The following is a 72089-nucleotide window of genomic DNA, read 5'->3' as shown; positions in this document are numbered from 1 at the left end:
ATCATGCTTCCTTCCTCTGCCCTCTCCCCCCAACCTCGCACAACAGAAATGTGATCAAGGTCTCCCTCATCTGATGAGTCTTCCATGCACATCGCCAGTTCGTCCTCCACTTCTTCCTCGGCTCCTGCACCTTCATCAACAGCTTGGCTGCTACCATGCGCCCTGGTTAATCCCCTCTCCCCCACCCTCCCATGCCTGCCGCCTTGGTGCTGCCGACCATCTGGACCTTGGAGATGTTAGCCCTTCCGCATACGACTCCTCCTCTACTTCCTCCACCTCCTCTTATCCCATCACCTGACTCCGAATTCTGTTTAACGTGTGCTCCAGCATGTAAATCACCGGAATAGTCATGCTGATAATGGCATCGTCAGCACTAAACATCTTCGTCGCCATTTCAAAACTGTGCAGAAGGGTGCATAGGTCCCTGATCTGAGACCACTCCTGCAGCGTGATTTGCACCACCTCTGGATCTCGTTGGCCCAGGCTATACCTCAGAATGTATTGCACCAGGGCTTGTTGGTGCTGCCACAGTCGCTGCAACATGTGCAGAGTTGAATCACACCGTGTCGGCACATCGCATTTCAGCCGGTGAACTGGCAGGCCCAACGACTTCTGTAGAGATGTAAGTCATTGAGCTGCGGGATGCGAATGGCGGAAGTGAGCACACGTGACTGTGCCCTTTGCAGAAGGCCATCTAGTCCAGGATAGTGGGCTAAAAATTGCTGGACAACCAGGTTCAACACATGAGCCATACAAGGCACGTGTGTGACATTGTCCCGGCGAAGGGCCGCACCCAGGTTTGAAGCATTGTCGCACACGGCCTTCCCTGGTTGCAGGTCCAGTGGAGACAACCATTCATGAAACTAGGTCTCCAGAGCTGACCACAAATCCTCAGATGTGTGACTCACATTTCCCAGACATTTCTAAGTAAACACCGCCTGATGCCATTGAGCCCTGCTGCCAGCATAGTAAGGAGGTGTGCAGGATTCCTTCTGCGCAGTTAGAAAGCGGATGGCTTTACCAGACAGGCTTTGAGTGCAGGTGGAGGACCGAGAGGAGCTTGAGGAGGCAAAAGCAGTGGAGGAACTTCTAGATAAAGAGGATTGATGCACAACTCGTGGGGATGGCAAGCCTTGGATAGCAGCCCCTTGTCCTGCTGTCACCGTAGTTACCCAGTGCTCAGTCAGCAACATGTAACGCCCCTGTCCATGCCTACTCGTCCAAGTGTCTGTGGTGAAATGCACCCTGTCACACACAGAGTTTCTCAAAGAAGCGGTGATGTTGTGTGCGACATGCTGGTGTAGCACAGGCACACCTTTCTTTGAGAATTAGTGCCGACTGGGCATCTGGTACTGGGGCACTGCGACGGACATAAGGTCTCGAAAATCCTCTGTGTCCACCAGGCGGAAAGGTAGCATTTCTGTAGCCAACAGCTTGCAGATGGTGAAATTCAACCTCTTAGCTTTGTCATGGCTAGGAGGAAATGGTCTTTTACTTGTCCACATCTGAGGGACCGAGGGCTGGCTGTTGTGCTTAGACGGGGTTGAGTAGGGTGTCCCTGGCAAACTGCCGGTCTGTGAGGAAGATGCAGCCGGAAAAGTTAGGTTGCCTTGATCCAAAGGTGGTGCTCTCGATTAGTGTTGAGCCACCCCCGTAGTGTTCGAGTTCGGTTCGGTTCGTCGAACACCCGTGTGTTCGCCGAACTGTTCGTCGAACTGTTCGTCGAACACCTTCGAACACCGTTAAAACCAATGGCAGGCAAACAAAAACACATAGAAACACATAGAAAACACCTTCAAAGGTGTCCAAAAGCTGACAAACTGCTCAGAAGACAAAACTAACACATGGAAAAGTGACAAGTACATATAGTCATGCGAAAAGAAAAGAGGTGGAGGAGTAAAAGGAGGGGGAGACACAGATATAGGCATGTCATGCCCTTCTAAAATCCAAAAAGTGAGAAGCCGACACGTTCAGTCCGCTCCTGCCCGTGCCACCTCCGTGTCGCCGGGTTTGTGCCAGAGCCGCGGTGAACCCTGACGGCCAGCCCCCCTCTCCCAATACTGGTGCCTGTCCGCTGGTGGGTCGAGCGAGCCCCCCTGTGGTGGAGGCAGCTCTAAGCTTTTTAATTTAAATTGTCTCTCTAATTTGAATAAATACACTTTAAATCCATTTACAAGGATCTATTGGAGGGCAAGTCTCATGCCAGCAGCCGCGTAATTCCAGCTCCAGTAGCGTCCACTAAAGCTGCTGCAGTTAAAAAGCTTTTATAAGGATCGAGCTCGGCTGTCCACCGCAAGGCATCCTACTGCCAGTCCGAGCCCCTATGCCTTGGGGTGCCTCCTGATGCTCTTCACTGAGTATCCCGTGGTCCCGAAGCATTTCCTTTGAAAAAATGAAGTGTCCAAACTACAGGTGGTGTAGCTTGCTTAACAGCCGGGATAATCCGCTGACTAGCAGACCCTGCTACTAGGCACAAAGTATTTCCTGGGCTAGATGCAGTTAAAAATTTGTAATTAGATACTCTCGTTGGATGCTGAGAAAGCATTCCATAGAGTCTCCTGGCATGCCATATATGATTCTCTTAAAAAGCTTCGGGTAGGGGTCTAGGGGACCCTTTTATAGCCAAAATCACGGCCCTGTATCGCAATACGTCACCTAGGCTGAAGATAAATGGAACTGTAGCACCCTGAGGGCTCGGTTGCTACAGAGGTATTGCACCTCACCCAGAGGTGTGATATCTCACTCTCAGGTAAGGATGTAGTGTGGATCAGGACCCGACTCCTGCATGCATTACACCACATTGCCGTGGGGCAGGGCGACCAATATGCCCCTGAGATGGGCACGACAGTCCCTGTCCCTGGCTGGAGTGGGGGGAGGGAACACTGAGGAAGGGGAACCCTGTAGTGCAGGAGCAGGGAGGAAGCAGTTCCTGGGTGCATTGAGAAGGGAGTATAAAAGGTGGGCACCATCTTAGTTCAGTGCAGAGAAGTCTGAGCAGAAGTGGCAGGGAGCAGGGGCTCTGCATGAGCTCTGCTCCGGAGGCGGGCCTAGTAACAGAGGCCCAGGCCTGGAAGAGGGAGAAGGAAGGAAGAGGAGCGGAGAAGTCTCCAGGAACGAGGAACAAAGGGATCTCAGGGGTGCGGACGGGCGAGTCGCCACCGCACGCCCGAATCCACCTGTGTGGAGGGGTCAGGCCAAAGGGGGAGACCGGTCCCCGAAACTAGTGGAGGCAGGAAACGACCCTCAGCTAGAAACAGGAGGCTGTGACATTTTATGTGGCGCAGCCCCTCGCTACACCCGCTAGGAAGGCACCACATAGGGTCAGGGAAACTGGCGCCAAGTTTACCAAGAGGAGGCCCGAGGCAGCCGGACAGAAGGGTTGGTAAGAAAGGCCAGACAAAGGACACACAAAGGGGGTCCTGTGAAGCACTCCAAAGTTATCTGGGAGTTGTCTGAGCCCCTCACCTGGTGAGCACAGTACGACGTGGGCAGCCGTTACCTGCAGACGTGGTCTGGATAATAAGAACTGTGAGTAAAGGCCCTGGACTGCATCACTGACTCCGTGTCATTACTGCTGCTGCCCTACACCATCACCCCCATCCTCCGCATACACTGCCCTGAGGCTATACTCGTCCCGTGGGGAGTTATGCTACGCTCTGCTGCACCCACAACACCAGCCTCAGCGGTCTGCCCTGGAGCGGCGGTTCACTCTGACCGCAATCCACGGGTGGCGTAGTCGGATATTTAAACATCAAAACCACATAAATAGTTCCGCCACTGGTTTGACCGCCCTGAGCCACGGAACCGGGTTGCCGCCACGGAGACTACAACCACCAGCATCCACCAAAAAGGGTCCGGCTCCGGGTGTCCCAAGGCCCAGGGGGCGCGTCAGAACATTTTCATCACCTTTCACAATCACCAATGGGACAAGGCAGGGATGTTCTCTGTCCCCTCTCTTATACATCCTAGTGACGGAGCACCTGCTCTCATCAATTCGCCATAACCCCAATATTAGGTGGATTGAGGTGGGAGGCACCGAGTACAAGTGCTCTCTATTTGCTGATGATGTCCTAGTATATATCACTCAATCACATATATCCATCCATGCTGTTATGGCTGAAATAGATCACTTTGTTACATGGTCAAATTTTAAAATCAATGCAGCGAAGTCTGAGGCCCTCGATGTCTCCCTCCCCAAATCCATATAGGATTCCATCCAGTCCAACTTTCCCTTTGCCTGGCCCTCACAGGGTATCAAATACTTAGGAATTCCTATTTGTAGAGACCTCTCCCATCTATGTTATCTTAATTTTGGGCCCTTTATTGAACAACTCCATACAGACCACGGTTGGCAAGTTAGAACTGTAAGATTCACTATGTGAACCACTGGTGTTTTGTGGAAAAGCACATGTACACTGTGTTCCAAATTATTATGCAAAAAGTGTTTAGGAGTGATAAGGGAAGAATTTGTTTGTTTGTCAGTTAAACTCATTGATGGTGATGTGTGTCAGGGCTCTTTATATCACTGTAAGCAATTGCAGACACCTGTGCTAATTAGTTTGGCAGGTGTGTCCAATGAAAGGCAAGACTACTTAAGAAGGCTGTCTCACATTATTAAGCAGCCTACATTTTCTGCCAAAATGGGAAAGAAAAAGGATGTGTCGGCTGCTGAGAAGCAACAAATTGTGGCGTGTTTAGGTCAAGGCATGACTACAATCAACATTGTGCGATGATCAGGATGAAGTGTCTTGGCAATCAAGAAGTATGTAGCTGATTCACAGTACACACGTGTGCGTGCTGATAAGGGCAAATTGAGGACTCTTTCCTACAGGCAATTACGTCAGGTTGAAAGAGCAGCGGCAAAAAAGCCTTGTCATAGCAGCAGACAAGTTTTTGAAGCTGCTGGTGCCTCCAACGTCCCCCGAACAACAAGATGCAGGGTCCTTCAGAGGTTTGCAGCTGTGCATACGCCATCCTGTCAACCTCCTCTATCCACTTCACACAAGCAGAAACGGCTCCAGTGGGCCAAACATTACATGAAGACTGATTTCAAAACTGTTTTGTTCACGGATGAGTGCCGTGCAGCGCTCGATGGTCCAGATGGATGGAGTGGAGGATGGCTGGTTGATGGACACCCCACGCAAACACGGCTACAGCGCCAACAAGGAGGAGGTGGAGTAATGTTTTGGGCTGGAATCATGGGGAGAGAGATTGTCGGCCCCTTTAGGATCCCTGAAGGCGCTAAAGATGAACTCCATAATGTATGTGGATTTTCTCAAACAGCACTTCCTGCCATGGTTCAAGAAGAAGAACCGTGTATTTCACAGCAAGATCATTTTTCTACATGATAATGCACCATCTGATGCTGCACATAAAACATCTGCATCTCTGGCTGATATGGGCATAAAAGGGGACAAACTTATGGTGTGACCCCCATGCTCACCTGACCTCTACCCCATTCAGAACCTTTGGAGCATCATTAAAAGGAGTGTCTATGATGGCGGGAGGCAGTTCACATCTAAGCAACAGCTCTGGGAGGGTATTCTGTCCTCATGCAAAACAATTGAAGCAGAAACCATCCAAAACCTGACAAATTCAATGGACGAGAGAGTTCAGAAGCTCCTTTCGAACAAGGGGTCCTATGTGAAAATGTAACATCACCTAGAATAAAGTTTTGAATTGAAAACTGTTTGATTTCAGTTTCTAACAACCTGCTAATGCTTATAATTTCAAAAATGACCATTTTTTTGGTCTTTATTAAAATGAAAAGGTTGATCGAAAAGTTTGGCGGATCTAAGAGTGTGGCAACCCAGTAGTCATGATTACTTCGAATTCTGACAATAAGAGGGTCATGCTGCAGGTAGTGCAGCAAGAAGGCACTTATGTGTCTTGCGCATCTCGGAGCCCCAAAATTATTTTCCGGGCTAGATGCAGCTAAAAATTATTATTAATTTTAAATCTGGTGAAGCTTTAGTATAGATGGCCTAATAGGATCAGTGCTGCACACTGCTACAAAGCCCAAATTATTTTCCAGTCAAGATACAGATAAACATGATTAGTAATTTTAAATCTGGTGGAGCTTATTATAGATGGCCTAATAGAATCAGTGCTGCACACTGCTACAAAGCCCAAATTATTTTCCAGCCAAGATACAGATAAACATGATTAGTAATTTGAAAGCTTAAAACGGTTGGTAGGGTGATTTTAACCAATCATCCATCTTTTACTCTCCCCAGGATGACACAGGGGTAGAAAAGTCATTTCGGATCCATGATTTGTTCATCTTTATGAACGTGAGTCTGTCTACATTATCAGTGGAGAGCCGCGTGCGCTTATCTGTCAGCACACCACCAGCAGCGCTGAACACACGTTCAGACAGAACGCTGGCTGCGGGGCAAGACAAGATCTCCAAGGCGTAAGTGGCTAGCTCCGGCCATTTATCCAGATTGGAAGCCCAAAAAGAGCAAGGGTCCAGTGACACAGTCGTGGCTTCAATGTTTACTTGGAGATACTCCTGTACCATCGTCTCTAGGCGTTGACTATGTGTCAGACTTCTTGTCTCCTGTGGCCTTGCAAAGGATGGGCTAAAAAAGTGGTGAAATGATTCCGCAAAATTGATGTTACCAGCAGATACTGTGGTTCTGTTACGGTTTGAGTGCTGAACACTTGACGGTCCCACGGTTGGCAAGTTGGAACTGTGAGATTCACTACGTGCACCACTGGTATTTTGTGGAAAAGCACATGTAAGATTCTGCAACAGTCTCTGCTGATACTCCTGCATGCGTGCATCCCTTTCTATGGCAGGAATAATTTCTGCAAATTTACTTTTGTACCGGGGATCTAACAGTGTGGCAACCCAGTAGTCAGGATTATTTCTAATTCTCACAATTCGAGGGTCATGTTGCAGGTAGTGCAGCAAGAAGGCACTCATGTGTGTTGCGCATCCAGGAGCACCAAGTCCCTGTTGTGTTGGTGGCGAGGTAACAATCATGCTTCCTTCCTCTGTCCTCTCCCCCCAACCTCGCACAACAGAAATGTGATCAAGGTCTCCCTCATCTGATGAGTCTTCCATCAGTTCGTCCTCCACTTCTTCCTGAGCTCCTGCACCTTCCTCACTAGTTTGGCTGCTACCATGCACCCTGGTAAAATCATCTCCCCCACCCTCACATGCCTGCCGCCTTGGTGCTGCCGACCGTCTGGACCTTGCAGATGTTAGCCCTTCCGCATACAACTCCTCCTCCTCTACTTCCTCCACCTCCTCTTGTGCCACCACCTGACTCCGAATTCTGTTTAACATGTGCTCCAGCATGTAAATCACCGCAATAGTCATGCTGATAATGGCATCGTGAGCACTAAACATCTTCGTCGCCATTTCAAAACTGTGCAGAAGGGTGCATAGGTCCCTGATCTGAGACCACTCCTCCAGCGTGATTTGCCCCACCTCTGGATCTCGTTGGCCCAGGCTATACGTCAGAACGTATTGCACCAGGGCTTGTCGGTGCTGCCACAGTCGCTGCAACATGTGCAGAGTTGAATTCCACCGGGTAGGCACATCGCATTTTAGCCGGTGAAGTGGCAGGCCCAACGACTTCTGTAGAGATGTAAGTCGCTGAGCTGCGGGATGAGAACGGCGAAAGTGAGCACACAGCGACCGTGCCCTCTGCAGAAGGCCATCTAGTCTGGGATAGTGGGCTAAAAATTGCTGGACAACCAGGTTCAACACGTGAGCCATACAAGGCACGTGTGTGACATTGCCCCGGCGAAGGGCCGCACCCAGGTTTGCAGCATTGTCGCACACGGCCTTCCCTGGTTTCAGGTCCAGTGGAGACAACCATTCATGAAATTGGTTCTCCAGAGCTGACCACAACTCCTCAGCTGTGTGACTCACATTTCCCAGACATTTCAATGTAAAAACCGCCTGATGACGTTGAGCCCTACTGCCAGCATAGTAAGGAGGTGTGCAGGATCCCTTCTGCGCAGTTAGAAAGCTTGTGGCATGACCAGACAGGCTTTGGGTGCAGGTGGAAGACCGAGAGGAGGTTGAGGAGGCAGAAGCAGTGGAGGAACTTTGACATAAAGAGGATTGACGCACAACTCGTGGGGACGGCAAGACTTGGACAGCAGCCCCTTGTCCTGCTGTCACCATAGTTACCCAGTGCCCAGTCAGCGACATGTAACGCCCCTGTCCATGCCTACTCGTCCAAGTGTCTGTGGTGAAATGCACCCTGTCACACACAGAGTTTCTCAAAAAAGCGGTGATGTTGTGTGCGACATGCTGGTGGAGCGCAGGCACACCTTTCTTTGAGAAGTAGTGCCGACTGGGCATCTGGTACTGGGGCACTGCGACGGACATAAGGTCTCGAAAATCCTCTGTGTCCACCAGGCGGAAAGGCAGCATTTCTGTAGCCAAGAACTTGCAGATGGTGAAATTCAACCTCTTAGCTTTCTCATGGCTAGGAGGAAATGGTCTTTTACTTGTCCACATCTGAGGGACCGAGGGCTGGCTATTGTGCTTAGACGGGGTTGATAAGGGTGTCCCCGGCAAACTGCCGGTCTGTGAGGAAGATGCAGGCGGACATGTTAGGTTGCCTTGATCCAAAGGTGGTGCTATCGATGTCGGACAGCGCTCAACACCAGCTGATGTTACCACCTCCAAAGAAAATGATGACCTGCCAATCACGCTGGCTGTTGCGGGTAAAGAGGTGGCAGGTCTGCGCCCCAAAACAGGTGTGACTGCTGTCCCCCCAGTCACAGAGGATGAAGAGGCCGCGGATGCACAAGATATGGCAGACGGTGGTTGGCCCGGCCGGCTAGGCCGCATTGTAGCACTCTGAGCTTCCCACTGCAACTTATGCTTCATGTCCATGTGCCGGTTCATGCATGAAGTACTCAAACTATGTATTTTTTGGCCTCTACTTAGCTTTTGCTGACAAATGTTACAGATAACACGAGTTGGGTCATCTTTATCGATCTGAAAAAATGCCCAGGCTATGCAAGGCTTAGCACCCATGCGACCTGAAGAGCCACCACGACTTGTGGTGAGAGGCAGAGTTGTGTTTGAGGATGCAGTTGTTGACGTGCTTCCAGTACTACGTCTCTGTCCAGGAAGGCGCAACCTGACCTCGTCGTCACTAGCATCTTCCTCCACCTCCTCTGCTGACCTCATCTCTTGGCTGACTGTGGGTTGACAGTAAGTGGGATCTCCAACCTCATCATCATCACCCTGTGCGTTATCACACCCGTCGTCCTCAGAGCCAACCTATTCCTGCCCTGACAAAAAACTAAAGTTGTCGCTCCAATCAGGTATTTGAGTCTTATCATCGTCTTCCTCATTGTCTCCACCAACAGGAGTTACAGTTTGGGAATGAGGGTCTACATTATGGTCAGAACCTTCTGCGTCTGGTCCTGGATCTGACTCATAAAGATTCTGGGCATCAGTGCAGATCATTTCCTCGTCTGGATTCACAGAAGCGCTGGAGTCGACCTCTGATTCCCAGGCTATAGTATGAGTAAACAGCTCTGCAGACTCAACCATCTGTTCTACCTCATACTCAGACGGGCAGCTGGAGATTTGGGAGCTGTGAGGAAGCAAGTGCGATTGGGGTGACACCTTTGAGGACTGGAGTATTTGTGATGTTGAAGTTGATGTGGAGGAGAACCCACTTAAAGGAGCACTTGATATCCGTTGAAGCACCTGCTGTTTTTGTGCCTCATCTGGAATTTGTAGCGATTGGCGTGGCCGTAAGAAAGGGATCTTATCACATTGTCCGCTAAAAGAAGTAGACATTTTAGTTTGGCTGGAAGATGGTCTTTCTTCTGCAGATGTTACTGTTGCTTTAACACCTACCCCACGGACACAACCTTTTTTCCCCTTCCCAACACGCCTATTCCCCTTTCCACCAGCAGCAGGCCTTTTTCCACTCATTTTGGTGGTTAACTAATTAACAACTCTGGAGTTGTTTGCACAAAAAAACAATGGATGGGAACCGAGCAGAGCTGAGTGGCCAAACTGTGGTATTAGGCCAAAACTATTGGCTGGGTTAGATGCAGAAAAAAATTATATTCAATTTGCAACCTGATGGAGGTCAGTATAGATGGACTAATAGAGAAAGTCCCACACACTGCTAGAAGGCCAAATATTTTTTCAGAGCTAGATGCAGATAAAAATTATTTTTAATTTGCAACCTGATGGAGCTCAGTATAGATGGACTAATAGAGAAAGTCCCACACACTGCTAGAAGGCCAAATAGTTTTTCAGAGCTAGATGCAGATAAAAATTATTTTTAATTTGCAACCTGATGGAGGTCAGTATAGATGGACTAATAGAGAAAGTCCCACACACTGCTAGAAGGCCAAATATTTTTTCAGAGGTAGATGCAGAAAGAAATATATTCAGTTTGCAACCTGATGGAGGTCTGTATAGATGGATTAATAGAACAAGTCCCACACACAGCTAGAAGCCCAATATTTTTTCAGAGGTAGATGCAGAAAAAAATATATTCAGTTTGCAACCTGATGGAGGTCAGTATAGATCAGATCTGGGCAACGTGCGGCCCGCGGGCCACATCTGGCCCTCTGGCTGTTCCAGTCCGGCCCGCGGACCGAGACAGCCGAAGGGCTGATAACAGTGGCCCACGGGCCGCACTGCACCGCACGCCGTCACCGCTCGCCGTCACTGCCCACCTGCACACCGTCACCGCTGTTTCAATCCGTGGTCTCAATCCGCGGTGAATGCATTGGTGGAGGAGGGGCCGCCACTTCCCTCTTCCACCAATCAGCGTTAGAAACAGCTGACACAATGGCATCAGCCTGCACACTGTGGAGAGTCAGTGCATCAGAGACAGGAGCGTAGGGAAACGGGGAGTGAAGTAAGTATATGCTGGACACAGGGGGGGCTTTAATACTGGACACAGGGATGGCTTTGCTTTGATGCTGGACACAGTGGGGCTTTAATGCTGGACACAAGAGATGCTTTAATGCTGGACACAGGGGGGGCTCTCATGCTGGACACAGGGGGGCTCTCATGCTGTACATAGTGGGGCTCTCATGTTGGACATAGTGGGGGGCTCTCATGCTGGACACAGGGAGGGCTGTCATGCTGGACACAGGGGGGTCTCATGCTGGACACAGGGGGGGCTCTCATGCTGGACACAGGGGGCTCTCATGCTGGACACAGGTGGGGCTCTCATGCTGGACACAGGGGAGTCTCATGCTGGACACAGGGGGGTCTCATGCTGGACACAGGGGGGACTCTCATGCTGGACACAGGGAGGGCTGTCATGCTGGACACAGGGGGGGTGTCATGCTGGACACAGGGGGGGCTCTCATGCTGGACGCAGGGGGGCTCTCATGCTGGACACAGGGGGGGCTCTCATGCTGGACACTAGGGAGGGCTGTCATGCTGGACACATGGGGGCTCTCATGCTGGACATAGGGGGGCTCTCATGCTGGACACTAGGGAGGGTTGTCATGCTGGACACAGAGGGGCTCTCATGCTGGACACAGGGGGGGCTCTCATGCTGGACACTAGGGAGGGCTGTCAGGCTGGACACAGGGGGGGCTCTCATGCTGGACATGGGGGGCTTTAATGCTAGACACTGGGGGGCTTTAATGCTGGACACTGGGGGGCTGTCATGCTGGACACTTGGAAGGGCTGTCATGCTGGACATGAGGAGGCTCTCGAGCTCTCATACTGGACATGGGGGGGTGGGTGGTGCACATGCTGGACTTGGGAGGGCTGTGTGGGGCTCATGCTGGACATGGGGGGCTGTGTATGGCTCATGCTGGACACGGGAGGGCTGTGTGGGGCTCATGCTGGACATAGGGGGCTGTGTGGGGCTCATGGTGGACACAGGAGAGCTGTGTGGTGCTCATGCTGGACACGGGAGGACTCTGTGGGGCACATACTGGACATGGGAGGGCTGTGTGGGGCTCATGCTGGACATGGGAGGCTGTGTGGGGCTGATGCTAGACATGGGGGGCTGTGTATGGCTCATGCTGGACACCGGAGGGCTGTGTGGGGCTCATGCTGGACATGGGGGGCTGTGTGGAGCTCATGGTGGACACAGGAGAGCTGTGTGGTGCTCATGCTGGACACGGGAGGACTGTGTGTGGCTCATACTGGACATGGGGGGGGCTGTGTGGGGCTCATGCTGGACTTGGGGGCTGTGTGGGGCTCATGCTGGACATGGGGGGCTGTGTGGGGCTCATGCTGGACATGGGGGGGCTGTGTGGGGCTCATGCTGGACATGGGGGGCTTTGTGGGGCTCATGCTGGACATGGGGAGGCTGTGTGGGGCTCATGCTCATGTTAATATTAATATTGAGCAGAATTAATTTCAGCCTATTGGTTCGGCCCTCCCCAACAGTCACGGTCTCTCATGTGGCCCCTCGGGAAAATTAATTGCCCACCCCTGGTATAGATGGACTAATACAACAAGTCCCACACACAGCTAGAAGCCCAATATTTTTTCAGAGGTAGATGCAGAAAAAAATATATTCAGTTTGCAACCTGATGGAGGTCTGTATAGATGGATTAATAGAACAAGTCCCACACACAGCTAGAAGCCCAATATTTTTTCAGAGGTAGATGCAGAAAAAAATATATTCAGTTTGCAACCTGATGGAGGTCAGTATAGATGGACTAATACAACAAGTCCCACACACAGCTAGAAGCCCAATATTTTTTCAGAGGTAGATGCAGAAAAAAATATATTCAGTTTGCAACCTGATGGAGGTCTGTATAGATGGATTAATAGAACAAGTCCCACACACAGCTAGAAGCCCAATATTTTTTCAGAGGTAGATGCAGAAAAAAATATATTCAGTTTGCAACCTGATGGAGGTCAGTATAGATGGACTAATACAACAAGTCCCACACACAGCTAGAAGCCCAATATTTTTTCAGAGGTAGATGCAGAAAAAAATATATTCAGTTTGCAACCTGATGGAGGTCTGTATAGATGGATTAATAGAACAAGTCCCACACACAGCTAGAAGCCCAATATTTTTTCAGAGGTAGATGCAGAAAAAAATATATTCAGTTTGCAACCTGATGGAGGTCAGTATAGATGGACTAATACAACAAGTCCCACACACAGCTAGAAGCCCAATATTTTTTCAGAGGTAGATGCAGAAAAAAATATATTCAGTTTGCAACCTGATGGAGGTCTGTATAGATGGATTAATAGAACAAGTCCCACACACAGCTAGAAGCCCAATATTTTTTCAGAGGTAGATGCAGAAAAAAATATATTCAGTTTGCAACCTGATGGAGGTCAGTATAGATGGACTAATACAACAAGTCCCACACACAGCTAGAAGCCCAATATTTTTTCAGAGGTAGATGCAGAAAAAAATATATTCAGTTTGCAACCTGATGGAGGTCTGTATAGATGGATTAATAGAACAAGTCCCACACACAGCTAGAAGCCCAATATTTTTTCAGAGGTAGATGCAGAAAAAAATATATTCAGTTTGCAACCTGATGGAGGTCAGTATAGATGGACTAATACAACAAGTCCCACACACAGCTAGAAGCCCAATATTTTTTCAGAGGTAGATGCAGAAAAAAATATATTCAGTTTGCAACCTGATGGAGGTCTGTATAGATGGATTAATAGAACAAGTGCCACACACAGCTAGAAGCCCAATATTTTTTCAGAGGTAGATGAAGAAAAAAATATATTCAGTTTGCAACCTGATGGAGGTCAGTATAGATGGACTAATACAACAAGTCCCACACACAGCTAGAAGCCCAATATTTTTTCAGAGCTAGATGCAGAAAAAAATTATATTCAATTTGCAACCTGATGGAGGTCAGTATAGATGGACTAATACAACAAGTCCCACACACAGCTAGAAGCCCAATATTTTTTCAGAGGTAGATGCAGAAAAAAATATATTCAGTTTGCAACCTGATGGAGGTCTGTATAGATGGATTAATAGAACAAGTCCCACACACAGCTAGAAGCCCAATATTTTTTCAGAGGTAGATGAAGAAAAAAATATATGCAGTTTGCAACCTGATGGAGGTCAGTATAGATGGACTAATACAACAAGTCCCACACACAGCTAGAAGCCCAATATTTTTTCAGAGCTAGATGCAGAAAAAAATTATATTCAGTTTGCAACCTGATGGAGGTCAGTATAGATGGACTAATAGAATGATGCTATGCCCAAAAGATTTTACTTCACTAGGTGCAGTAAAAAAATTGGTATTCTATACACAGGTGGTATATCTTGCAACACAGATAGGCTACTCCACTGACTAACACACTCTGCAATAGGCCAAAAAGGATTAGCTTTGCTAGATTCAGCCAAATGCTGTGAAAAAAACTTGCACAGCACTGGCACAGACCTGCCTGGCAAAAACTGATAGGAACTGATGTAACCTAGTCCTGAAAAGGACTCCAATTACAATTAGTCTTTACTCCCACAATCTATCTATTTAAGAGCACAGACCTGCCTGATAAAAGTCGTAGGAAATGCTGTAACCTAGTCCTTAAAAGGACTGCAATCACAACTATTCCCTACTCCCAAGCTATCTGTAGATTTGTGCGAAAATTGGCTTGAAATTAACAAGGTATAGCGCACACAGCAACAGCGGTGCCGTCTAACACGCAGCTGCAGCAGTGAGAAAATGGTGGCGACGGGGAAAATTACTTGGTCTTATAGGGCAAGGACATGTGACATACACTGCCAATGACACATGCCCTTGCTTGTGTGAAAAAAAGCACTTCGCTCCGTGTGTGCGTTGCTGATAGGCTGACAGATTGCACCTCCCCACTGTAAATGCGGGAAAGAGAAAAAAAAAATGGAGATCTTCATTGTTCCTGCAGAGATCCATCACCTGCCCCTCCCCCCACCCCGCTGTACACTCAAACTGCGTATTAACATTAATTTTCATCATTACTGAGAATAAATCCAGTTATGATTTTGGTGCACGAACAGTTATCGAACATAACCTCGAACAGCCGAATTTTTCTCAAATTGTTCGTGTTCGCCGAACGGCTCGAACACCGCCCAAAACAGCTCGAATTTGAGATTGGCGAACAGTTCGAGTAGAACAACGCTCATCTCTACTCTCGATGTCGGAAAGCGCTCAACACTAGCTGGTGTTTCCACTTCCAAATGAAATGATGACCTGCCAATCACACTGGCTGTTGCGGGTAAAGAGGTGGCAGGTCTGCGTCTAAAAACATGTGTGACTGCTGTCCCCCCAGCCACAGAGGATGAAGAGGCCATGGATGCACAAGATGGGGCAGACGGTGGTTGGTCCGGCCCGCTAGGCCGCATTGTAGCACAGTGAGCTTCCCACTGCAACTTATGCTTCATGAATATATAGGAGAACAACGAGTTAATTGGCATAAAAAATATATAAATCTTTATTCCATCAAATTTAAAAGCGTACATAGTAGAGAGAAAAATGACATAATGCGGATAGTGTAGAGACACTCATTAGATTATCAGTGTGGCAAGATATGTTACAGAGTATACATATATAATCACGCATGTAGTTATAGTGGGACATGAGCAACATTGGTCATATGGCAAAAAACTGACATATCAAAATAATCAAACAAGTATAATAGTATAACCAGTAATGGTCCATAGGTATTCCATATTTATCAGATTTATCCTTGCCATATATATATCGGGTCTCCACCTAAATGACGCTCCCGCCCATAAGTTACCAGATACGTGCTACATGGAAATATAAAAATATAGTCTCTTACCACAGAGAGTGTAAACAAGGGGAAGGTAAAGTGTGTGGAGAACGCACAACACCAACCCCTAGTAAGACACTACTACTACTTTTTCTTGGTGACTACCCTCTTATGACTCCAAGGCGATCCAGTAATCTTAGAGATATCTTGGTATCCAGCCATTATGTCCCTGTAAGACCTAATTTCTTTGGCTCTCGTGGCCCTGTGGTGGGCAATTATCCGTGCGGTCGCTGTCGTGCCTGCGCCAATGTCCTGCGGTGCACCACGTTCGCGTCCTCGGATGGCTCAAGACAATTTAAGATTAAGCAGTATGTTTCCTGTGGTACTAATAATGTAATTTATTATGCGACTTGCGACTGCTCATTGATCTATATTGGTCTAACATCCAGAGAGCTCCGAGTACGCGTGCGGGAGCATGTGCGGGACATTGGCGCGGCCAGGACGGCGAGCGACATTACGGAACTTAAGACCATCCCGAGGCATTTCAAGATGGTTCACAATTGCGACCCCGGGTGCCTTAAAGTGCGTGGTATACTCTGTAACATATCTTGCCACACTGATAATCTAATGAGTGTCTCTACACTATCCGCATTATGTCATTTTTCTCTCTACTATGTACGCTTTTAAATTTGATGGAATAAAGATTTATATATTTTTTATGCCAATTAACTCGTTGTTCTCCTATATATTCATGTATTTCATGAGTTGGCTTAGATTGGCAAATCTGGGATATACCTTTCCCCGGATATGCCAACTTTACCCCTATAGGGTCTATTTAGTTGTATAACTTATGCTTCATATCCATGTGACGGTTCATGCATGAAGTACTCAAACTATGGATTTTTTGGCCTCTACTTAGCTTTTGATGACAAATGTTACAGATAACACGAGTTGGGTCATCCTTATTGATCTGAAAAAATTCCCAGGCTATGCAAGGCTTAGAGCCCATGCGACCTGAAGAGCCACCACGACTTGTGGTCAGAGGCAGAGTTGTGGTTGAGGATACAGTTGTTGACTTGCTTCCAGTACTCCGTCTCTGTCCAGGAAGGCACAACCTAACCTCGTCGTCAATGGCATCCTCCTCCACCTCCTCTGCTGACCTCATCGACTGGCTGACTGTGGGTTGACAGTAAGTGGGATCTCCAACCTCGTCATCATCACCCTGTGTGTTCTCACACCCGTCGTCCTCAGAGCTAACCTCTTCCTGCCCTGACCGAAGAGTCAAGTTGTCGCTCCAATCAGGTATTTGAGTCTCATCATCGTCTTCATCATTGTCTCCACCAACAGGAGTTACAGTTTGGGAACGAGGGTCTACATTATGCTCAGAACATTCTTCATCTGGTCCTGGATCCGACTCATAAAGATTCTGGGCATCAGTGCAGATCATTTCCTCATCTGGATTAACAGAAGCTCTCGAGCAGACCTCCGTTTCCCAGGCTATAGTATGAGTAAACAGCTGTGCAGACCATTTTTGTTACCCCATACTCAGACGGGCAGCTGGAGACTTGGGAGCTGTGAGGAAGCAAATGCCATTGGGGTGACATCTCTGAGGACTGGAGTATTTGTGATGTTGAAGTTGAGGTGGAGGAGAGCCCACTTGAAGGAGCACTTGATATCCGTTGAAGCACCTGCTGTTTTTGTGCCTCATCTAGAATTTGTAGCGATGGGCGTGTCCGTAAGAAAGGAATCGTATCACATTGTTCACGAAAAGAAGTAGACATCTTAGTTTGGCTGGAAGATGGTCTTTCTTCTGCAGATGTTACCCCCCCCCCCACCGCGGGGGGGCTCGACCCACCAGCGGACAGGCACCAGTATTGGGAGAGGGGGGCTGGCCGTCAGGGTCCACCGCGGCTCTGGCACAAACCTGACGACACGGAGGTCGCACGGGCAGGAACGGACTGGCCATGTCGGCTTCGCACTCTAGAGTAGTCGCTCTGTCCGCTCGCGCCCATAACCTCAAAGGGATGCGCAAGCGGCTTTTCTTCCCAGGGCTGTTCCCAGCCCGGCAGGAACATGGGGGAGCTCAGGTCGGCCTTCCACTGTACTCCCTTACCTCCCTCACCCTCTTTCCTTCTTCCGTTCTCAATCTAACCCCTCGGCTCTGTGGTGTCCGCTCTCACTCCAGCTCTCTCCTTCTCACAGGTGGACTACCGCGTGTATTCACACTGTGGCGAATCTTTTGGGCCCAGGCATAAGAAGTTGTCGAGGTAATGGATAATATGTGCCCCCTTAGAAACGTCCATTACAACCCATTCGAGGAAGCAACTAAATGACTCAAATAGTGAGCAGGATCTGGACCACCCCATGGCGATCTATATAGTATGCTCCTTCCCAGAAGCAGCCCAATAGGTGGACACTATTCGGAGGCACAGATAGTAACCGGAACGCCGCATCAATGTCTGTTTTGGCCATTAGGGTGACCCTTCCCAACTTCTTGATCCGCCTGATTGCCTTGTGAAAGGATGTACAGTATATACTACTGTACTTGGTTCCGTGTCGATGTTGTCGTTTACTGACTTGCCCCTTGGATATGAAAAATGGTGGATTAGTCCGAATGTATTGGGTTCCATTTTTGGCACAACTCACAACGGGGATACCACTACATCTTGTAAAAAAAGTGTTCTGAATGGAACCGCCATTCTACCTAAAGATATATATTTTTTTAATTTTCTTGTCACGACGTCTGGGTGTTGGTAGGTTGATTTTAGATTTTTACTCCAGCCTTTCTTGATTTTAGAAGGGCATGACATGCCTATATCTGTGTCTTCCACTCGTTTTACTCCTCCACCTCTTTTCTTTTCGCATGACTATATGTACTTGTCACTTTTCCATGTGTTAGTTGTGTCTTCTAATCAGTTTTTCAGCTTTTTGGACACGGTGTTCGACGGTTTTCGACAAACAGTTCGACGAACAGTTTGGCGAACACACCGGTGTTCGACGAACCGAACCGAACCCGAACACTACGGGGTGGCTCAACTCTAGTACAGAGTGAATTCATTCCAAGTGTCCAGCTTGGATACCCAATAATTAAAAGGCACAGAGGAATCACGGAGGATGCTGGTCCGGTCGGCAAGGTACTCCCTCACCAACTTTTTAAACTTTCCACTCTTTGTGAGAGTACTCCGCGCCTCAGGGTCTGTACGAAGGGAGGGTCTGACAAAACTGTCCCAGAACGTTGACAGTGTTTCCCTGCCTCTCCTGGATTGGAGTTGCGTCTCTCTCGCATGTACGCCTTGGTTGGGCAGCGAACTGTGACCTCTGCCGCTAGCGTGTTCAGATGGGAATTTCTTTAACAGTTCTGCAGCAAGGGCCTTCTGGTACTGCCCCATTTTTGTAGACCTCTCCACCTCAGGAATAAGAGAGTGAAAGTTCTCCTTGTAGCGGGGGTCTAAAAGTGTCACCAACCAGTAATGACTGTCACCCAACATTTTGACAACGTGAGGGTCACAGTTAAGGCGACGTAACATAAAGTCAGCCATGCGTGTCAGACTGGTAACGGGCAAGACTTCCGTGTCCTCACCAAGATGATGACTGACCATGCTCTCCTCCTCCTCCTCCCACCTGCCCTCAGGCCACCCACGCTGAACTGACGGTATGACAGTTGTACAGGTACTACCGTCTACAGCGCATGATACCAGCTCCTGTTCTTCCTCCTCCTCCTCCTCTCCCTTATTGTCCCCCAATGCACGTGGGGATGAGATGAGGCTGGGCTGTAGGTAATCGCCCACTACGGCTTCTTGATCCATCTCATCATACTCTGGATGCAATGCCTCCTCTTTAATTCTCTGCAGAGAGTGTTGCAAAAGACAGATAAGTGGGATGCTGATGCTAATGATGGCGTCATCACCACTCACCATCTTGGTGGACTCCTCAAAGTTTGTCAGGATGGTACATATGACAGACATCCATTCCTGAGGTCTTATGTGTGGAGTCTGACCTGAATATCCACGGCCTTGTTGCAGCTGGTACTCCACAACTGCTCTCATCTGATCACAAATCCTTTGCAACATGTGGAGGGTAAAGTTCCAACGTGTGGGGACATCACACACCAGTCAGTGTGACGGAAGCTGCAAATGCTGCTGCAACACAGCAAGGGCGGCGGAAGCTGTAGCCGACTTCCAAAAATGAGCTGACAGGCGGTGTACTTTAACGAGCAGATCTGGCAACTCGGGATACGATTTAAGAAACCGCTGAACCACGAGGTTAAGCACATGAGCCAGGCATGGTATATGTGTGATCTCGCCTCGCCTCAGAGCCGCCACCAGGTTACGGCCATTGTCACACACGACCATGCCTGGATGTAGGTTCAGCGATCTCAGCCACAGATCTGCCTGCTCTTTCACAGCTGTCCTCAACTCACAAGCAGTGTGAGGTTTTTCACCTAAGCTTATGAGTTTCAGCACAGCCTGTTGCCGCTTGGCTGAGTCAATACTGCAATGCTTTCAGCTTGTAACTGATGTGGTGATATCTGAGATGGAGGCTGAATATGAGGAGGAGGAGGAGGTTGATGCGCAGGAGCTGTACACTGTGGGGGCAACTCTGACTGACATAGGGCCCGCAATCCTCTGTGTGGGGAGGATGTGTTCCGTCCCAAGGTCCGACTGGGTCCCGGCTTCCACTATGTTTAGCCAGTGTGCCATTAGGGAGATGTACCATCCCTGGCCACAAGCACTTGTCCATGTGTCCGTTGTCAGGTGGACTCCCCCAGTAACTGCATTGCTGAGGGCACGGCAGATGTTTTGGGACACATGCTTGTGTAGTGCGGGGATGGCACACCGGGCAAAATAGTGTCGGCTGGGGACCGAGTACCGAGGGACGGCCACCGCCATAAGGTTGCAGAAGGATTCCGTCTCCACCAGCTTAAAAGGCAGCATTTCCAATGCAAGCAGTCGTGAAATGTGCGAATTTAGGACTGTGGCCTGTGGGGCGCTGGCTACAAATTTGCGCTTTCATTCAAAGGTCTGGGATATGGACAATTGAACGCTGCAGTGGGATGTGGACGGTGATGCAGTTTCTTGAGAAACTGCCAAAACAAGTGAAGACTGAGAGGAGGGGCCATCTTTGCATGCAGTATGGACAGGGGATTGCTTTGCACGCACAACAGGGGGCTCTCTTACACGCACAATAGCGGAAGAAGCAGTGTTGACACCCGCTGACACTGGTCGTGGACCTTGGGGTTCGCCCCACAAAGTCGGGTGCTTTGCTGACATGTGCCTGATCATGCTGGTGGTGGTCAGACTGGTAGTTTTGTCACCCCTGCTGATGCTTGCATGGCAGGTGGTACAAATGGCCTTTTTGGGGTTATCAGCAGAGTCTTTAAAAAAATTCCAGACTCTGGAAGACCTACCGGTTGTACTGGCAACGTCCCTCGTGTTGGTGTTACGGGGAATGGTTGCCCGTCTTCTGTCTGCAGCCACCACACTGCTTCTTCCTGCCTGTTGGGGTACTCTGCCTCCCTCCCCCTGTGTGCTGCTGGCCTCGCTCTGCGTGTCCTCCTGCCATGTTGTGTCAGTTACTAGATCATCCACCACCTCCTCTTCCATTTCCGCACCACGGTCCTACTCCTCACTTCGTGGCAATTGTGACTCGTCATCGTCCACCTCTTGTGACAAATTGCCAGCGTCGCCTTCCTGTGGCTGTGGCTGTTCAAATAATTGGCCATCGCTAATGGGATCTCCTCTTCCACCACTTCAAGCGGAGCAGGCGAGGGGCCCAAATATGGAAATGGACCAGTGAACAGCCCTTCAGAGTGTCCAACTGTGGGATCAGTTGCTGTCTGACGACACTCGGCATGGTGGGAGGAAGGAGCATCAGGGTGAGGAGGAGTATGCGGTCGAGACTCACGGCTACTAAAACTTGACCATGTGGAAGACAGACCGGAGGCGGTGGTGCCCAGGTGAGTGGAAGTATTATCTGCTATCCAATTAATAACCTGTTCACACTGATCAGTTCGCAATAGTGGTGCTGTTGTGTGCTTCCCTAGTAATTCGGTCAAGAACTGGGAGCGAGAAGATGTGGCTGTTGGTTGTGGCACATTTTCACCTTGGCTACGGCCCCGTCCTCTGCACGCACCATCACCAGAATGTCCAGTTCCACGTCCCTTGCCATGCGCCTTGCCCATTGCAAATTAAGTAAAATAGCTTACACTCGCACTATCAATGGCAAAATGGTAATAAAAAGGAGATTTGAACCATGGAACTGCAAAACCACAGTTCAAGTTATCTGGCCTACACCAGACTGTTTTAAACAGATATATTTGAGTCTGAACAGTCAGCGAGACACTCAAAATGTTTATTTTTAAGCAAAAAGGTGAATTGCATCCAGATTTGAACCGTGGAAGAGGAAAACCACAGTTCTAGTTATCTGGCCTACACCAGACTCTTTTCAACAGATATATTTGTGTCTGAACAGTCAGCGAGACACTCAAAATGTTTTTTTTTTATTGAAAAAAGGCAAAAAAGTCTAAGGTAATTTTTTGTGAAAAAAAGTTAAATGTTCATTGTTTTCTTCCACATTCCAAAAATTCCCATGAAGCACCTGAAGGGTTAATAAACTTCTTGAATGTGGTTTTTAGCACCTTGAGGGGTGCAGTTTTTAGAATGGTATCACTTTTGGGTATTTTCTGTCATAAAGGCCCCTCAAAGTCACTTCAAATAAGATGTGGTCCCTAAAAAAATGTTTTTGTAAATTTTGTTGTAAAAATGAGAAATTGCTGGTCAACTTTTAACCCTTATAGCTTCCTAACAAAAAAAATTCGGGTTCCAAAATTGTGCTGATGTAAAGTAGACATGTGGGAAATGTTATTTATTAACTATTTTGTGTGACATATCTCTCTGATTTATGGGCATCAAAATTCAAAGTTTGAAAATTGCAAAATTTTCAAAATTTTCGCCAAATTTCTGATTTTTTCACAAATAAACGCAAGTGATATCGAATAAATTTTACCACTATCATGAATTACAATATGTCGCGAAAAAACAATCTCAGAATTAGGGGAATCCGTTGAAGCGTTCCAGAGTAATTACTTCATAAAGTGACAGTGGTCAGAATTGAAAAAATTGGCCCGGTCACGAAGGCAAAAACAGGCTCTAGCGCGAAGTGGTTAAACAGATATATTTGTGTCTGAACAGTTTTTTTTATGCAAAAAGGTGGATTACACCCAGATTTGAACCGTGGAAGAGGAAAACAACAGTTCTAGCTATCTGGCCTACACCAGAATCTTTTAAGCCGATATATTTGTGTCTGAACAGTCAGAGAGACACTCAAAATGTTTTTTTTATGGAAAAAAGGCAAAAAAGTGGATAATACAGAGATTTGAACCGTGGAACTGCAAAACCACAGTTCTAGTTATCTGGCCTACACCAGACTCTTTTAAACAGATATATTTGTGTCTGAACACTCACAGACACACTCCAAAAAGTTATTAAGATGGGTATTTTTAAAGTCTGACTGAGGAAAAAAAATAAAAAAGAGGATTTAGATGAAAAAAAAAGGATTTTTCCTGGCCCCTGAGACCTGGGGCTAAGTCTAGCAATTTGAAAAGCAGCACACAGGACTGTAATGCAGTGTTTGTTGGTATAACCACTGCATCTCCTATACAGCCTGCCTGCCTGTCTGATATCTGGGATGGATATTAGTCCTGAGAAGGACTGTTTGTTTGATTTTGCAGGCTTTAGAGACCCAACACTACGTATTTTGCAGTATAAATCTCTCCCTAACTCAGCAGCACTCTCCCTACACCGTCTGATCCGGAGAAACTGTGTCCAAGATGGCGGCGCCCGGTTTTAAATACTCAAGGTGGCGCTGTGCGGCCAGCCAATCACTGTATTGCCCACAACCAACATGGGTGCGGCATTAGAGTGACTGGCTGGCAATCCCTGCAGGTTCATTGGCTCTGTAAAGAGCACCAAACATGCAGGGCGGAGACCCGAGCTCCCGCCCGTGTAACCCGGAAATGTTCGGTGCTTTCCGCACATCCCGAGTAGTGAGATGCTCGGGCGAGTACCGAGCAGTGTCGAGCATGCTTGCTCAACACTATTGGTGACCCATCTTTGGGATAGGTTATCAGTATCAGATTGGAGGGGGTCCAACACTCAGTATCCTCACCAATCAGCTGTTTAAATCCAACCTCTACTGGTGCTGTAGTGTATGGAGAGGAACCTATTGCTCCATTACACTGTTTAGTGGCTGCTTATGGGTAGTGCAGATCAGCTCCTGTTCAAATAATAGGAAATTGATCTTCAGTATCTGGAAGCTGTCACAAAGCCATTCAATAGATCCATAGTGTTACTCTTCATACGTTATTTACATTCAGCCTTTGCCATTATTGCAAAGAGCAGATTGGTAGGGGTGTTGTATATTGGACCCCCACCAATCTGATATCAACGACCTTTCACAATGACATTAATATCGAAGATGTGGAAAATCCCTTTAATAGGTTAACACATTCTAGTATAATGTAAAATTTGGCTAGCATTACAAACTACTGTATTGTAGAGAATTTATCTCCTATGCCCTTTTACATTCTTGGTGTTTTTATTCTTGTCTTTTCTTACTATTACATCTCACCTGACAGCTGCTCTATCTGAAATGTCACGGATGTTGTATTATTTACCTGTGACTGTTATGCATTTTCCATTTTTCTCAGTATTTTCTTGTAATTTATGTGTTATGAGATGGTCATTAGCAAGTTTAATTTTCTCATTAGCATTTACTTGTACAGCATTGAATAGTCCACTGTGCTCTATATCATTCATCAATATAGTCATTCCCCCTATAGTACTTGGATCTTTTTCAACAAACCTGCTACTCAGGAAATTAACTTTAGCTAATACATAGCGATTAACTTCTGTAATTTAAATGGTTTCTGATTAGTGTTGAGTGAGTATGTCTCATTAACCCTTTCGGCAAGCATGCTCGGGTGCTCGCCGAGTATTTTGGCGTGCTCGGCATTTCTTTTACTGTCACTGCAGCTGCAAGTTGTTAGACAGCTGTGACACATGCAGGGATTGAGGCAATCTGAGTGCAGAGAATCCGATCCATATGCTGAGTGTAATTTTTTTTCTTTACCTGGCCAATTAATAAGTGATTGTTCAGTAATGGACAACTCCTATAACTTGATATTTTACAATTTGATATGACATGTTAATCTGTAATTTAATAATGATCTGAAGGCTAAAAGGATTTCTGGCTACATGTTGGACACCTCAACTTTTTCCCCCAGGTCAGCAGTCCACTAATCTTAGCAACAAAAATTTCATTATCTCTACATTACTGTTTTAATACAGCTGAAATATTATGAAGACAATAATTTCTTAGAAAAAGAAGCTGGGTTTAAGATTCTCTAATGTTTAGTTATTAAGGGATATCAAGGCAGCTGAAAGTGTAGAATTTAATGTTAGTCCTTTAAATAAATGGCCATCTACAGTACAGACCAAAAGTTTGGACACACCTTCTCATTTAAAGATTTTTCTGTATTTTCATGACTATGAAAATTGTACATTCACACTGAAGGCATTAAAACTATGAATTAACACATGTGGAATTATATACTTAACAAAAAAGTGTGAAACAACTGAAAATATGTCTTATATTCTAGCTTCATCAAAGTAGCCACCTTTTGCTTTGATGACTGCTTTGCACACTCTTGGCATTCTCTTGATGAGCTTCAAGAGGTAGTCACCGGAAATGGTCTTTCAACAATCTTGAAGGAGTTCCTAGAGATGCTTAGCACTGGTTGGCCCTTTTGCCTTCACTTTGCTGTCCAGCTCAACCCAAACCATCTCGATTGGGTTTAGGTCTGGAGACTGTGGAGGCCAGGTCATCTGGCATAGCACCCCATCACTCTCCTTCTTGGTCAAATAGCCCTTACACAGCCTGGAGGTGTGTTTGGGGTCATTGTCCTGTTGAAAAATAAATGATGGTCCAACTAAACGCAAACCAGATGGAATAGCATGCCGCTGAAAGATGCTGTGGTAGCCATGCTGGTTCAGTATGCCTTCAATTTTGAATAAATCCCCAACAGTGTCACCAGCAAAGCACCCACACTCCATCACACCTCCTCCTCCATGCTTCACTGTGGGAACCAGGCATGTAGAGTCCATCCGTTCACCTTTTTTGCGTCGCACAAAGACACGGTGGTTGGAACCAAAGATCTCAAATTTGGACTTATCAGACCAAAGCACAGATTTCCACTGGTCTAATGTCCATTCCTTGTGTTCTTTAGCCCAAACAAGTCTCTTCTGCTTATTGCCTGTCCTTAGCAGTGATTTCCTAGCAGCTATTTTACCATGAATGCCTGCTGCACAAAGTCTCCTCTTAACAGTTGTTGTAGAGATTAGTGTTGAGCCACCACCGTAGTGTTCGGGTTCGGTTCGGTTTGTCGAACACCGGGATGTTCGAGGAACTGTTCGTCGAACTGTTCGTCGAACACCTTAGAACACCGTCGAACACCGTTAAAACCAATGGCAGGCAAACAAAAACACATAGAAACACATAGAAAACACCTTCAAAGGTGTCCAAAAGCTGACAAACTGCTCAGAAGACACTCTCTTTAAAAAAGCCGGCGGCAAATTCAGCAGCGGCATACACCGGTACCCGACAATTTAGACAAGAAGGAATAGAGCAGCACACATAGATTAGATAGATAGAAACATGTCAGTCACACATATAAGAAGCACAGTGACAGTGTTGGTTACTGCACTTGTCATTTAGTGTAAAGGATTTATTAAAAAAAATATTAGTGTTTTCATGCACCGTCTCTTTAAAAAAGCCGGCGGCAATTCAGCATCTGTACCCGACAATTTAGAACAGAAAGATAGAGCATCACACATAGATTAGATAGATAGAAACATGTCAGTCAGATATATAATAAGTACAGTGATAGTGTTGGTTACTGTACTTGTCATTTAGTGTTAAAATAAAGGATTTATTAAAAAAAAAATTAGCGTGGGGTTCCCCGTAATTTTAGTCTCTAGCGGAGGTTAAGCAGACGGCCGGGGCAGATGTTTGAAGCCTGGGAAGGGGGTAATACCCATGGAGCTTCCCAGGCTACTAATATCAGCCCCCAGCTGAATACCTAGCCTTTACTAGCTATTAAAATGGGGGACCCCCCCAAAAAAATGACGTGGGGTCCCCCCTATTTTAATAGCTAGCAAAGGCTAGGCAGACAGCTGGGGGCTGATATTAATAGCTCAGGAAGGGTGCCACGAATATTGGCCCCCTCCCAGGCTAGAAACACCAGCTGTCAGCCGCCCCAGAAATGGCGCATCCATAGGATGCGCCAATTCTGGCACTTAGCCTCGCTCTTCCCACTGCCCTGTAGCGGTGGCAGTGGGGTAATAGGGCTGGGGTTGATGTCAGCTTATAATGCCAGCTGACATCAAGCCCAGGTTAGTAATGGAGAGGCGTCTATAAGACACCCCCATTACTAACCCCATAGTGAAAGTTAAAAAAAACACAAACACCCAGAATAAAGTCCTTTAATTGAAATAAACACATAATTCTTTATTGTTCTAAATTAAACCATTACTTACCGTCACGCCCATTCCAGCTGAAGCCAACGATCTCCTGCAATAAAAATAAAATAATAAACCAACATCATCCTTACCTTTCGATGGTTCCCAGGACAGCTCCAGCTCAGCTACATCGAGATGACAGGCTGGACCGCAGCAGAACGCTGCCATCCAGCCTGTCAACCCGCAGACACTGAGAAGAGCAGGCTTGCTTGCGCTCCTCAGTGTCTCGCTGTGACGGCATCCAGATGAGCCGAGGTCATGTCCAATGAACTCGGCTCACCACATGCACGTCACTGACAGCGTGGGAAAATTCTCCTGCACTCAGCGCTTCAGCGTGGGAGAATTCTCACGCTGAAGCGCTGAGTGCAGGAGAATTTTCCCACACTGTCAGTGACGTGCATGAGGGAGCTGAGACCATTGCACATGAACTCACCTCATGCACGTCACCTACAGCGTGGGAAAATTCTCACGCTGAAGCGCTGGGTGCAGTAGAATTCTCCCACGCTGTCAGTGACGTGCATGAGGTGAGCTCATGTCCAATGAACTCAGCTCAACTCATGCACGTCACTGACAGCGTGGGAAAATTCTTCTGTGCTCAGCGCTTCAGCGTGAGAATTTTCCCACGCTGTCAGTGATGTGCATGAGGTGAGCTCATGTCCAATGATCACAGCTCACCTCATGCACGTCACTTACAGCGTGGGAGAATTCTCTCGCTGAAGCGCTGAGTGCAGGAGACTTTTCCCACGCTGTCAGTGACGTGCATGAGGTGAGCTGAGTTCATTGGACATGAGCTCACCTCATGCACGTCACTGACAGCGTGGGAGAATTCTCCTGCACTCAGCGCTTCAGCGTGAGAATTTTCCCACGCTGTCAGTGACGTGCATGAGGTGAGCCGAGTTCATTGGACATGACCTCGGCTCATCTGGATGCCGTCACAGCGAGACACTGAGGAGCGCAAGCAAGCCTGCGCTTCTCAGTGTCTGCGGGATGACAGGCTGGATGGCAGCGTTCTGCTGCGGTCCAGCCTGTCATCTCGATGTAGCAGAGCTGAAACTGTCGTGGGAACCATGGAAAGGTAAGGATGATGTTGTTTATGATTTTTCTTTTATTGCAGGAGATCGTTGGCTTCAGCTGGAATGGGCGTGATGGTAAGTATGGTTTAATTTAGAACAATAAAGAATTGTGTGTTTATTTCAATTAAAGGACTTTATTCTGGGTGTTGTGTTTTTTTTTAACTTTGACTATGGTGTTAGTAATGGGGGTGTCTTATAGACGCCTCTCCATTACTAACCTGGGCTTGATGTCAGCTGGCATTATAAGCTGACATCAACCCCAGCCCTATTACCCCACTGCCACCGCTACAGGGCAGTGGGAAGAGCGAGGCTAAGTGCCAGAATTGGCACATCCTATGGATGTGCCATTTCTAGGGCGGCTGATGGCTGGTGTTTCTAGCCTGGGAGGGGGCCAATATTCATGGCACCCTTCCTGGGCTATTAATATCAGCCCCCAGCTGTCTGCCTTTGCTAGCTATTAAAATAGGGGGGACCCCACGTCAATTTTTTGGGGGTCCCCCATTTTAATAGCTAGTAAAGGCTAGGCATTCAGCTGGGGGCTGATATTAGTAGCCTGGGAAGCTCCGTGGGTATTACCCCTTCCCAGGCTTCAAACATCTGCCCCAGCTGTCTGCTTAACCTCCGCTAGAGCCTAAAATTATGGGGAACCCCACGCCAATTTTTTTTTAAATAAATCCTTTATTTTAACACTAAATGACAAGTACAGTAATCAACACTGTCACTGTACTTCATATGTATGTGACTGACATGTTTCTATCTATCTAATCTATGTGTGATTCTCTATTCTTTCCATTCTAAATTGTCGGGTACCGCTGCTGAATTGCCGGCCGGCTTTTTAAAGAGACGGTGCATGAAAACACTAACATTTTTTTTTATAAATCCTTTACACTAAATGGCAAGTACAGTAATCAACACTGTCACTGTACTTCTTATATATGTGACTGACATGTTTCTATCTATCTAATCTATGCGTGATGCTCTATTCTTTCGGTGCTAAATTGTCGGGTACCGGTGTATGCCACTGCTGAATTGCTGGCTTTTCATGTTTCACTGTGAGCACAGTTCCCATCGATTTGGGCAATCACTCTAATGCCACAACCACCATGGCTGTGGCATTACAGTGAGTGGCAGACAATCCCTGCATGATTGGTGCTCTAAATAGCGCCAGACATGCAGGACACGCTTTTGGTGCACGAACAGTTATCGAACATAACCTCGAACAGCCGAATTTTTTGCAAATCGTTCGGGTTCCTTGAACAACTCGAACACCGCCCAAAACAGCTCGAATTTGAGATTGGTGAACAGTTCTAGTCGAACACAGCTCATCTCTAGTAGAGATGTGTCTGCTGCTAGAACTCTGTGTGGCATTGACCTGGTCTATAATCTGAGCTGCTGGTAACCTGCGATTTCTGAGGCTGGTGACTCGGATAAACTTATCCTCAGAAGCAGAGGTGACTCTTGGCCTTCCTTTCCTGGGGCGGTCCTCATGTGAGCCAGTTTCTTTGTAGCGCTTGATGGTTTTTGCAACTGCACTTGGGGACACTTTCAAAGTTTGCCCAAGATTTCAGACTGACTGACCTTTATTTCTTAAAGTAATGATGGCCACTCGTTTTTCTTTACTTAGCTGCTTTTTTCTTGTCATAATACAAATTCTAACAGTCTATTCAGTAGGACTATCAGCTGTGTATCCACCTGACTTCTGCACAACACAACTGATGGTGCCAACCCCATTTATAAGGCAAGAAATCCCACTTATTAAACCTGATAGGGCACACCTGTGAAGTGAAAACCATTTCCGGTGACTACCTCTTGAAGCTTATCAAGAGAATGCCAAGAGTGTGCAAAGCAGTCATCAAAGCAAAAGGTGGCTACTTTGAAGAACCTAGAACATAAGACATATTTTCAGTTGTTTCACACTTTTTTGTTAAGTATATAATTCCACATGTGTTAATTCAAAGTTTTGATGCCTTCAGTGTGAATGTACAATTTTCAAAGTCATGAAAATACAGAAAAATCTTTAAATGAGAAGGTGTGTGCAAACTTTTGGTCTGTACTGTATGTAATGCCTGCACATGCTGATTCCACCCGAACAGGAGCTGATCTCCATCCTGCCGTATACAGCTGTGTTCATTAGTTTACATACTCCAGACACAATATATATCTTGTAATTAGTGTTGAGCATTCCGATACTGAAATATCGGGTATCGGCCGATATTCGCGGTATCGGAATTCCGATACTTAATTCCGATACTTTTGCAATATCGTATACCGGAATCGGAAGTTCCCATAATGCAATGAGACATTTTCATTTTATTCAGCCAATGAGGATCCTAAGAAGTGTGGGCACATCCTGTTAGGCATGTAGGCATCTTAACTAATGGCATGGCTGTGATTGGCTGCTGAAATGATGTCATGATGCACTATAAAAGCCACCGCCGCCATTTTGAGCTCACTCTGCTGTGAATTCAGTTAGGGATAGGACGCTGTTGTTCTGAGGGACAGTTTTAGCTACCTATTTGCTCTATACTGCTTTACCCAAGCTACTTTCTAAATCACTGTGCCTTGCAGTGCTAGTGCACAGTTCCCTGTGCTGTTCACCGCTGTCTGCAAGGTCTGTGTGTGTGAGTGCAGCTCACCCTGTAGTGTGTGCTTCAGCCAAGTCTGGTTGTAGTGCACTCAGTGTGTGTCACTGCCTCATACATTGTCCTTTTTTGCCAATTCATAATTTTTCCTGATATCTCCTATTAGTGTGGTGGTTCCATCTGTATTCAGCTAAATTGGTTCCAAACACACTATATAGGAGTAGATAGAGACATTTTTTTCCGTCTTGCAGCACTAGTGCACAGTGCTCTGCATCTGTACTGTTCACCGCTGTCTGCAAGGTCTGGTGTGTGAGTGCAGCTCACCCTGTAGTGTGTGCTTCAACCCCGTCTGGTTGTAGTGCACTCAGTGTGTGTCACTGCCTCATACATTGTCCTTTTTTGCCAATTCATAATTTTTCCTGATATCTCCTATTAGTGTGGTGGTTCCATCCGTATTCAGCTAAATTGGTTCCAAACACACTATATAGGAGTAGATAGAGACATTTTTTTGGTCTTGCAGCGCTAGTGCACAGTGCTCTGCATCTGTACTGTTCACCGCTGTCTGCAAGGTCTGGTGTGTGAGTGCAGCTCACCCTGTAGTGTGTGCTTCAACCCCGTCTGGTTGTAGTGCACTCAGTGTGTGTCACTGCCTCATACATTGTCGTTTTTTGCCAATCCATAATTTTTCCTGATATCTCCTATTAGTGTGGTGGTTCCATCTGTATTCAGCTAAATTGGTTCCAAACACACTATATAGGAGTAGATAGAGAAATTTTTTTCCGTCTTGCAGCGCTAGTGCACAGTGCTCTGCATCTGTACTGTTCACCGCTGTCTGCAAGGTCTGGTGTGTGAGTGCAGCTCACCCTGTAGTGTGTGCTTCAACCCCGTCTGGTTGTAGTGCACTCAGTGTGTGTCACTGCCTCATACATTGTCCTTTTTTGCCAATTCATAATTTTTCCTGATATCTCCTATTAGTGTGGTGGTTCCATCCGTATTCAGCTAAATTGGTTCCAAACACACTATATAGGAGTAGATAGAGAAATTTTTTTGGTCTTGCAGCGCTAGTGCACAGTGCTCTGCATCTGTACTGTTCACCGCTGTCTGCAAGGTCTGGTGTGTGAGTGCAGCTCACCCTGTAGTGTGTGCTTCAACCCCGTCTGGTTGTAGTGCACTCAGTGTGTGTCACTGCCTCATACATTGTCCTTTATTGCCAATTCATAATTTTTCCTGATATCTCCTATTAGTGTGGTGGTTCCATCCGTATTCAGCTAAATTGATTCCAAACACACTATATAGGAGTAGATAGAGGAGCCTTTCTGCAGCCTTGGGCCCTGCAGCCCCAGCCAGATTAGTATTAGCCTATTTTTTGCAGCCTCATCTATTGCATTGTAGGTTACCTTCCTACATTGTAATAGCTACAAAAAGTTTGTGATACTATCGTTATTACATCTTTAGGCACATCCAGTGTCTTTTTGTGACAAAAAAAAACCTAAATAAAGTTCACCAAACACTCCACTTTACAGTTGTGTAGGCCACATTAGCTCATATTAAAGTCTAGTCCACACTTTATAAAATTAGTGTTTCTTATACCTGTTAGCAGCTGTTCAGGAATAAGCACACTAAGCCCTTAGTACTTTTCTGCCTATCTTTATCAGTCTACCAAGATGAAGAAGGCAGGGAGTAAGGCATGTGGTCGTGGGCGTGGGCGTGGGCGTGGAGTTTCTGCAGGGAGAGGACGTGAGGATTCTGTGCCTGCAGGGAGAGGACGTGGGGATTCTGTGCCTGCTGCGGGCACCAGTGACTCAGCATCCCCCAGTTTTACCAGGGAACAGTCCTTTATGCGCAGCTTTGTAGGAGCTAGCCGTACCCCACTGCTGCGCGAGGACCAAATTGAAGCCGTTGTCGGATGGATGGCAGCTAACGCATCGACTTCAATTAGTTCCAGATCCTCTCAGGTCCTGAGCACTGAAGAGCACCCATCTGTCTCTTCACCACCTGCCAAATTGCCCAGGCAGTCAGAGAGCCCTGGACAGGAGCCATCTCTACCTCTGTTCTCTGAATCTCTTGGCTTGGAAAGAGGGGGCCAGCCAAGCAGAATTCGAGAATTTGAAGAAGAGGTAGTATGCAGTGATGCGCAACCGTTTTGTCTCTCTGAATCTGAAGAGGCGGGTGGGCCAGTGCCTATGGTCAGCAGCACACCTCAGTACGCATCTGATGATGAGACTCAGGTGCCACTTTCTGGTGCGTACTGTGCTGTCGAGACTACCCAGGAGAAGCAGTTGTTTGAAGAGGGTGGTGTAGATGATGAGGTCCTTGACCCATCATGGCGTGAGGGACAGGAAGGTGGTGGGAGCAGCTCTGAGGAAGAGATTCCCCGAACGGGCCAAAAAGGAGGGAGAGGGAGGGGGCAGACTTGGTTGCCTGTAGCCTCCACTTCGGCACCCATTAGGAGCATGGCTCTTCCAAAATCCAAAGCGGGCGCTCCCAAGACTTGCAGTGCCTGGTCCTTTTTTGACACAGTTGCAGATGACATTTGCTTTGTCAAATGCAAGCTGTGTAATCAGAAGGTGAAAAGAGGGAAAAGTGTCAGCAACCTCAATACCACAAATATATGGAAACATGTGCGGACCAAGCACGTGGTGGAGTTACACAAACACACTGAAGACCTAGGCCAACCTACAGCGCCACCTACCACCTCTTCAGCTCGTGTTGTAGCCTCTTCCTCCAGCTCACACACAGCTGGTTCGGCTTCCTCACAGGATCGCCATGGAAGAATCTCTGGCACTGTTGTACAGAGACACAGTGTAATTCCACCCACAGCACCACTTTCCCAGTCATCCTCACACTCCCAGGCCAGTCTACAGCCATCGTTAGCACAGGCATGGGAGAAAAGGCGCCCATACTCGGCAAACCACCCCCGAGCACAGGCTCTGAATGCTGGCATTGCTAAACTACTGGCCCTTGAAATGCTATCATTCAGGCTGGTGGAGACTGACACATTCTGTAACTTTATGGCATTGGCAGTCCCACAATACAACGTGCCCAGCCGCTTTTATTTCAGCAGGCAAGCCGTCCCTGCCCTGCAACATCATGTGGAGGGAAAAATTAAACATGCGCTACAAAACGCCGTCAGTAGCAAGGTCCACCTGACCACTGATGCGTGGACCAGTAAGCATGGACAGGGACGATACCTTTCCCTCACTGCCCATTGGGTAAATGTTGTGGAGCCGGGTACAGATCTTGAGAGTGGCGCTGTACGTGTTCTGCCAACTCCAAGGATTGCAGGAATCCAGTCTGTACACATTGACTCCTCCTCATACTCCAGTTCCTCTGAATCAGCGCTGCAGGAGCCGTCACGGTCTACCTCCACATCGACCCGTGAACGGTTACCTGTTATGATGACCGATATGAGCACAGCCGTGGCCAAACGTCAACAGGCCGTATTAAAATTAATTTCTTTGGGGAATCGAAGCCACACAGCGCAGGAGCTCTGGAATGCCATCAAGCAGCAGAGTGACGTGTGGTTTGTGCCAGCGAATCTCCAGCCAGGCATGGTAGTGTGTGACAATGGCCGAAATCTGGTGGCAGCTCTGGGCCTAGGCAACCTCACTCACATCCCATGTCTGGCACATGTGCTCAACTTGATCGTGCAGAGTTTTTTGAGGGACTATCCGGATCTTGATGCACTGCTTCACAAGGTCCGCATAGAGTGCGCTCACTTGCGGCGTTCCAGCTTATGCAAGATCACGCATTGCAGCTCTGCAGCGCCGATTATGTCTTCCGGAACATCGCATCATATGTGACCTACCCACCAGGTGGAATTCAACGTTACATATGTTGGAGAGGTTGTGTGAGCAGCAGGCAGCAGTAATGGAGTACCAGCTGCAGCAGGCTCAAACAAGTCACAGTGCGCGCCGTTCACACTTCACCACCACTGAGTGGGCCTCTATGAAGGACATTTGCCACGTTTTGCGTGCCTTCGATTATTCCACGCGGATGGCGAATGCAGATGATGCACTAGTCAGCATGACTATCCCCCTTATCTGCCTGCTTGAAAAAACACTGCAAGCACTAAGGGACGAGGTTTTGGAAGAGGTGGAGGATGAGGAGTCACAAATGCCATCTGCTTCTCTACAGTCTGCGCAACGTGGTTCCTCACAAAGGCCTAGGCAGGGGACACTTTGTGAGGAGGATGAGGAGGAGTCAATGGATGAGGAAGACATCTGTCCAGAGGAGGGAGGTACACAATGCTCTAGTAGTCAGTATCTAGAGCGAGGGTGGGGTGATGCAGAGCAGGCAGAGATCACGCCTCAAGCAGGGGACAGCGTTTCTTGGCCAGTTGGCAGTCTGCAGCACATGGTTGATTTCATGCTGCAGTGCCTGAGAAACGACCGCCGCATCGCCCACATTCTCAACACGGCTGATTATTGGGTGTCCACCCTCCTAGATCCTCGCTACCGGGACAACTTACAAAGCCTCATAACACCGTTGAACCGGGAGCGTAAAATGCGGGAGTACCAAGACGCACTGGTGCATTCCATCATGTTCTCCATTCCAACCGAGAGCAGTGCTGCTAGTGCTTTACAAAGCAGCTCAGTGCGTCGAGGCAGTGGAGGAAGCTCTGCACAAAGAGGGAGCAGAAGCAGCGCCTCAGCACAAGGCAAGACCAGTATGGCCGAAATGTGGCAAAGTTTTGTGTCCCCGCCGCCACAAATGTCTACACCATCACAGACGGCTCCAGTCAGCAGGAGGCAACGTTTCCGTCAGATGGTGACAGACTACATGTCTTGCCCTCTTAGTGTACTCCCAGACGGCTCTTCTCCCTTCAAGTTTTGGGTCTGTAAGCTGGATACATGGCCAGAGCTTAGTCAGTATGCACTGGAGGTGCTAGCTTGTCCTGCTGCTAGTGTATTATCGGAACGCGTCTTTAGTGCCGCAGGTGGTGTACTAACAGACCGTCGCATGCGACTATCCTCCGATAACGTTGACCGGCTTACTTTTCTCAAAATGAACAAGGCCTGGATCTCTCATGAATTTGCCAGTCCTCTTCCAGAATAAATAATTGGTTGGCAACAGTATCCAGGTCTCCTGTTCTGTTCATGTTTCTACCACCTGAACTGTAATCCCTGAGCTTCAACACCGCCAGTTGGCGCTCGGAAGTGCCGTCTGCACAGTCAACACTTGCTGCGGTGTTATTGGGGTTCGGTAACGTCAGCTGTTCCCCTGCTGTGTTCACGGCAATTTCTCCTGCTCTGTCCATATTCACTGTGCTACTTATTTAAAACTTGCTCCAATTACACCTCTGGCTCCTCTCTATTTTTATTCTTATCCCTGGGCTCCAAAACCGCCAGTTGGCGCTCGGAAGTGCTGTCTGCACAGTCAACACTTGCTGCCGTGTTATTGGGGTTCGGTAACGTCAGCTGTTCCCCTGCTGTGTTCACGGCAATTTCTCCTGCTCTGTCCATATTCACTGTGCTACTTATTTAAAACTTGCTCCAATTACACCTCTGGCTCCTCTCTATTTTTAATCTTATCCCTGGGCTCCAGCACCGCCAGTTGGCGCTCGGAAGTGCTGTCTGCACAGTCAACACTTGCTGCCGTGTTATTGGGGTTCGGTAACGTCAGCTGTTCCCCTGCTGTACGGACGGCAATTTCTCCTGCTTTGTCCACATCCACTGTACTACACATTTTAAAGTTGCTCCAATTACACCTCTGGCTCCTCTGTTTTCATTCTTATCCCTGGGCTCCAGCACCGCCAGTTGGCGCTCGGAAGTGCCGTCTGCACAGTCAACACTTGCTGCGGTGTTATTGGGGTTCGGTAACGTCAGCTGTTCCCCTGCTGTGTTCACGGCAATTTCTCCTGCTCTGTCCATATTCACTGTGCTACTTATTTAAAACTTGCTCCAATTACACCTCTGGCTCCTCCATTTTTAGTATTTACCCTGGGCTCCAATACTGCTAGTTGCTGCTCAGAAGTGCCGTCTGCACAGTCAACGCTTGCTCCAGTGTTATTGGGGTTCAGTAACGTCAGCTGATCCCCAGCTTTGTGTCCGGCAAATTCTCCTGCTTGGTCCACATCCACTGTACTACGGATTTAAAACCTCCTCCAAATACACCTCTGGCTCCTCTGTTTTTAGTATTTACCCTGGGCTCCAGCACCGCCAGCTGGTTCTCGGCAGTTCCATTGGCTCTTGTACCTTCTGCTACCCATCCGGGTTCCAGTACCGTCAGCTGGTCCTCGGTAGTTCCATTTGCTCTTGTATCTTCTGCTACCCATCCGGGTTCCAGTACCGTCAGCTGGTTCTCGGCAGTGTCTTTGGCACGGGTACTCCCTCCTGCCCAGCCTGGTTCCAGCACGCCAGCTGTTTCCGGGTAGTGTCAACGTCACTTTGCCTCCAATGCGTTGTCCTGTCGTGTTGCGGTCGGGTTAGCCGACTCTATGGTGCCTGCAGTTTAGGTGACTCCTATGTGGGCTGCGGGATCTGGCAATGAAGGCTGGTTCCATAGTGCCAATAGGACAAGCACCCCCTGTAGGACTGTGGGTTTTGGTAACTGCGGCCGGCTCGCGGCCTTGAACTTTTTTTTACATGGGTACCTTCTGCTACCCATCCGGGTTCCAGTACCGTCAGCTGGTTCTCGGCAGTGCCTTTGGATTAGGTGCCTCCTTCTCGGTATCCAAGTTCCACCAACGTCTGCTGGTCCTTGGTAGTGCTTTCTGGCACAGGTACCTCCTGCTTAGTAACCGAGTTCCAGTAACATCAGCTGGTCCTCGGTAGTTCCATTGGCTCTTGTACCTTCTGCTACCCATCCGGGTTCCAGTACCGTCAGCTGGTCCTCGGTAGTTCCATTTGCTCTTGTATATTCTGCTACGCATCCGGGTTCCAGTACCGTCAGCTGGTTCTCGGCAGTGTCTTTGGCACGGGTACTCCCTCCTGCCCAGCCTGGTTCCAGCACGCCAGCTGTTTCCGGGTAGTGTCAACGTCACTTTGCCTCCAATGCGTTGTCCTGTCGTGTTGCGGTCGGGTTAGCCGACTCTATGGTGCCTGCAGTTTAGGTGACTCCTATGTGGGCTGCGGGATCTGGCAATGAAGGCTGGTTCCATAGTGCCAATAGGACAAGCACCCCCTGTAGGACTGTGGGTTTTGGTAACTGCGGCCGGCTCGCGGCCTTGAACTTTTTTTTACATGGGTACCTTCTGCTACCCATCCGGGTTCCAGTACCGTCAGCTGGTTCTCGGCAGTGCCTTTGGATTAGGTGCCTCCTTCTCGGTATCCAAGTTCCACCAACGTCTGCTGGTCCTTGGTAGTGCTTTCTGGCACAGGTACCTCCTGCTTAGTAACCGAGTTCCAGTAACATCAGCTGGTCCTCGGTAGTTCCATTGGCTCTTGTACCTTCTGCTACCCATCCGGGTTCCAGTACCGTCAGCTGGTCCTCGGTAGTTCCATTTGCTCTTGTATCTTCTGCTACCCATCCGGGTTCCAGTACCGTCAGCTGGTTCTCGGCAGTGTCTTTGGCACGGGTACTCCCTCCTGCCCAGCCTGGTTCCAGCACGCCAGCTGTTTCCGGGTAGTGTCAACGTCACTTTGCCTCCAATGCGTTGTCCTGTCGTGTTGCGGTCGGGTTAGCCGACTCTATGGTGCCTGCAGTTTAGGTGACTCCTATGTGGGCTGCGGGATCTGGCAATGAAGGCTGGTTCCATAGTGCCAATAGGACAAGCACCCCCTGTAGGACTGTGGGTTTTGGTAACTGCGGCCGGCTCGCGGCCTTGAACTTTTTTTTACATGGGTACCTTCTGCTACCCATCCGGGTTCCAGTACCGTCAGCTGGTTCTCGGCAGTGCCTTTGGATTAGGTGCCTCCTTCTCGGTATCCAAGTTCCACCAACGTCTGCTGGTCCTTGGTAGTGCTTTCTGGCACAGGTACCTCCTGCTTAGTAACCGAGTTCCAGTAACATCAGCTGGTCCTCGGTAGTTCCATTGGGTCTTGTACCTTCTGCTACCCATCCGGGTTCCAGTACCGTCAGCTGGTCCTCGGTAGTTCCACAGCTTTCTTGTACCTTCTGCTACATTTCCAAGTTCAAGCTTTTTGAAATGGTTCTTGGTAATCACTCTGGATCTCCCTGACGAGGGCCCTGAAGACGAGGACCCTGAAGACCAACCCTAAGAAGACGAGGACCCCGAAGACAATGACCCTGAAGACGAGGACCCTGAAGACCACCCCGAAGAAGACGAGGACCCTGAAGACCACCCCGAAGAAGACGAGGACCCTGAAGACCACCCCGAAGAAGACGAGGACCCCGAAGACGAGGACCCAGAAGACCAACCCGAAGAAGACGAGGACCCCGAAGACGAGGACCCCCGAAGACGACCCTGAAGACCACCCCGAAGAAGACCAAGAAGATGACCCTGAAGAAGTTGACCAAGAAGACAAAGAAGAGAAGACAAGCACCAAGATACAGAAGAACAAGAGACAGAAAACCAAGAAGCAGAAATACAAGAAGCTGCAGAACAAAAAGCGGAAGAACATTAAGCATAAGACTAAAAATCAGAGCAAAAGATAATATCTAAATTATAAGCAGAAGATGACTAAGCAGTGTATGGGGGTGAGTCCGTTCCTCCTCGTGGTGCCCCTGGAAAAGACCTGCTGCTGCTGCAGGCCAAACTGAACACGGACAAATCCTGTTGTAAATCTTTTGTGACGGGCAGAACGAAAGGTGTCCAACCTTTTATAGATAACAACTACAGGAATGCCTGTCACAAATAAGAATATGATGAAGAAGAAGAATATGAAGAAGATGAAGAAGTAGAATATGAAGAATGTAAAAAAAAGAATAATACGAAGAAGGTGAAGAAGAAGAAGGTGAAGAAGAAGTGGATGAAAAAGATTCTGAGGATGATGAAGGAGAAAGTGTGGGAGAAGTAAAAAAGAAGGTGAAGAGCATGGAAGTAGTGAAACATAAATATCTGACAAAATATAAAAATACTTAACACAGTTAATATTTCCGTAACTCAGAACATAATAAAAAAATAGTAATTCCTGCTATTCCATTTGACTGGGCTAAACCTCTATGCCTTTATTGTCTCCCCCACCTCCCCCAATACATTCTACATTATTCTTAGTTGTTTTCCTTCATGTAGAAATAACCTACAAGGAAAGAAAGGGTTTATTTTAATTCCGATATTTATGTCCCATTGACTTGCATTGGTTTCCGGTATCGGAATCGGCGATATCCGATACTTTTTCGGTATCGGTCCGATCCAATCCGATCCGATATTTCCCGATATCGGAAGGTATCGCTCAACACTACTTGTAATATTACCTACAATACACAAAAAACATTATTTGAATACTACAACCTACAAGAAGCTCAATATAATGAAAAATATTTAGTGAGAAAAAAAGGCTAAATATGGAAAACATGAATCAGTATTTTCCATATTTCTGCATAAATTTGACCTAAAGCCACATTAGATTTTCATACAAGTCTTAAAATAGATAAAGAGAACCATAAAAACAAGTGAGTCAAAAATATTAGACTATAGGTGTGAGTGGGGAACCGGTTTTATTTAAAGATCTAGGATCTCTAAAGTCTTGATGATCTTCACAACACATCATTGGGATAAGTGTATCATGACACATTTCTGAGCACCTCAAAAGAAGAGCTTTTGATGCTCATCAGGCTGTAAAAGGTTATAAACACATCTCCATGAATCCACAATAAGACAGATTATATACAAATAGAATAAATTGAAGACCAATATTATCCTCTCCAGTAATCAGACAACAAAGATCAATCTGTGAGCAAGGCTTACAATAATCTGCAAAGTCACAAAGAAACCCATGGTAAACACTAAACAATTAAAGGCCTCTCTAACACTAGTTATTGCTCATGTTCATGAGTCCACCATTAGGTGGACACTAAACAACATGTGCATGTCAGGATTGCAATATGAAAACCACTGCTCTCCAAACAGAACATTGCTGCCTGTCTGCAGTTTGCTAAAAATCACCTGTACAAGCCACAAGGCTATTGAAACAAATTAGAATAAAGTAGAGCTTTTGACTTTAAATGAGAAATGGTATGGTGTTATGTTTGAAGAAAGAAAAACACTGTATTACAGAAACACTGTTGTGTTAGCATTATCGTTAAGGTTTGTTTAGCTGCATTGGGGCCAAAATGGCTTGCCATTATTGATGGAAGAATGAATTTTGAATTATACATGAAAATTCTAATGGAAAATGCTAGGACATCTGTTCATGAGCGGAATCTCAGAATGATGTGAGTCATATAGCAAGACAACAACCCAAAGCACACAAGACATTCTTCAAAAGAAAGGTTAAAGAAGAATAAGGTAAAAATTTTGAATTGGCTAAGTCAAAGTACAGATCTTAATCTAACAAAAATGTTGTCGAAGGACTGAACTGAGCAGTTCATGGGAGAAAATCCTCCAACAATATAAAATTAAAACTGATTTGTAAGGGGGAAAGGGCTACAATTGCATCAAGCCAATGTGAAGGATTATTAAGCAATTGCTATGATCTGCTACAAGCACTAAGGAAGGAAAGGAGATCTGTCCCTACAATAGAACTAAGCTAGATCCCTACGATGTAACGGGGAACCTGATCCTGCGATCAGACCCGCTAAAGTCCTCGGCTAGTCTGTACGAAGACCTATAGATGCAAGGGAGGGATCCCTACAAGAACTAGGGACTGGGATAAAGTTGGACACCTCCTAGCCGAAATTGTAGCAGTAAAAGACAAATGCACAACATAGAATATAAAGGTCTGAAGACCTAGCTAAACTGACTGAGAAAGGTAACTAAGCACCAGGCTAACTTAAGAGTAGAAATTACAATGAAGTCCAGCAAGGCCAGGAGGGCAGAGCAGGATTAAATAGGCAAAAAAGGTCATGTGACCAGCAAGATAGAAAAAACCTAACAGGAGAGTTCTAACAGTACCCCCTCTTCTATGAGGATCTTCTGGATCCCATAGGCCCAGGCTTATCAGGAAACCTCTTGTGAAACGCTCTGACAAGTCTGGAAGCAGAAACATCATCCGCCCTCACCCATGAGTTATCCTCGGGTCCGAAACCCTTCCAAGCGACGAGATACTGCAAACTCCCTCTATACCGTCTAGAATTTAGTGTTATGCACACGCCCGGACTGACTGGCGTGTGCGGGTGTTGTGGTTCCACTGGACCATGGACCGGAGAGTGCCTGGAGGGGCGTGACTAAGTATCTGGCCGATCCGACCAAGGTGGCACGACGGCATACGACGCCAGTGCACCAGGGAGAAACCGGGCAGAGGGACCAGGTGCTACTCCAGGTCAAACTCCGGACACGGGGGTTGACCCACACTGGGATTACTGGAACAGGCAGGTTAGGCTGGCACAGACTGGTGGATGTAAGCAAACACGGCAGGTATGCAGATGGGTGGATACAGGCGAGTATGCAGGCAGGGAGGTACTGGCCGAAAGGACGGGCTGGAGCACAGAAAGGTTAAGACCCAGTACAGACTGGGTCACAGAACCGCAGATGCGGTAGACAACCACAGCAGAGAGGGAACGCCCGAAGCGGTGGGCAAGAACAGAGCAGGACGGGGCTGCAGGAGCAGCGAGCACAAGCAGGGCAGGACAGGACTGCCGGAGCAGCGGGCAGAAGCAGTGCAGGACAGGACTGCCGGAGCAGCGGGCAGAAGCAGGGCAGGACAGGACTGCCGGAGCAGTGAGCAAAAGGGTCAGAGCGGAGCAAGGCTGCCGGAGCAGTGAGCAAAAGGGTCAGAGCGGATCAAGGCTGCCGGAGCAGTGAGCAAGGAGTCAGAGCAGGACGGACAGGGCTCTGTTCACACGGAACAGACAGGAAGGGAAAGGCAGAGCCAGATACCCACAGGGTATTTGCAGTGAAGTAGCAAGTGGACCACAAACTCACAAACGGGAGTACAGAGACAACAAGCAGGAGTTAGGTACGAGTTCAGACTCTGCAGAAAAAGGAAAGGAACGGACATAGAGGCAAAACAGGTAAAGGATAGGAGAGAGTTCAGACTGGAACTGAGTGTACGGAAGAGACCGACATTGCAGCGGGATACAGGAGCGGGTCTGGGAATACGGCCCCCAGAGAGGCGGGACGAACAGGCAAGGAGCGTGATCAGACAGGACAGACAAGATACAGGAGCGGGTCTAGGTAATCGACCCTTAGAAGGCGGGAGGAACAGGCTAGGAGCGAGTTCAGACTCTGCAGAAAGATGCAGAAAACAGACAGAGGGAAAAGGGAGACAAGGTTAAAGTAGAAACGAGGCACAGACAACAGGGAACAGAGGAACGGGAACAGAAACAGCAAGGCAGGAACACAAACAGGACTCTGTTCAGACGGGAACAGATACCGCAAGGCAGGAACACAAACAGGACTCTGTTCAGACGGGAACAGATACCGCAAGGCAGGAACACAAACAGGACTCTGTTCAGACAGGAACAGATACCGCAAGGCAGGAACACAAACAGGACTCTGTTCAGACGGGAACAGATACCGCAAGGCAGGAACACAAACAGGACTCTCTTCAGATGGGAACAGATACCGCAAGGCAGGGACACAAACAGGACTCTGTTCAGACGGGAACAGATACCGCAAGGCACAGACAGGCAGATCTAGGAATACGGCCCCTAGAAGGCGAAAGAACAGGCAAGAAGCGTGTTCACAAGAACAGACCACAGTTCAGACACAGAACTGAAAAACAGGCAGGAAAACAGGATAGGAACTGGCATGTCAGAGACAGAAGCCAACTGACAAGAAACAATGCTCAGGCGCCATCTTGAGGAAGAAGGTGGTATAAATACCCAAAGATGGACAGCAATAGGCTGAAGGTGCAACAGGGGCGTGTCCGCAGCAGGTACAAGAAACAGGAAGTTCAGCGGGCGTCGCCCTATGCAGCCAAAACAGACAAACAGACAGCAAGGAGGGAAGCCAGAGAGACATTCTGGACAGGAGATCAAGTGCGCGCTCTTGCACAGTGGGAGATGGACCACTATGCAAGGACGCCGCCAGGTATGTTACAGTACCCCCCCCCTTACGCCCCCTCTTCTTCAGGCCTGCCAGAATCTTCCGCAGGGAATTCGAGGGCCAATTCTTCACTTCGAAGAGATCACTTCCACTGTCCACCGGAAAAACTGGTCTCCTCTGGGTAGCTAGGATGCTACCTCCCATCCAGCCACCCTTAGCAACAGACGAAACGGGTGGAGTACCAGGAACAGCACACAAGGAAGTCTCTCTCCACATATTTTCAGGTGGCACCCCAGAGGGTACAGGAGACAACTGGAAGTCCTCCACCGGGTTGGAGGGGGACAGAGAATTGGGGGTAATCTCTGCTTCGAGGTACATCTTGTCAAGCTCACAGGAAGAAATAGACGGGTTATCAGGTACATAATGAGGAAAAGTCACTGTCTCTTTGTTATCTGGTGGTACCCCGGAGGATTCAGGAAACAACTGGAGGTCCTCCGCCGGGTCAGAAGAGTGCCGAGGCTCAGAGAAAACATCTGCTTCAGAGTACACTAGGTCGGACTCACTGGACGAAGCAGGCGAGGTATCGGGTACCGAGTATAGGAAAGTCTCTGTCCATTCACCACCAGGTGGCACCCCGAAGGGTTCTGGAGACAACTGGCGGTCCTCCGCCTGGTCAGAGGGGTGTAGAGACTCACGGGTAACCTCTGCTTCAGAGTACACTAGGTCGGACACACTGGACGAAGCAAGCGAGGTATCAGATCCAGGATATAGGAAAGTCTCTGTCCATTCACCACCAGGTGGCACCCCGAAGGGTTCTGGAGACAACTGGAGGTCCTCCGCCTGGTCGGAGGGGTGTAGAGACTCAGGAGTAACCTCTGCTTCAGAGTACACTAGGTTGGACTCACTGGACGAAGCGAGCGAGGTATCAGGTACAGAGTATAGGAGAGTCTCTGTCCTTTCGCTACCAGGTAGCACCCCGAAGGGTTCAGGAGACAACTGGAGGTCCTCCGCCTGGTCGGAGGGGTGTAGAGACTCGGGGGTAACTACCACTTTGGGGTACCCATTGTCAGGCTCACAGGACGAAGCGGACAAAGTATCGAGTACCGGGTGTAGAGAAGTCTCTCTCCATTTGTCATCGAGTGGTATCCCGGAGGATTCAGGAGGCAACAGGGGGTCCTCCGCCAGGTAGTAGAGGTGCACAGACTCTGAGGTAACCACAGCTTTGGAGCATCCTTGGACATGCACACCGGTTAAAGTGGGTGAAGCATCTGATGCCGGGTGCAGGAAGTTCTCCTGTGTGGAGTCTGGATGGGCAGAAGTCTCTTCGGGCAGGAGAACTGGTGCACTACCCACGCACATTACCTGTTGGGGCTTCTCTGGGATACAGGGAGATGAAGCTTCAGTAGGGACTTCAAGGTTGGGGTCAGGAGGTCTCAGGGAGGACAGACCCTGGCGTGACGGCTTGCCTCTACGTCTAGCACGTCTGGACTGCCTCTTGAGGTTGGGAGAAGTATTCCGGAAAGCGTAGTCACCCTGTGAGGATTCTGGGTGGGCAGTAGTCTCATTGGGCTGGAGGACTATTGCGCTACCCACACACATTACCCATTGGGGCTGCTCCGGGATATTGGGAAGTGAAGCTTCAGCAGGAGCCTCCGGGTTAGGATCATCGAAGACCATTAGAAAGGCCACCAGGAAGGCCATTAGGTCCAGGAGGATCGGATCCTGTGTTTCATATAGGGGGTTGATCCATTCCAAGGCATCACCCGCCAGGTAAGACATAATGAATGCCACCTTAACCCGATCGGTGGGAAAACATAGAGGGTAGAACTTGAAGTGTAGCATGCATTGCTCCACAAATGCACGACTTTGTCTTGGATCCCCATAATAACGTAGCAGATCCGCAGGAACGAGAGCAGATAGATCCATCTGGACGGGTGCGTAATTCGCCTGGAACTCAGCTAAAGGAAAAAAAAAAAATTTTATTTATTTATTTTAATGCATGTATTCGCTGGAAAACTTCTCAGAGAGCGAAGGCCGTGGGGCTCAACGGGAACCATGGCCTGAGCATGCTGTTATGCACACGCCCGGACTGACTGGCGTGTGTGGGTGTTGTGGTTCCACTGGACCATGGACCGGAGAGTGCCTGGAGGGGCGTGACTAAGTATCTGGCCGATCCGACCAAGGTGGCACGACGGCATACGACGCCAGTGCACCAGGGAGAAACCGGGCAGAGGGACCAGGTGCTACTCCAGCTCAAACTCCGGACACGGGGGTTGACCCACACTGGGATTACTGGAACAGGCAGGTTAGGCTGGCACAGACTGGTGGATGTAAGCAAACATGGCAGGTATGCAGATGGGTGGATACAGGCGAGTATGCAGGCAGGGAGGTACTGGCCGAAAGGACGGGCTGGAGCACAGAAAGGTTAAGACCCAGTACAGACTGGGTCACAGAACCGCAGATGCGGTAGACAACCACAGCAGAGAGGGAACGCCCGAAGCGGTGGGCAAGAACAGAGCAGGACGGGGCTGCAGGAGCAGCGAGCACAAGCAGGGCAGGACAGGACTGCCGGAGCAGCGGGCAGAAGCAGTGCAGGACAGGACTGCCGGAGCAGCGGGCAGAAGCAGGGCAGGACAGGACTGCCGGAGCAGTGAGCAAAAGGGTCAGAGCGGAGCAAGGCTGCCGGAGCAGTGAGCAAAAGGGTCAGAGCGGATCAAGGCTGCCGGAGCAGTGAGCAAGGAGTCAGAGCAGGACGGACAGGGCTCTGTTCACACGGAACAGACAGGAAGGGAAAGGCAGAGCCAGATACCCACAGGGTATTTGCAGTGAAGTAGCAAGTGGACCACAAACTCACAAACGGGAGTACAGAGACAACAAGCAGGAGTTAGGTACGAGTTCAGACTCTGCAGAAAAAGGAAAGGAACGGACATAGAGGCAAAACAGGTAAAGGATAGGAGAGAGTTCAGACTGGAACTGAGTGTACGGAAGAGACCGACACTGCAGCGGGATACAGGAGCGGGTCTGGGAATACGGCCCCCAGAGAGGCGGGACAAACAGGCAAGGAGCGTGTTCAGACAGGACAGACAAGATACAGGAGCGGGTCTAGGTAATCGACCCTTAGAAGGCGGGAGGAACAGGCTAGGAGCGAGTTCAGACTCTGCAGAAAGATGCAGAAAACAGACAGAGGGAAAAGGGAGACAAGGTTAAAGTAGAAACGAGGCACAGACAACAGGGAACAGAGGAACGGGAACAGAAACAGCAAGGCAGGAACACAAACAGGACTCTGTTCAGACGGGAACAGATACCGCAAGGCAGTAACACAAACAGGACTCTGTTCAGACGGGAACAGATACCGCAAGGCAGGAACACAAACAGGACTCTGTTCAGACGGGAACAGATACCGCAAGGCAGGAACACAAACAGGACTCTGTTCAGACGGGAACAGATACCGCAAGGCAGGAACACAAACAGGACTCTGTTCAGACGGGAACAGATACCGCAAGGCAGGGACACAAACAGGACTCTGTTCAGACGGGAACAGATACCGCAAGGCACAGACAGGCAGATCTAGGAATACGGCCCCTAGAAGGCGAAAGAACAGGCAAGAAGCGTGTTCACAAGAACAGACCACAGTTCAGACACAGAACTGGAAAACAGGCAGGAAAACAGGATAGGACCTGGCATGTCAGAGACAGAAGCCAACTGACAAGAAACAATGCTCAGGCGCCATCTTGAGGAGGAAGGTGGTATAAATACCCAAAGATGGACAGCAATAGGCTGAAGGTGCAACAGGGGCGTGTCCGCAGCAGGTACAAGAAACAGGAAGTTCAGCGGGCGTCGCCCTATGCAGCCAAAACAGACAAACAGACAGCAAGGAGGGAAGCCAGAGAGACATTCTGGACAGGAGATCAAGTGCGCGCTCTTGCACAGTGGGAGATGGACCACTATGCAAGGACGCCGCCAGGTATGTTACATTTAGGATGCGGGAAATTTCGTATTCCCCGTCCTCCACCACCGGAGGAACAGTGGCAGTGGCGTCTCCATCCGACACATAAGCTCTTTTCAACAGAGAAACATGAAACACCGGATTAATCTTCCAGGAGGTAGGAACCTCCAACCTAACCACAGATTGGTTAACTACCTGAAGCACCTTAAAGGGCCCTACAAACTTGGGACCCAATTTTTTAGAAGGAATCCTAAACCGCAGATTCTTAGAGGACAACCAAACCATGCCACCAATAGCAAACAAAACCTCTTGCCGTTTCCTATCAAAGTACCTCTTAGATTTTTTGTTAGCCTCCTGAAGATTACCACGCACATCCGTCCAAACTCTCTCCAAATCACCGGAAAAACTCTCCTCCTCAGGCACAGCCGATACTAATTTGGAGAATGACCCAAAAGACGGATGTCTCCCAGAACAACAAAAAAAAGGCGAACAACCAGCAGAAGAGGATGTATGGTTGTTAAGAGCAAACTCAGCAAGTGGCAGAAACTCAGACCACCCCTCCTGATTGTCTGCCAAAAAACAACGCAAGAACTGCTCAACATCCTGATTCTTCCTTTCTGTCTGGCCATTAGACTCAGGATGATATCCGGATGAAAACGACAAATGAACTCCCAACCTGTCACAAAAAGCACTCCAAAAACGAGCCACGAACTGAGGTCCCCTATCCGAAACAATGTCAGTAGGAACGCCATGTAGTCTGACAATTTCCTTGACAAAGGCCTTAGCGAGTGTCTTAGCACAGGGCAGTTTGATGAAAGGAACCAAGTGACACATCTTGCTAAACCGGTCCACGACCACCCAGATGACAGTGAAACCCTCAGAGGGGGAAAGGTCAGTAATAAAGTCCATAGCCAGATGTGTCCAAGGTGCACTAGGAACCTCCAGAGGGCAAAACAACCCCACTGCAGGAGTATGTGAAGACTTAGATCTAGCACACACCGTACATTGACGCACCCACTTAATTACTTCCTTCTGCCATCCAGGCCACCAAAAACTGCGACCCACAAGTCTCTTGGTCTCAGAAATTCCTGGATGACCTGCCAACCGAGACTCATGACACTCAACAAACAAATCTCTCCTAAAGGTCCTAGGCACAAACAACCTCCCATGGGGAGTGTTAGATGGGGCATTCTCCTGTGCTTTAAGAATCTCATCTTCCAAAACGGAGTCCAATGCAGCAATCACAACACCTTCTTGTAAAATGCTCCCCTCCTCCTGAGCACCGACCATGGGAGAAAAGCTGCGAGACAAAGCATCAGCTTTAACATTCTTGGTACCCGGGATGTAAGTAACGGAAAAATTAAACCGTGAGAAAAAAAGTGCCCACCTAGCCTGACGGGCATTCAAGCGCTTGGCAGCATCAAGATAGATCAGATTTTTATGATCAGTGAAAACCTGAATGGGAAATTCAGCACCTTCCAAGAGATGACGCCAGTGTTCAAAAGCGAGTTTAATAGCCAGCAATTCCCAATTACAAATATCGTAATTAAGTTCAGTCTCAGAAAATTTTTTTGAAAAAAAGCACAGGGATGTACTCCATCCTTGTTTTTCTGAGACAACACCGCACCGACCCCCACCGAAGAAGCATCAACCTGAACCAAAAACGGCTTAGTCACATCAGGCTGCATAAGGATGGGGGCAGAGCTGAACCTCTCCTTTAGAAACACAAAAGCTTCAATGGCCTCAGTAGTCCACGGAACCGCATTAGCACCTTTCCTGGTGAGATCGGTCAGTGGTTTGACAATAATAGAAAATTTTTTAATGAATTTTCTGTAATAATTGGCGAAACCCAAAAACCTCTGTATCGATTTCAAACCAATAGGCCTAGGCCATTCCTGAACTGCCTGAACCTTCACAGGGTCCATCTCAAAGCCCTCGCTGGAGATAATGTAGCCCAAAAAACTAATTCTCTGTACAGTGAACTCACATTTCTCCAGCTTAGCAAAATGCGAATTGTCAGTTAATAACTGTAATACCTCACGTACGCTCCGCCAATGAGACTCCAGATCCAGTGAATAAATAAAAATGTCATCCAAATACACAACCACATTTTTGCCGATCAAAAGTCTAAGGATGTCATTAATAAGATTCTGAAAAAATACTGGAGCATTGGTAAGACAAAAAGGCATAACCAGGTTCTCAAAATGACCCACAGCAGTGTTAAAAGCAGTCTTCCATTCATCACCCTCCTTCATGCGCAACAAATTGTATGCCCCCCGGAGATCAATTTTAGAGAACCACTTGGCCCCCACTAACTGGTTAAACAAATCAGGAATCAATGGCAGTGGGTAAGGATTGTGTACAGTAATTTTATTAATCTCACGAAAATCCAGACAAGGACGTAAACCGCCGTCCTTTTTTTTAACAAAAAAAAATCCAACAGCCACAGGAGACTTGGAAGGCCTAATGTGACCGGCGGCCAAGCTTGTCTGTATGTATACCTCCAAAGCCTTTCTCTCAGTAATAGTAAGATTAAATAAACGACTTTTAGGAAGAGTCGCTCCAGTGACAAATTCAATGGTACAATCATAGTCTCTATGGGGAGGCAAAATTTGTGACTCCTCCTCAGAAAAAACTCTCCAAAAATCCTGAATAGGTACAGGTAATTCCCCTTTTTCCACCGCAGCAATACGTCCGTTACAACACTTGTCATAACACTTAGGGCTCCAGGACTTAATTTCATTGGTAGACCAATCCAGTACAGGATTGTGCAATTTTAACCAGGGTAACCCCAAAATTATTGGAGAAGGCAAATTATTTAATACCACCAAATCCAAATTTTCTTGGTGAATACCATTAATAGTGAGGGGAAATTCACAGACCTTGTGAGTAACACTCTTCAAGGGGGAGCCATCGACAGAAACCACAGCAATAGGGGATGACAAAGGTTTGGGTTTTAATTTAAGTTTTTCCAAGAATCCCCCATCAATCACATTCAGAGTAGAACCACAATCCACAAATATCCGAAATTCAATTAATTCTTCCTGAGCAGCAGTAGTAGCAGAAAGAAATACCCCCTTAGTATTTAAACAGGCAATACGGGCGTAACTGACCTTTATTTTTTCTTTGTTCATACGAAGCACACAGTTCTTAATAAAATGGTCTGATTTCCCGCAATAAAAGCACAAACCTTCAGTAAATCTCCGGTCTTTTTCCTGAGAGCGCGGTGCCTTCGCCCCAATCTCCATCGGCTCTCCAGTGTCAGTACAGACCCTCTCAAGACTCGGAGCTGACATGGCAGAGGATTTACTCTCATTAACCCTTGCAAGCAGTCTCCTGTCCACCCGTATAGCTAATTGCATTGCCTCCTGCAAGTTTCCAAGCGTGGGATAAGCAATCAGCAAATCCTTAACCCTTTCACCTAGCCCCGCAAGAAACAAACTTTTCAAAGCTGAATCGTTCCACCCCACCTGGGCAGACCACCGACGGAAGTGAGAACAATATTTTTCCACATTACCTGATCCCTGCCTCAAACGTCTCAATTCAGTCTCAGATGATGAGACATGATCAGGATCATCATACAACAAACCAAAAGCAGAAAAAAAACTATCCACTGAACTAAAGCATGGATCACTAGGTTGGAGAGAAAAGGCCCATCCCTGAGGTTCTTTGCGCAAAAGTGACATTATGAACCCTATGCACTGTGATTCATCACCAGAGGATCTGGGTCTCAAACGAAAATACAACAAACAAGCATTTTTAAAGGAAAAAAATTCTTGTTGATCACCAAAAAATAAATCAGGCAAACGTACCTTTGGCTCCACAAAATGTGCTCCAGAACAGCTACTCACGTGTTGTTGAAGCTCGGCCACCTCAAGAGAGAGTCCCTGCAGGCGTTGAGCCAAATCCTGAACCGACACCATGATGGAAACTGGAAGTCTTTCCTTAGAGATATTTTTGGGCTGGACTTACTGTTATGATCTGCTACAAGCACTAAGGAAAGAAAGGAGATCTGTCCCTACAATAGAACTAAGCTAGATCCCTATGATGTAACGGGGAACCTGATCCTGCGATCAGACCCGCTAAAGTCCTCGGCTAGTCTGTACGAAGACCTATAGATGGTCCCTACAAGAACTAGGGACTGGGATAAAGTTGGACACCTCCTAGCAGAAATTGTAGCAGTAAAAGACAAACACACAACATAGAACATAAAGGTCCGAAGACCTAGCTAAACTGACTGAGAAAGGTAACTAAGCACCAGGCTAACTTAAGAGTAGAAATTACAATGAAGTCCAGCAAGGCCAGGAGGGCGGAGCAGGATTAAATAGGCAAAAAAGGTCATGTGACCAGCAAGATAGAAAAAACCTAACAGGAGTGTTCTAACAGCAATTACCATAAACATTTCGAACCATTTATTGCTGCACAAAGGGGTCACACTAAATACTGAAAGCAAAAGTTACATAATTTTGCCACTCAAATACATAGTGGATAATTTTTCAGCATTTAACAAATGATAAAGTGTAATTTGTTTTACTTATTTGTTTGGTTTGATTCTCTTGATCTACTTTTAAGATTTGTGTGAAAATTTGATTTAGTTTGAGGTCGAATTAATGAAATTTGGGAAACTTCAAAGGGTTCACAAACTTTCAAGTTCCACTGTACCCACATAAATTTCATATCAATGAAAACAGATCTGTCCCATACAATACAAAGACAACCCCTAAAAACAATGCAGACATATACATCCTCTAACACTGGGACCTACAGGATTCTGATATATTAGGAAAAAATTGGGACAAACGTGTTAATCAATACATATAAAGATCAATATTCCAGTAATTAAATACAAACACTATCCCTGCATAATATCAGTGGACCTGACAAAGCAGGAAAAAGGTATCAGCGAACACCCTGATGCTAATTTTTTGCCAGGAGGTTAGAATATATAATTTGTGTACCAATTTTGTATGAAAAGAAGAATGATCAGATAAAAATCGTCTTTAATTTTTTTAATCTTGTTTTAAATGAAACTATTTTGTATCATGGAATAGTGCAACCATGAAATAAACTCTTATAAGAAGAGTTATAAAATAGCCATTTTCACATGTTTTTATACCTTTAGTACTTAAGATTTCCGCGATCTTCTGTGATAGTTTTCATTCAGGTCATTTATTTTTTGTCGTGTGGAAAAACAATCCATTTCGCCTGCAAATAAAACTTCCAGATTCTGTAACTTCTTTACATATACAATATGAACTGTATAAACTGCATAGAATGTGCATTTTCATTTGCTGCAGCTGCTAAACGATTGACTTGGCTTTATGTTTTGCATCATAGTATGGGTTTTCCATGCAAGGCTTTCCAACTAATACCTGCAAATTCTCCAATATTTTCAGATAAGTTGCTTCCATTAAATTCAATTAATTACAGCAGTGCGCATGCTGTGGGGATTTACAAGTCTGCAATCACATAGAGTGACTGCAGACTAGTAATCTAAGGCCAGACATCCCCTTTAATTTAGAGAAGCCCGTTTAAGAGTGTAAGTTGCTTTTGGGCTCTTCTTTGCATACTGACAACATTCATTGGCAGTTGCCTCTGAAATAGTTTTGGGTTCATCTAATTGCAATTTGGTGTACAATTTTTTCATGGAACTGATTGTCATATTTGCATGTTTGGATAACCCTATTGCTGATTTATAATGTTGAACAAATTTTGCTTGCAGATATATTGTTCTTTTGCTATTCCCATTCTTGAGGAACCAGTAAGTACAGTCTAGCTGAAATGTGGAGGCATCTGTGAAGAGCTAAGTAACCCATTGACTTTTTATATAATCAGGCACTAATTAAAAATATACAATGTAGTTGAGTGATATATATACCTTTCATTGCTATTTCAGAACACTTAAGGGTACTTTATATAGGTTCCTGTATTTTACCCTATCTCCTTGATAACTCTATGATATACACATTTCAGTGACGTATATGAACTGTTTTGGCCAATATTAACTTAAATAATGATTCTTTTGTATACCTTCGAAATCATAAGATAGACAGATGACAGAACCATGAATCCCTATAGCTAATAGCTTAGTTTTTTTCTCTCTCAATTTCTCTCTCCCAATGAAATGCCATTTGGTCTCTTGATAAAACCTCTATATTAATTTATACATTATAAGGCTAGTTGCACACTAGAGTAATTTTTGTCATCCGAGAAAACTAGATCAATTATGCAGATTACACTCTGACCAGAGTTTGATCAGAGTGTCAGCATAGTGGAATCTGATTCTTTCAGATGAGGAGAGGATAGAGAAAAAAATGTCTCCCATCTTCTCCATTCTGTGAGGTCACGGAAATTGCACTGCACATAGATGACATCTGCACATAGATGACATGTATTCAGTCGATGACAGCAGGGGTAGGCGTTTTTCTGGGAAAATTAGGAAGGATACTTGGATGGTACCCAGAATTTGTGAAGAATGGTGTTTGTTTGGTTGAAGCATTTTGAGAATTGTATGAAAATTCTGCCATAGGAAGCAAATCAACCCAGTCATCCTGGAGATGAAAAGTAGCATCTGAGATATTGCTTTAAGGTTTGGTTTGTGCATGCAGTCTGACCATTAGATTGGGGATGGAATGCAGAAGATAAACTGACATCAATGTCCAATGCTGCACAAAATTCTTCCAGAATCTAGATGTAAGTTGTGTTCCACGATCAGAGACAACTTTGTCTGGAACCTCATGAAGATGAAACACATTTTGAATTATAAGATCAGCAGTCTCTTTAGCAAATGGTAAACCAGTGCAGGGGACAAAATGTGCTGCTTTGGTGAGTCGGTCCACCACTACTAGGATTGAACTCTTTTCCTTTGAAACTGGTAGTTCCACAATAAAGTCCATAGATATAGAGCCCCAAGGACTAGATGGAATTTTCAGAGGCTGCAATAATCCCATTAGTGATGTATGGGGAATTTTATACATAGCACAGGTATTACAGGAACATACATATTGTTTAACATCTTTTTGGCAATTGGGCCACCAAAAGACACAAAACCATTCTTGTATTTTTTTAATTCCTTTGTTTCCGGCAAACTTGGAGTCATGAATTAGTTTTAATACTTTAAGTCTCACAGTTTCTGGAACATAGATGCAATGATTATGAGTCCATACTTTATTTTGAAAGGTAAGAGATATATCTTCAGGTGGATGCAGAACAATTGGGTCTGTCTCATATGTTTCCCGTATATCTTCCAGCAAGTCTTTGTTATGGATCACCCCCAGGAAGTTGGACTCAGGCAGAATAGTTGTTGGTGGTGCTGCTGTAGAAGGATCTTTGGAGAAGGTCCAAGATAAAGTAGCAGCCTTAACGTTACGAGAGCCAGGTCTGTAAGAGATAAAATAGTTGAATCGGTTAAGAAAGAGACTCCATCGAGCCTGGCGAGGGGACAAACATTTGGCAGACCTGATAAATTCAAGGTTACGATGGTCAATTAGAACAACAATTTGTTGAGCTGCTCCTTCTAGATTATGTCTCTATTCCATAAAAGCAGCAATGATAGCTAAGAGCTCTTTGTTCCCCACATCATAATTCTTCTCTGACATGGTCAAACTTCTGGAGAAATAAGCGCAAGGATGTAGCAAATGTTTTATTCCTGTTTTTTTGTGATAGAATGGCCCCCACTACATCGTTTGCAGCATCCACTTCTACAATAAAAGCATGTTTAGGATTGGAATGAATTAGTATAGGAGCTGTGGTGAACTTCATCTTCAGGCAAGAAAAAGCATCTTGTGCTTGAGGAGACCAACCAAAATATCTTTCTTTGCTAATTCGGTGATTGGTGCAATTATACCTGAAAAATTCTTAATGAAACGTCTGTAAAAATTGTCAAAGCCCACAAATAATTGGACTTCTTTCATGTTTTTTGGCATTGGCCACTCAGTGATAGCTAGAATCTTGCTAGAGTCCATTTGCAATCCTTGAGTAAAGATTATACAGCCCAAGAACTGGACCTCTATTTGATGAATCTCACATTTTTCCAGCTTAATGAGGTTGTCCACTACTTTTCTATTGATGCCCTATCTGTAGAATAGGGCATCAATGTTTGATATGCTGGGGTCCCGACCCCGGCACCCTCGACGATCAGCTGTAATTGGGGCTGGCGGTGGCTGCCGCCAGCCGGAAGTACTTACTTTCTGTGCTTGACCGTCTAGCTGTAGTGGCCGCCGTGGGGTATTGCACATCCGCTTCTTATTTAATTCAATGGGAGGCGGATGTGTAGTACCACGCAGAGTCCACTACAACTAGACGGCCAAGCACCGCAAGTAAGCACTTCTGGCGGCAGCCGCCGCCGGCAGCAATAATAGCTGATTGGGAGGGGTGCCGGGTGCGGGACCCCGGCTGATCAAAAATCAATGGAAAAGTAGTGGACAACTTCTTTAATATAAAGATGGTGGGTTCTTAGATGGTTTAGCACAGTTTTCACATGATTCTGATGCTCTTCTGCAGAATTAGAAAAGATTAGTATATCATGCAGATAAATAACTACAAATTGATCGAGCAAGTCTCTGAAAATGTCCTTAACGAAATGCTGAAATGTTGCAGGAGCAATGCACAGTCCAAGCGACATGACTAAGTACTCATAGTGTCAAAAATGTGATCTGAATGCCATTTTCCATTCATTACCTGGTCTAACACGAACCAAGTTGTATGCCCCTCGAAGATTTAGTTTTGTGAACAACTTTGCATGACAAACTCTGTCTAGCAACTCAGGAATCAAAGGCAGGCAGAGAGTAACGATTCTGTAAAGTAATTTTATTCATTTCTCTGTAATCAACGCAGGTCTTAAGGAACCATCTTTCTTTTTGACAAAAAATATAGGCCACCTACTGGTGATGAAGATGGACGAATAAACTCTTTAGCTACATTTTCATTGCTGTATTCCTTAAGTGTTTTAAATTCTTGCTCTACCAGTGGGTAAATGCTTCCAAAGGGTATTGCTGCTCCAGATAATAGATCAATTGGACAATCATACGGCCGATGAGGAGGGAGTTTGTCTGAATTGTTCTTGTCACCTACATCAGCAAATTCCTTATAAATACTGTAGATGGTAGTTTAGAAGATTGTTCAGGATACTTTACAGCTTCTTCATTTGGTGAAGCCTATGGGGAGTGAACAACAGAAGGAAAAGACACTTCCCCAATTGATTGTAGGATTTTGAGTCTGTAGCCATAGCAACTCCAGGATTAGAAAATGTGGAGATGAGATTAGTAGGAAGGAAAAACCTCATGGTGATTAGGTTCCATAACTATCTCTAAGGGTTCAGTTTCTTGTTTCACTGGTCCCGCATTTAGTGGAGAACCATCAACAGTTTCCATGATAATAGATGAAAGCCTGTTTTGAATTTTTACCCCATGTTCTTTGCAAAAGAGATGTCCATAAAATTTCCGTTTGCTCCTGAATCAACCATGGCAGATGTGGACTGGAACTTCATAGAAATGAAGCCATGAGAGTCCTTGTTTTCTTTTTTAATGTTGGGTGCAATAAAAGAAATTGAATGGATGACTGCATTCACTGGAGGCTCAGACAACACTGATTCTTCGTTGGAAAAGTTGGAATCCACTACCACTGCCACTGTTTTACGTAGTCGAGAAGGAGAATTGACGAGAAAGTGGTCAGTCTTGCCTCAATAAAAACACTGATTTTCCCGAAATCTCTGTTCTTTTCTCTCAGCACTTTCATGTTTTAACAGGCTGTCAACCTGCATGGATTCAACTTCAGATATGTGAATACTTTTTATCTCAAAGTCTCTGGGACTGATGCTTGAAACAGGTGGATAATGGTTAATCAATTGTCTATACGAATACAATGGTGAATGAAGTAATCAAAGTTTGTGGGAGCATCGACCCAGGCTAGTTCATCTTTGAGTGCGCTGGAGAGTCAGTTCTTAAAAAAAGATAATTTTGCAGCATTAGTCCATTCGGTATAAATCACCCACCATCTGAATTTTATGGCGTACTCTGCAGCAGAGCGTTTACCCTGATGTAGCGCCATCAGTGTAGCCGAAGCTGTTGCACAACGATTAGGGTCATCAAATACCTGGCTCATGGCTGCTAGGAAAGCCTCCAGATCATTAAGTCGATCATCATGAGTTTCTATGAGGGGGCTGGCTCAGCCAATGCTTTGTGTGTCAGTAGCTTAATGATACACTATACTTTTGATCTGTCAGTATTGAAGTGAGCAGGGTGTGCACCAAAGTACAATCTGAACTGGTTGATGAATCCACGAAATTTGTCAAGGTCTTCACCAAATCTGAAAGATGGCAGTGGAAGGGTGGGTGGAGTCGCCAGAGCTATATGTTGATTTTGTAATTGAAGAATCTGCTCAGACTGCTGTGCAATCTTATTGCTTAGTTCTTGCACAATATTCTGTAGATCCTTTGTCCAAAAATTTGAACGTTATGAGTTGTCTGATTTTCAAATGGCATGTATTTTGTTTTTAGTATTTGCATATCTGCATAGATATTGGTAAGCAAACAGTTCATCTTATTTACACGCACCTCCAATTGACCTCCCTCGGCGGCATCCATGATGATGACTTGAAAATCCTGTTACGATACTGACCGAGTACTGCTGGAAACCAGTGTCCAAAGGAGCACAAGTAGGAACAGCAAGCGGTAGTAGAAGTTCTTGAAGTTAGAAGGAGTTGTAGGAAACAATCTGTAGATGAATTAGAACAGTCTGTATAAGAATGTTCAGGAGCTGGAGACTGAAACTAGGCTAATAGCTAGACATAATCCTCAAGCAATGAGTGAGAGGTCCATGTGGCTTTAAGTAGGCCCAAACAGTAAACAAGATGGATTCCATAGATTCAGAATCCACCATCTTAGTAAAGGGCAATTGCAGAACACAACAGCTACCTCCAGTGGTAAGGAGCGAAACTGCATCACAATTAATAAAGTGAACAATACCGGCCACTAGTGGTCAAACTGTAGAAGGGCAACACAAATCCTGACACCGAGTGAAATCCAAATATCTGATCAAACTTAGCCATGCAGTGATTTTTTCCTCAGACTGACTCTGTCTGAGAAAAAGATCGGACATGTGTATGGCCACATAACTTAGCATTGGCCGCAGTGAGGTGCGATGTTTTGTCGGATCACACTTGGACCGATAGTACAGTTTTCTATACCTGACCTAACAATGTTTTTAAATGTAAAGAAAGAATGTTCCAATACACTGGAATTAACTCAAAAAGATCTTTATAAAATCATAGTGTAGATCAAATTGCCACCATTTTGAGCATAAACAGCTTTTTTCAAGCCAAAATAGAAAATACAGACATTATGCAAACATGTGAAATGCAGCACTCTTTATTTTAGTGGGCATGAAGACAATTCCTCTTTTCTTTTCTCATTGTTGATATAGCAACTCTGAAATATCATGAAACTGATTAAAATCACAATGGATAACAGTATATAGAGGCAACATAAAGAATTAGTCCTCTTCCAGAGCTTGAGCAATTGTGGATGTTTCAGTAATTTATCATTTTTATGCAGGGTAAGTCAAGTGTAGATAAAAATCAACATAGTTATTATTATAAATTCCACTCACTCTGTTGGCATGTATCCCTTCAATATTATAAAGTTCATCCATTGAACTCTTCTGTTGCATGTGCATAAAATACTGCATAACACAAGACAAGGGTCAAACATGGGCCCATTAGATTTATTTATCTACCCTCCCTTTTTTCTTGGTGGCTGTGAGGAATTCAATCATTTCATTTGTTTTCTTTCTTTGTTATGTATGTAGTAAAAAAAAGCAAAACCATGGATCTAATTTCCAAGCACTGTGGCAACTAGTGGATACATGTAGCAAGTGTGAGGAATGTACAATTGTTTTTCATGCAAAATAGAATGCTGTGCACTGATTGCAGGCTATTACCATGTGTTTGAATAATGCTCACTCACGCTGATGATGACATCATGTCTGGGAACCCAGGATCAGTTATCTAACAGTTTGATTCTGATTGGCTGTCTTGTGATGAGTGTGATCTGGGCAATGCTTCATGGTTTTACACCTGATGTTGTGGTGGTTGAACACAGAAAGTGCACATTGATATCACTAACATATGAAGTTGTATAACCTCAGGTGAAAGGTGGATGCAGGGCCGCCATCAGGGCATTACTGCCCTTACTGCTGAATGGGGCCCGGTGAACAGAAGTAAAGAGGGTGGCCCATACCCAGTCCGGGTCCCCTCTCTAGTGTTTCTGCTCGCCGGGGCATCGTGAGCCAGCACTTCGCCACTGGCGGTGCATATCTCGGCACGGGAAGCCTTGAAGCTCTCACAGCCTTCAAAACTGAACTCCAAGGGAGTTCCTCTGCCTCCTCTGTGACAAGAGGGCGAAGGCGCGTACGCGATGATGTCATTGCGTATGCGCGCCAGGATGCCAGTCCAGAAGTGGAGCTGCAGGGGATCACATGAGAGGTAAGTATATAAAACCTTTTTTTGGTTAATGAATTAACTAAATGGTCTTGGGGAACAGCAAATAATGAATTGGGAGTGAGGGTTGGGGAGTGCAAATGATGAATTGAGAGTGGGGGGTGAGGAGAGCAAATGATGAATTGAGAGTGGGGGTGAAAAGAGCAAATGATGAATTGGGAGTGGGGGTGGGGAGAGCAAATGATGAATTGGGAGTGGTGGGTGGGGAGAGCAAATTATGAATTGATGGTGAGGTAGTGCAAATCATAATGAATTGAGGGTGGGTAGTGGGGGACAGCAAATGATGAATTGAAGGTGGGAGGTGGGGAGAGCAAATGATGACTTGAGGGTGGAGGGGGATAGCAAATGATGATGAATTGAGGGTGGGGGACAACAAATGATGATGAATAGAGAGTGGAGGTGGGAGAGAGAGTGTACATGACATAATGAATTGGGGTGTAGGGGTGCATGTAAATATAATTAATTGGGGGAGTGGAAGATAAAGAGTGGAGGCATTGAGGATGACGGAGTGTGACTGGTAATGAATTCGGAGAAAGGGTATAGGTTCTAACTAATTTATGTATTTATTAGGTGGGGAAAGTGGATATTTATAGTTAGTGGGGGCGCAGTGGTGGATTACAATTTATATTTGGAATGGTGTGATGCATAATAACTAATTATATATTAATGGTGGGCGCACAGCTGTATTCAGCTGTGTAGTGTAGAAGTTGGGTAATGTTCTCAGGAAGCGGTGCTCTAGATAACTGTGTTATTTTATGCAGAGACGAGTCCTGGCTGGAAGAAGTGATTGTGGCTTACTACATACTATAAACAGAGCTTCTGTGTATAATGTCACCGGTGATCACTGTATTACATGTATACTATACACTATATATAGAGCTACTGTGTATAAAGTCACTGGTAATCAGTATCACTAGTGATGAGCGAGAGTGCTCGCCACTGCTTGGTACTTGCCTGAGCCTCTCACTGCTCGAGATGATCGGTGCTCCTTGAGTATTTCTGGGATGCTTGGGCTGGAGCTATACAAATCCATCAATTTGTAGGGGATGTGCAAGATATTATACTCCATTTACAGTTTAGCAAAAATGTGTTGGTGAACCTATTCACACGTGGTGGCTGAGCAATACTAAACTAGAAGGGCAGTGCTTAAAACCATGGGCTTCCGTCAGACGTATCAGATATTACTGCAATACAAATCCAGCAATTTGTAGGGGTCAGGCAAGATATTATACTCCATTTACAGTTTAGCAAAAGTGTGGTGGTGAACATATTCACATGTGGTGGCTGAGCAATACTAAACTAGAAGGGCAGTGGTTAAAACCGTGGGTATCCATCAGACGTATCAGATATTACTGCGATACAAATCCAGCAAATTGTAGGGGATGTGCAAGATATTATACTCCATTTACAGTTTAGCAAAAGTGTGATGGTGAACCTATAAACTACAAGGCCGGTGCTTAAAACTGTGGGCGTCCCGTCAGACGTATCAGATATTACTGTGATACGAATCCAGCAATTTGTAGGGGTTGTGTAAAATATGTTACTCCATTTAAAATGGGCAAGGCGGGTGGCAAGGGACCAGAAGTGGACGTGATGGAGATGGTGCATGCAGAGGCCGAGGTCGTGGGCAAGCTGAAATTGTGCCACAACAAGCCCCCAGATCATATCGCCCTAGCTTCCTGTCCCAATTATTAGAGGATCGCAGCACGCCACTATTGAACCCAGAGTAGTGTCAAAAGGTTGTTGGTTGGATAACTGATAATGCTTCCAGTTACTTTGCCACCACCAACACCACCTTGTCTTCCACACGGTCAAGTCTCAGCAGCCGTGAGTCTAGACCACATATTCCTCACCCTGATCCTCCTTCCTCCCACCATGTCGAGTGCTCGGAGACAACTGATCCCACACTTGGACACTCTGAAGAGCTGTTCACTTTTTCATTTATAGACTCGAGCCTCTCGCCCAGCCAGCTTCAAGTGGGGCAAGAGGAGATCGCATGTAGCGATGCCCAAATATTTGAGCAGCAACGGTCACACGAAGGCAACGGTGGAAAAGTGCAATTACTGTCGCAAGAGGTGGATGATGATGATGAGACACAATTGCCAGAAAGTCAGGAGGAGGACCGGGTGTGGTAGTGGAAGATAAGGTGGTGGACGATGAAGTCATTGACCCAACCTGGCAAGGTGACATGCATAGCCAAGACAGTAGCACAGAGGGGAATAGAGGTGTAGTACCACAACAGACAGGAACAAGCAGTGGGGTGGGCAACTTTTCCCCGGAACACCAGCATTATGGAAGTTCCCAGTCCAACTGTTATATCTTTCAGAGTCTGGCTCTTTTTTAAAGACTGTCCAGATAACCCCAAAAAGGCCATTTGCAACATCTGCCAGGCCAGCATCAGCAGGGCTACAAAACTAGCAGCCTGACCACCACCAGCAAGCTCAGGCACATGACAGCAAAGCACCCGACTAAGTGGGCCGAACGCCAGGGTCCAGAAACAGTGTCTGCGGGGGCCACCACTGCCTGTTGCGCTGTTGTGCATGCCCGCCCATCCCCCGTCCACGGTGCATGCAAAGATGCCTTCCACCCTGCACCTGTCATTGCACACTTGCAATCACCACAGTCATCAACCATGTCCACGTCCTTGTCCAAGCACAGCGTTCAGTTGTCCCTACCCCAGTCATTTGAACGCAAGCGCAAATATGCAGCCAGCCACCCACAGAACACACTACTAAACTCCCACATTTCAAGAATGTTTGCACTTGAAATGTTGCCTTTTAGGCTTGTGGTGATGGAATCTTTCCACAACCTGATGGCGGCGGCCGTCCATCGGTACTCGGTCCCCAGCTGCCACTATTTCTCCCGGTGTGCCGTCCCCGCATTACACAAGCACGTGTCCCAGAACATTAGCCGTGCCCTCAACAAAGAAGTTACTGGGAAGGTCGACCTAACCACGGACATGTGGACAAGTGCTTGTGACCAGGGACAGTACACCTTGCTGACAGCACACTGGGTTAATAGATTGGAAGCCGGGACCCTGTCAGACCGTTTGACGGAACGGGATGCGGAGGATTGTGGGCTCCGGGTCAATCAGGGTTGACTCCATAATCTACAGCTCCTGCACCTCCTCCTCCTCCTCTTCAGCCTCCATCTCCGAAATGACCACATCAGTCAGAAGCTGGAAGCACTGCAGCACTGCCTCCACCAAGTGGCAACAGGCTTTGCTGAAGTAAATATTCTTAGGTGACAAACCGCACATCACTGAAGAGTTGTTGACAGCTCTAAAAGAGCAGGTAAATCTGTGGCTGTCATCACTGAACCTACAGCCAGGCATGGTCATGTGTAACTGGCCGAAACCTGATGGTGGCTCTGAAGCGAGGCGAGCTCACGCATCTACCATGCCTGGCCCATGTGTTCAACCTAGTGGTTCAGCGGTTTCTCAAAACCTACCCGGATCTGCCTGATCTGCTTGTCGAAGTACGCCTCGTGTGTGCCTATATTAGAAAGTCAGCTACAGCTTCCGCCGCCCTTGCCGTGCTTCAGCAGCGTTTGCAGCTTCCAGCTCACCAACTGGTGTGCGATGTCCACACGCGTTGGAACTCAACCTTGCAGATGTTGAGAAGGATTTGTGAGCAGCACAGGGCAGTTGTTGGATATCAGCTTCAAAATGCCCGTTGGTATTCAGGTCAGCCTCCGCACATGAAAGCTCAGGAGTGGGCATGGATGTCAGACATCTGTGCCGTCCTCAAAAACTTTGAGGAGTCCACCAAGTTGGTGAGCGGTGATGACACCATAATTAGTGTCATCATCCCGCTTCTCTGTGTACTAAAACTCTCATTGCTCACAATTATAGAGGAGACATTGCAGGCGGAGCATGATGAGATGGAGCAAGGAACCGTACAGGGTTATTCCACACAGCCCAGCCTCATCTCATCCTAACGCGGATTGGGTGACAATGAGGAAGAGGAGGAGGAAGAACAGGAGCTAGTTTCCTGCGCTATAGACGGTACAACCCACAGAACTGTCATATTGTCTGGTCAGTGTGGATGGCCTGAGGAGAGAGAGAACGAGGAGGAGGATGATAAGGAGGAGGGCATGGTCAGTAGTGATGAGCGAGCACTAAAATGCTCGGTACTCGTTGCTCGGGTCGAGCAAATTGGAATACTCGGGTGCTCGACCCGAGCAACGAGCCCAATGTAAGTCTATGGGAAACTCGAGCATTTCAAGAGGCTCCCCCCGACGATCTGCAGAGGGCCTAAAAATTGCCCAAATCGACGGGAACAGTGCTAAAATGACATGGGAACAGCATGGGGAAGACCCCTGGAAGCATTTCTGACTCCCAGGTCACTGCTGTCAACAACATTGTCAGAGTATTATACCACTTTTACGGACTCACAATAAAACATACAAAAACGAAACCAAAATGGATTTTCCTGGGAAATATGTTAAGGAACATCCTTTCCAGGGTAATGACTAGTATATAAGGCAAAATAAATAACCAAGACCAAAAATACTGCTCCACACCTTGGGCTTTGTTCACACATAGCGTTTTTGATGCGTTTTTGCACTTTTGTATTGCTTTCAACCAAGACAAATGCATTCACTGGGAAATGTCATTTTAACATTTTACAACCTTATCTGGCCATGTGGTGTGTGACACATCATCAGACACATGCATACAGTGCTGAAAAGACATGGGAACAGCATGGGGAAGACCTGTGGAAGCATCTCTGACTCCCAGGTCACTGCCTAAAATTGTGCCCATCATAAGTGATCCTTGGTGCATGCAAAGCTGCCTCCCGCCATGCACCTGTCGTTGAAGACTTGAAACAATCACCATCCTCGTCCTTGTCCCAGTGCAGCGTTCAGTTGTCCCTACCCCATTCCTTGGAATGCAAGCGCAAGTATGCAACCAGCCGCCCTCCCACACACAGGCTGCAATACTATACTGCCAAATTTTTTACAGCTGCTTGCACTTGAAATGTGACCTTTCAGGCTCGTGGAGGCGGAAGCTGTCCACAATCTTATGGCGGCGGCGACTGGGTATCCATACTATTTCTCCAGCTATCATCTCCGCCATCCACAAGCACGGGTCCCACAACATTACCCCTGCCCTCCCCAGTGCACTTACTGGGAAGGACCGCCTAACCACAAACACATGGACAGGTGAATGTGGCCAGGGATGGTACTGAGTCAGTCCACAGCTTTTTTTGCTGAGAGTTGAATTTCACCACAGCCATATTCTTTAGCTCGGTGAAAGGACTGGCATAGAGGGAAACCGTATCTACTCTGGGTGTCATTTCTCCCAGGAAGTCCTCTAATGCAGCTTGTTGCAGAAGCAATGGCAGCCCGTCCAACATCAACTCTCACTTGTCGGGGGTGCTTTGACACACAAACATCTTTCTTTGCGCATTTAATTTCACGACTACAGAGTTGGGCAATGGCCTGATCTGCAATGCGTTTTGAGAAATAACATGCATAAGCAAGTCTGATCCACATTTAAAAAACAGCCATAGAGTGTCCGGAAATCTTCCCCCCACACTTTTCTTAGCCAGGGCTGCTTCTTGGCATGGATGGACAGACCCACCAGAAAACCGGAGACTCCTCCAGTGGGCCCTGGCTTCTCCTTCAGGAGAGTTCATAGTGCTGAGGTGAGGCCATGATGATGATAGAGACCACCATCTGCTTAGTTTTCTGTTACTTGGAATGCAAGTGCAAGTATGCAGCCAGCCAGCCACCCACCCACCCACAGGCCTCAATACTAAACTGCCAGATTTCTGGGCAGCTGCTTGCACTTGAAATGTGGCCTTTTAAGCTCGTGGAGGTGGAAGCTTTTCACAACCTCATGCCTCATGCCTCGTGTCCATACTCGGTCCCCAGCCGTCACTATTTCTCCCAGTGTTGTCTCCGACTTCTACAAGCGCGGGTCCCTGATCATAACTGCTTGTACTTTTCAATGGGAATTTGCTTGCCTCCTACCAGCCTGGAATATTTCCAGTAAACTATGGTACGACGCCATGGTATTAGCACTGCCCCCAGTACCAGTAGCGAAGCCATCCCCAATATCCTTCTCAGGAATTTTATTTGGTAGATTGAGTGGCTGCCCAAAAACATTATTTTCTCACAAAGGAGCTGAATATAGAGTGGCAGTAGGTGCAAGTTTCTCCAGCCTGTTAGATATTAGAGGGTGAACGGCAGCACATTGTTTCAGTGGTTAGCACTGTAGCCTTGCAGCGCTGGGATCCTGGGTTCAAATCCCAGCAAGGACAACATCTACAAGGACTTTGTATGTTCTCCCCGTGTTTGCATGTTTCCTCCTCAGTAAAAAAGCAGTCATAGAGTGTCCCGGAACCTTCCCACACCCTTTTCTTAGCCAGGACTGCTTCTCGGCAGGGTTGGACGGTCACACCAGATAGTCCTCTGGTGTGCCTTGGCTTCTACCTCAGGAGAGTTCATGATAGTGCTAACTTTGCAGCTGCTATGGGGCTCTTGAGCAGGGGAGAAAGGTGAGCCCTCAGAATCAAATCCTCTGGTGGGCACAATGTTTTTCAATCTGAAATAGCTTCTCAGTGGGAGTTGTATTTCACCACAGCCATATTCTTTAGCTTGGTGAAAAAACTGGCATAGAGGGAAACAGTATGTACTCCAGCTGTCATTTCTCCACCATTCTTCACCAGGTTCCACCCATAGTCACTCACGACCATGCCTGGCTGCATGTTCAGCGGTGAGAGCCACAGATCAGGCTGCTGTGTTACAGCTTTCAACAACTCTGCAGCGCTGGGCAGTTTGTCACCTAAGCATTAAGCATGTTATCTTCAGCACAGCCTGTTGCCGCTTGGCCAAGGCAGTGCTGCAGTGCTGTCAGCTTGTGATTGATGTGGTCATTTCGGAGAAGGAGGAGGAGGTGCAGGAGCTGAAAAATGTGATTACATTGAGGATAAATTGGCGACGCTGTTTTTTATACTAAAGAAAGATCCTATTGTTTTGTCTTTTTTTACGTTATTTTTTAAGATAAATGCATTCACCAGGAAATGTCATTTTAACATGTTACAACTTTATCTGGCAATGAGGTGTGTGACACATCATCAGACACATCCTGTTTCATTTATGGTGGAGGGACTCTGAAATTCATAAAGCCTATATTTATAGGTTCATCAGACGGCCCTTACTATTCTTAAAAGACCTGCAGTCGGCCCTCACTATTGTTAGAGAGCCATCAGCCGGCTATGCTTTGTTGTTCCCATTATTAACAAGTGGGTCTCCTATACTGTTATTGCGCATGCAGTGACTGCAAGGGCTGCCAAAAATTTGGACGCAACCCAATACCCCTTTGAAGAGACATAGAGGAGGGTCTCAGTAAAAAAAATGTTTCCATTATAAAGGAGCTGGTCTCCTATATTGGTGATGCCCATGCTGTGACTGCAAGGGCTGCCAAAATTTGGGAAAGACTCCACTAAGAATTTAAAGACACATAGAGCAGGACCACAGTAACGGCAAATTTCCATTAGAAAGGAGAGAGTCTGCTATACAGTTATAGGGTATGCAGTGAGTCCAACGGCTGACCAATTTTAGGAAAAACCCCACTAAGAATTTAAAGACACATAGAGCAGGGCCACAGTAACAAGGACGACATGTTCCCATTAGAAAGGAGAGGGTCTGCTATACAGTTTTAGGGTATGTGTAACATCCCTGGCAGTGTGCTTGCATGGTGCACCACCTCCCACCATGCAAGACCGCAATCTTACCTGTCAGTCCATGCAGCACTCTTTGCTCCAGTACCTACTGTGTCCTTGTCTCTTGTCTGATTGCTTAGGGCGTCGGCGCGGCTTTCAGCTTGTTTCTTATAGCTACTGTATGCACAGTCCTAATGCGTCCCCAGCCTATTGCTGTGAGTCACTGGATACTTAAACCCCCTCCACCCAGTAGGAGGTGCCTGAGCAACACAGTTTGTCTTTTGCAACTGAGGTGCCAGGTCCTGTCCTTACTCTAGTCTGTCCGCCACCCTGGGGGCTTAGTACCCAGGGCCTTTTCCTGTACCTGTTACTTCTAGTCTGTTTCCACCACCCTGGGGGCTGAGTACCCTGGGCCGCTACCTGTATCTCTGACTTCTAGTCTGTTTCCGCCACCCTGGGGGCTGAGTTTCCAGGCTCGTTCCTGTATCTTGTTCCCGGTTCAGTTCCTGTCTGAACAGTGTCCTAGCCCGTTACTTGCTTCTCTCTATGTCCGTACCTTCCCTTTGCCTGCAGTGTCTGAACCTGCACCTAACTCCAACTCGTTGTCTCTGTACTTCTGTTTGTGAGTTTTGTGTCCACTTGCTACTTCATTATAAGTACCTTCTGTGTATCTGGTTCTGCTTGTCCCCTTTCCCTGCCTCCGTATCTACCTCCTGTGTTCTAACTATCTTCCTGTATTTTCCAGTCTGTTCCATGTGAACAGAGCCCTGTCCTGTCTGCCTTCACCTTCTGCTCTGTTCTGCTCTGCTTGTTCTCCACTCCGGTGGTTCCGCTCTGCTTCGCTTGTTTATCGCATCTGCGGTTCTGTTCTACTCTGCTTGTTCACCGCTCCGGCGGTTCTGCTCTGCTCTTCTTGTTTACCGCACCTGCGGTTTTGTTCTGCTCTGCTTGTTCACCGCTCCGGCGGTTCCGCTCTGTTCCGCTTGTTTACCGCACCTGCGGTTCTGTTCTGCTCTGCTTGTTCACCGCTGCGGCGGTTCTGCTCTGCTTCACTTGTTTACCGCACCTGCGCTTCTGTTCTGCTCTGCTTGTTCACCGTTCCGGCGGTTCCGCTCTGTTCCGCTTGTTTACCTCACCTGCGGTTCTGTTCTGCTCTGCTTGTTCACCGCTCCGGCAGTTCTGCTCTGCTCCGCTTGTTTACCGCACCTGCGGTTCTGTTCTGCTCTGCTTGTTCACCGCTCCGGCGATTCCGCTCTGCTCCACTTGTTTACCACACCTGCGGTTCTGTTCTGCTCTGCTTGTTCTCCACTCCGGTGGTTCCGCTCTGCTCCGCTTGTTTACCGCATCTGCAGTTCTGTTCTGCTCTGCTTGTTCACTGCTCCGGCGGTTCCACTCCGCTCCGCTTGTTCACCACACCTGCGGTTTTGCTCCGCTCTGCTTGTTCACTGCACCTGCGATTTTGCCCCAATCTGCTTGCTCACCGCTCCTGCGGTTTTGCTCTGCTAGTCCACTGCACCTGCGGCTCTGTTCCCGTATCCCAGTCTGTACTGGTCCATATCCAACCTGCGTTCATACCTGCCAGTATCTGCCTGTCTGCATTCCAGCTGCGCCTGCCAGTACCCACCTGCCCACATACCAGCCGTGCCTGCTAAGTATCCACCTGCCATCATACCAGCCGTGCCTGCCAGTACCCACCTGTCTGCATACCAGCTAACCTGCCTGTTCCTGCATTCCCCAGTGTGGGTCAACAGCTGTGACCGGGGTCTGACCTGGAGTAGCACCTGGTCCCTCTGCTCAGTTCCTCCCTGGTTCACGGAGTCGACTGAGCCGCCGTGCGACCTTGATCGGACCAGGTTGATACTTAGTTACGCCCCTCCAGGCACTCCTCGGTTCATGGTACAGTGGGATCACTAATCACGCTCACGCCAGTCAGTCCGGGCGCGAGCGTAACAGTATGCAGTGAATCCAAGTGCTGACAAAATTTAGGAAAAACCCCACTAAGAATTTAAAGACATATAGAGCAGGGCTACAGTAACAAGTACGACATGTTCCCATTAGAAAGGAGAGAGTCTGCTATGCAGTTATAGGGTATGCAGTGAGTCCAACGGCTGACCAAATTTAGGAAAAACCCCACTAAGAATTTAAAGACACATAGAGCAGGGCCACAGTAACGACAAATTCCAATTAGAAAGGAGAGAGTCTGCTATACAGTTATAGGGTATGCAGTGAGTCCAACGGCTTACCAAATTTAGGAAAACCCCATTAAGAATTTAAAGACATATAGAGCAGGGCCACAGTAACAAGTACGACATGTTCCCATTAGAAAGGAGAGAGTCTGCTATTCAGTTATAAGGTATGCAGTGAGTCCAACGGCTGACCAAATTTAGGAAAAATCACAGTAACAACAAATTCCCATTAGAAAGGAGAGGGTCTCCAATAGTGTTTGCCTATGCAGTGAATGCAAGGGCTGCCAAATATTGGGAAGCACTCCAATGTCTCTTGGAAGAGACTAAGAGGGCCTCTTAAAAAATGTTCCCATTAGAAAGGAGCGGGTCTCCTATACTTGTAATGCCCATGCACTAAGTGTATGGGCTGACAAACATTTACCCCTGGGGTGTATACATGAACATACTGTATAATTTATTTTTTTTACGGGCATCATAAACACCCTTTAAAAAAATTATGTGGGTGTTGCATGACAGATCACGGTCACCCTGGTGATATGGTGGTGGAGGGTGAGGAGAAGGAGGAAGACAAGAGCAAATAGACAAAATCAGGAAGCGTATACCCATGTGTGGGTGTGAAGAGGTGCATGGAATACAACTCCCAAAAAAAGACACTGGATTTGAGTTTATGTTACGCTGCTATCATTCGGTGGTGTTGAGAAGTCTGGCCCAATCCAGCCCTTGTTCATTTTTATAAGAGTCAGCCTGTTAGCATTTTCAGTTGACAGGCGGATGCTCTTATCAGTTATAATTCCACCAGCGGCACTAAAAACCCACTCTGATAAATCGCTAGCGGCAGGGCAGCCCAGGACCTCCAAGGCATAGAGAGTCAGTTCATTCCACGTATCCAGCTTGGATACCCAATAATTATAAGGCACAGAGGAATCATGGAGGGCATGAGAGTACCCCGCACCTCAGGAAACTGTCCCAGAACTTTGACAGTGTTCCCCTGCCTTTGCTGTGTTGTATTTGTGTCTCTCTCGCCGGTACTCTTTGGTTGTCCAACGAACTGTGACCTCTGCTGCAAGCGTTTTCAGATGGGAATTTTTTAATAGTTCCCTAACAAAGGCCTTCTGGTACTACCCCATTTTTGTAGACCTGTCCGTCTCAGGAATAAGATACATAAATTTCTCCTTGTAGCGTGGGTCTAGAAGTGTCACCATCCAGTAATGACTGTCACCCAAAATTTTGAGAACGTGAAGGTCATGGGAAAGGCAGCGTAACATAAACTCAGCCATGCGTGCCAGACTACTAACAGGCAAGACTTCTGTGTCTTCATCAAGAGGATGCCTGACCATGCTCTCCTCCTCCTCCTCTCTGTCTTCTGGCCATCCACGCTGAACAGATGGTATGACAGTTGTGCAGGTAGTACCGTCTATAGCGCATGAAACTAGCTCCTGTTCTTCCTCCTCCTCCTCTTCCTCATTGTCACCCAGTCCACGTTGGTATGAGATGAGGCTGGGCTGTGTGTAGTCACCCTGTATGGTTCCTTGCTCCATCTCATTGTGCTCTGCCTGCAATGCATCCTCTTTGATTGTGATCAGAGAGCGTTTCAGAAGACAGAGAAGCGGGATGGTGATGCTAATTATGGCGTCATCGCCGCTTACCATCTCGGTGGAGTCCTCAAAGTTTTGGAGGATGGTAAATATGTCTGACATCCATGTCCACTCCTGAGGTCTTATGTGTGGAGTCTGAACTGAATACCGATGGCCTTGTTGATGCTGGTACTCAATAACTGCCCTCTTCTGCTCACAAGTTCATACCAACATCTGCAGTGTAGAGTTCCAATGTGTGGAGACATCACAAACCAGTCTGTGAAGCTGCAAACGCTGCTGAAAGACAGCAAGGGCGGCGGAAGCTG

The sequence above is a fragment of the Phyllobates terribilis genome, unplaced genomic scaffold (assembly GCF_046119375.1).
Source record: "Phyllobates terribilis strain yellow unplaced genomic scaffold, ASM4611937v1 Scaffold_3__8_contigs__length_932513732, whole genome shotgun sequence".
In the NCBI taxonomy this organism is placed as follows: Eukaryota; Metazoa; Chordata; class Amphibia; order Anura; family Dendrobatidae; genus Phyllobates; species Phyllobates terribilis.
The sequence above is the reverse complement of the archived record's forward strand: the minus strand, read 5'-3'. Positions refer to the sequence as shown.